At 40.8% G+C, this 72,089-nt stretch overlaps 1 protein-coding gene and 3 long non-coding RNA genes across 7 annotated transcripts; 3 read left to right on the forward strand and 1 right to left on the reverse strand.

The window, feature by feature from the left end:
- Positions 1 to 12,934: 12,934 nt before the first annotated feature.
- Positions 12,935 to 14,568, reverse strand: LOC108041491. Of its 3 annotated transcripts, none has more exons than XR_001769140.2 (3): positions 14,007 to 14,568; positions 13,768 to 13,955; positions 12,935 to 13,692 (listed from the first exon to the last, which is right to left on the reverse strand). It is a non-coding gene; the product is annotated as an uncharacterized LOC108041491 (long non-coding RNA). The 3 variants fall into 3 exon arrangements; XR_001769141.2 differs by having other exon boundaries at positions 12,935 to 13,710; positions 13,768 to 13,944; positions 14,007 to 14,566; XR_001769139.2 differs by having other exon boundaries at positions 13,768 to 13,944; positions 14,007 to 14,562.
- Positions 14,569 to 14,848: 280 nt separating this feature from the next.
- LOC108041489 lies at positions 14,849 to 16,095 on the forward strand. Its single transcript, XR_001769137.2, has 4 exons — positions 14,849 to 15,239; positions 15,297 to 15,520; positions 15,587 to 15,646; positions 15,703 to 16,095. It is a non-coding gene; the product is annotated as an uncharacterized LOC108041489 (long non-coding RNA).
- A 6,745-nt stretch (positions 16,096 to 22,840) lies between these two features.
- On the forward strand, positions 22,841 to 24,597 carry LOC108042114. Of its 2 annotated transcripts, XR_006417376.1 has the most exons (5): positions 22,841 to 23,242; positions 23,300 to 23,522; positions 23,586 to 23,647; positions 23,705 to 23,979; positions 24,575 to 24,597. It is a non-coding gene; the product is annotated as an uncharacterized LOC108042114 (long non-coding RNA). The 2 variants fall into 2 exon arrangements; XR_006417375.1 differs by lacking the exon at positions 24,575 to 24,597 and having other exon boundaries at positions 23,705 to 24,236.
- A 16,117-nt stretch (positions 24,598 to 40,714) lies between these two features.
- On the forward strand, positions 40,715 to 45,323 carry LOC123037093. The gene is made up of 2 exons (XM_044456576.1): positions 40,715 to 43,004; positions 43,070 to 45,323. Exons 1-2 carry the CDS (start codon positions 41,333 to 41,335, stop codon positions 43,135 to 43,137), a joined length of 1,740 nt encoding a protein of 579 aa, XP_044312511.1. The 5' UTR covers positions 40,715 to 41,332; the 3' UTR covers positions 43,138 to 45,323.
- The last annotated feature ends 26,766 nt before the right edge of the window (positions 45,324 to 72,089 follow it).

Genomic DNA, 72,089 nt, shown 5'->3' on the forward strand with positions numbered 1-72,089 from the left:
AGCGCAAAACAAAAACACGACCGTTCTCTGTGAAGACGCAAAAATTATGTGTAAACTGTGTTATGGAACTGCATTTCTGTTTCATGGGGACCCCCAATGTCCCTACAGTTCCCAACACTAAATCGATACAAATCGACGTCTCACACACTATGTTCAATAGGACCATTACTAACGACACAAAAGGTAAACAGAAACAAAAAAAAATGTAAGCATCGGACGAAATATAAAAGTGTGGCTTTAGATGGACTTGCCACCGCCCCAGTGGATTTCAGGGGGCACCACCCAGGTTCTAAAGCCGAAGCAACTGCAGGCCGGACTACAGCCGGTTCATCTCCCCACTGTTATTGCCTTAGGCCCACATCATCTTCATCTCAATTCTAAGTACATTTATTTATTAATATATATGTACATAAGATTCCAAAAAAAGTAAACATTAATCATAATCGCCCTAAAATGCAATCGTCGGTAGGGTATGCAGGCACCATCCGCTCGCAGAACAACAACCAAAGCTGATTTAGTTTGAAGTTTTCTGAACCACTTAAAAGCAGTCGGTGTTTTAAGTGACACCGACTGCGATATGCCCTGTTGGTATCTCAGTAGATTGATTTCTATTAATTGGAATACATACATATTTGAAAAACATTTTTCTGCTACCACTGATTTGAATTTGTAAACCAAAATAAAATATATGATGAAATATTAAAAAATATACTATAACATATAATATTCTTATTTTTATCTTTAACCCAATAGTGAATACGCCCACATGGTTAGGGTACCAAGTCTGAAAAGTATCAAAAGACAAAATATTCTTGTTGCATCGAAATGAAATGATCGCACTACCTTATGTTATTGTATCATGGATACATAAGGTAGTCTTGTCGGCTGTCTAAACGTTCGGGTTTTGATCAGTGCGTGTTCGTTTTTTAAAGGAAAAGGTTGTCTGCGGACGAATTTTTTACAGAATTAACCCTTGAGCAACATGACTTTTTGCAATGTGTGCCGCAAACACGTCGATGGCGTAAAATTTTTAAAGGCACCGAAATGTTTGGAAGAGCGGTGTGGGAGGAATTAAGAATCTTAACAAAAGACTTAGCATTCAAAGACAAAAACAACGCCTAATTTCAAATTCCAAATTATTAAAAATTAAATTATAAAAAAAAATTAAACTCCTTTTATTATGAAAGGCAAAAAAAAAACCCCTGAAACATCTAAGGGTTAATCCACACATTCTATTGTCGCTCTGCTCGCACTTTCTAAACAGTTCCCAATTTCACTCGCACTCATTGTTATAATAGTAGATGTACCAGATTTTGTCGACGAGACTACCTTATGTTATTGTATCATGGACGAGACTACCTTATGTTATTGTATCATGTGAGCGAGCATCAAAATGAGAATAAAAATGAGAGCGCAAAAAACCCGAAGGCACACGAAGTGTCCGGGGCCTGCCGCTAAGAGCCGTGGGGCTTCCCGTAAAAATATTTTTGTGTCCATTTTAGTTGTATGAAATGACCAGTCTATATGTTGTATGGTTAGTGAATATACGTTGCTAAAGTCTCTAGCTCATATAAATGATATTTTGATTCTAAAGCCGATGTATACTTGCTGATATATTCGATCACCGTACATTTGCCGTCAATCCTGTGAAGGAGCATTGCACCGCGTTCTTCAAGCCGTATGGCATAGCAAGGAATTCGTATTGGCCTTTTGGAGTCACGAAAGCTGTTTTCACGATGGAATCAGTGTGAATAGATATCTGATAAAATCCGCTGGCCATGTCTCAGCTGCTAAAGTATTTACTACCACATAATCTATCTATCTGTTCTGATATTAATGGCATATTAATGGTGTCTGATAAGTATCCATCTTATCAGACACCATATTCTAATTTAACTCGCGAAAATCAATGCATAGTCTATCACTGCCATCTTGCTTTTTAACTAAAAGCATAGGACTAGACGGACGGATGACATTGCTTTCAATAATTTGTTGAATTTTGTCTCTATTAGTTTTTCCTCTACACTTAATCTATACGGACGTCTTTGTACAGTCTTATCAAAGACCAATATAATCTCTAAGATGCGTAACGCCATACGATTTTTTTGCACACAATTTTTTGTACTGGCTTTTCGCTCACTTGCCCAAAAGCCAGCGAGAGAGCGCTCTAGAAATTTGTGCGATTGAACAGGATGAATATTTTTATATTTAAATATAATATATATATATTTAAATATAAATATATGGATTTAAAAATATGTGGTGTTTTTACATTATACGTATTATAATAACATTATATAAAATTATTATCATTGTTCGGAGCAGCCCGCCTAAACTAGTCTAATGTATCTGCCTTATCTCGCTAAGCTGTCGCGCTACGTATTCAGCGACTACATTGTAAAACCCAAATTAAAATATGAAGCCAGGCTTTCGGCTGCAGCAGTGCAGATTCGACTGGCAGAATAAACACGACACGTACATAAACTTATAATATTGAAAGCGTTATTATTACATAACCTAAGGGTGGCATTTTTGTTGTCTTCCCCCAAACATTTTGGTGACCCCGACGTGATCGCTGTTTTATTTGCCGTCTGCAACTCGGTTTTATTATTGTTTTATATCGTTTAAACAATATATTTTTGGTTTCGCTGTCGTTTGCGGGCATTCGGTCACAAACACACGGACTTACATACAAGTGCACACAGCTGGCCGTTTAAGTTTTACATTTCGCGCTGTGAAAAGCCGGCAGGCTGTTGATCTTTTTGTACATTTCGCGCTGTGAAAAAATCAAAGCAGTGTTGTGCTGTAAATTATAAACAAAAGGAGAATAACATTTAACTATTCTAAAAGTGCATAGTGCAGTGCATACATATACATAATTTCAAGTCCGCTGTTATAAGGCGGAACAACAACAACAAAGTTCCGTTGCGTTTTCGACGACGCTTGGTGTCGCGCATTTTTCGCGGCAAAGGTTAAAAGGTTATTCACCCCTCTTAACCGGTTCGGACATTTTTCTTTTATTTTTTTTGTGTGCGACTAAAAAATGGCTGCTCCAGAAAATGAAATAGAATTTTTTCGCGCCAAAGTGCAATCAATTCTGCGGCAAACAAACGCGATGAAATTATATTTAACAACTGAGTCTATAGATCAGTTGGATGAAGCTGATCTTCTCGCGCGATTGGACTGGGTCAATTCCTTAAATTCGTCGTTTGACTCCGCACAGACATCGCTGGAACGCCTGGATTTAAAGGAGACTTCGAGTGATAGGCGATGGGAATTTTCGGAGGTTTTTATGGATGTGAAGGCGAAGCTCAATAGAGGCTTAGCGGCCCAGCGCAAATTGCAATTGTTGGGTAGCACAGCTGCCAACTCCACATCTATAGACATCAACCAACATTCTGATCTTTCTTTTCGGACACGGAAGCCTCGATTACCGAACCTGGAGATTGCTCGATTTCATGGATCTTATGCTGAGTGGCCGGACTTTCTCGCAACGTTCACCGCGGTCATTGGAAATGATGACGAGCTAAGCGACATTGAAAAGCTGCAATATTTACGGTCTAGTCTAGGCGGCGTGGCTCTGGAGACCATAAGCTCGCTCGAACCTTCAAATGACAATTATAAAAAGGCTTTGAATCTGCTCATAAATCGATTTGATAATAAAGTTTTACATTTTCAGGCACACGTTCAAGCAATATTTGGTTTAAAAGGTGTCGAGAAGGGATCTGCCAAGGGTGTTCGTGAGCTCAGCGATTCTATGAACGCACATCTTCGGGCAATCCAAACGCTGGCCACTACTCAGCAAATTTTGGATGGATTACTGATTCATATCGTCGTTCACAAGCTGGATCAACGGACTCGGGAAAAATGGGAAGAGGATTTGCCAATCGCTGAGTTATCTTCATGGACTGCTATGGAGTCGTTTTTGGAGAGGAGATGCAGGATGATGGAAAATTTGGATCAAGCTTTGGTAACGCAAACACCAGGCCATCAGGTGGGAAAAAATGTGCATAAATATAACCCAAGTGCACAATCATCCAATATGCCTATTTTGCGATGCGAGAGATCATTATTTGCCAAAGTGCTCTAGATTTTTAAATTTGAGCCCTCATCTTCGATTTAGAGAAGCCAAGAAAATGCACCTTTGTCTAAACTGTTTGCGCAAGGGGCATAGTTTGCAGCAATGCAAATCAACTCATTGCAGATATTGTCGCATGAAGCACCACTCACTATTGCATATGACTCCTGACTCATCCGCACCACCTCCATCATCAGACCCACTCTCGAGCTCTCAGCCATCACCATCTACTTCATCAGCACTGGTGTCATGCTCACAACTTGATCGTCAGGTATCGCACCCTCCACCAAATGCTTCAAATACTGTGCCAATAAATTACGCCTACTGCTATTGTCTATGTAAAAAATAGGGTTGGTTCATTTATGCCCTGTCGAGCAATCTTAGATTCCGCTTCTCAATTGAACTTTATAACTACGCGCCTAGCTAGCCAGTTAAATTTGAAATATAGGCATTCGCATATACTAATTTCTGGGATCGGTGAGTACTCTATGAACTCTGATAAATCAGTGGATATTTTTGCGCAATCACGGGATGCAGGCTATCGTGCGTCATTCACAGCTGTTGTGACTCACAGTATCACTGATTATCAGCCGAATTTCAACATAAATACATCAGGATGGAGGATTCCACAAAACATTTCGCTCGCTGACCCTTATTTCAGCCAATCACAACGAATCGACTTGTTAATTGGCGCTGGTCTGTTTTTCGAAATAATTGCTATGGGGCAAATACATTTGGATAGCATGTTGCCAACACTCCAAAACACCAAACTTGGTTGGATCGTTTCTGGTGGGATGTCGACTACTCCAAATCATAAGTCTGTCTTAGCCGCCATTGTCAAGGATACTACGGATCATTCTGAGGATGACGCACTTGCTGCCATAGTAAAGCGATTTTGGGAAATTGAGGATTGTAATCCATCAAAGCCAGCACTGTTGCCTGAGGACTTGCAATGCGAACAACTGTTCAAGGAAAACTGCACTAGACTTGGGAATGGTCAATACTCTGTTCGACTCTTATCCACTTCGGGATTCGAAAGTTTAGGTGATTGCTATTGCCTAGCTCGTCGTCGTTTTAGGAGTTTGGAAGCTAAGCTAGATAGAAACCCTGTTCTCAAAGCTCAGTATTCGGCCTTTCTGCAGGAATACATCAACTTAGACCACATGTCTCTCGCACCAAAGGATCCAACAGTACCACAATTCTTCTTGCCCCACCATTGTGTGCATAAGCAGGAAAGTACGAGCACAAAGCTTCGGGTCGTCTTTGATGGGTCTGCTAGAACTACTTCTGGCAGCTCTCTGAACGACTTGCTTCTTGCAGGGCCAACAATTCAGCAAAAAATCTTTAACATTCTACTTCGCTTCCGATTTTTTAAAGTTGCCCTCTGTGGAGACATCTGCAAGATGTACCGCTGCGTGCGTGTGTCCCACCCGGATGACTTTTTGCAGTGTATTGTTTGGCGAGAGAAGTCCACGGATGAGTTGAGTGTTTACAAATTGAACACGGTGACTTATGGTACCAAGCCAGCTGCCTTTCTGGCTATAAGAGCCATGCATCAGCTCTCTTATGATGAGGAGGATTCGTTTCCAATTGGAGCAAAAATTGTTCGTAGGGACTTCTACGTGGATGATTTAATCTCTGGTGGCGAGTCAATTGAAGAGGTTAGGGAAATTCGTCGTCAGGTGAAGGATCTATTGTCGCGAGGCCATTTTCCAATCCGGAAATGGTGTTCTAATGATGGACGCGCCCTCGAAGGAGAGTCTGACTGCGATAAGGAGAAGCTAATTCAATTTCACGACGCATCAACTGTTACCAAGGCGCTGGGATTAGCCTGGGATCCTTCTTCTGACCAACTTCTGTTCAACTTTTCTCAATTATCTGTAAATCATCGAGTCACCAAGCGTATTGCACTTTCAACAATAGCCAAATTCTATGATCCGCTCGGTTTAATAACACCGATTGTCACAAAGGCCAAGATCTTTTTGCAATCCCTATGGAATGCTAACGTGGATTGGGATGACACATTACCAGAGCCTATTCTTTCGTCGTGGGGGGAGTTGACCTCTCAGTTATCGATCGTCCAAAACTTGAAATTTTCACGATTCGTAATGCAACCTCAGTCTTCCATCCAGTTGCATGGATTCTGCGATGCTAGCATAGCGGCTTATGGAGCGTGTTTATACTTGCGGTCGGAGGCCAATGGAGAAGCAAAGGTCCACTTGCTCTGCGCCAAGTCGAGAGTGTCCCCTTTAAAGGCCTTGACAATTCCAAGATTGGAGTTGTCGGCAGCGCTTTTATTGGCGGAGCTTATCGTAAGCGTCAAGGAAACCATCGATTTCGAATGCGACTTTTATTGCTGGTCCGACTCGTCTATCGTACTGGCGTGGATTCGGCAGCCTCCGAGGGATTTCAACGTATTTGTATCCAACAGAATCGCGAAAATTCAGGAGATGACAAAAGGCATGACTTGGCACCATGTTCCAACAAGCTTAAATCCGGCGGATGTCGTATCGCGAGGCTGTACCCCGAGAGAATTGCTGGAGCACTCCCTGTGGGCTAACGGGCCTCCATTCCTGCTGCAAAGCTCGTCAAAATGGCCCTCTCTTCCAAATGCAGTTAAGGATCTTCCAGAACGTCGTTCCGCAGCGCTAGTTGGAACTGTTTGCACTAACATTTCGATCAACTGCAAATTCCTTAACCCTTTTCATAAGTTGCAGCGTGTATTTGCGTACATTTATCGGTTCATTTCGAATTGCAGAGCAAAATCTTCACCTTCAAGGAACCGTATTCCCGTTGAGGAGCTCAATTCGGGGACCGTACTTCTTCTGAGGAGCATCCAACAGGTTCACTTAGCCAAGGAGTATGGATGTCTTAGCCAGGGCAGGCCGTGTCCACAGAAGAGCAAGCTGATTTCGCTGAGACCAATAATCGGCCCCGATGGATTACTTCGCGTTGGTGGAAGACTTCAGAATGCAAGTCTGGACTACGATACTCAGCATCCGATATTGCATCCAAGGAGTCGTTCCAGGCGAGGACGGTGTCGTCAGAGTAGCTATGGTCCGTACAGCTACGGGTCTAGTCAAGAGAGCCGTCGCCAAGTTAGCCGTTCTGCCCATCGATTCCCATTTAGTTGGAGCCCTACTTCCTCCAACGGGGGGAGTATGTTCGGAGCAGCCCGCCTAAACTAGTCTAGTGCGCATAGGTGTATGGCTGAACCTGTAGCGCTCTTGCGCTCTCCTCTTTATATCTGCCTTATCTCGCTAAGCTGTCGCGCTACGTATTCAGCGACTACATTGTAAAACCCAAATTAAAATATGAAGCCAGGCTTTCGGCTGCAGCAGTGCAGATTCGACTGGCAGAATAAACACGACACGTACATAAACTTATAATATTGAAAGCGTTATTATTACATAACCTAAGGGTGGCATTTTTGTTGTCTTCCCCCAAACAATCATAATATAATATAAATTAAATTTATGTAAGTATTTGTATATTAACTATTTTAGATTTTTAGAAAAAAGAGAAACCCAAAGTCGTTCTGCATATTAAATTAAATGTTTCGTTTTATATATTTAAATTAATTATAAAAACATACCTTTTAACACAAAACATATAAAACTGCTTGACTAAATAAGAATAGATTTAAATGCAGGTTGATAATATTAGATATGATGTTATTCGTATTTACTTTAAATATTTTAAGTAATTAGATCAAATTTTAATATATTTTAAAAAAAATAATTTAATATTTCCATTTTAAAGTTAATAAAAAACATCCATGAATAAAAAACAAGAGAGAACGCTATAGTCGGGTGCCCCGACTATCAGATACCCGTTACTCAGGTAAAGGGAGTGCGAGGGAGATGGAGATAGAAACTTTGATCACGCATAACTTTTTAACGAATGGTCCGATTTGAAAAATTTCTTCTACATTTCGATAGGTATTGATAAACACAATAAAACTGCATTTTTACTTTTCCGAAATATTTAAATTTTTAAAATCGTGTATAAGCGATTGTGGGCGTCAGAGGGGGCGTGGCACCATTTTGAAACAAACTTGCGCTGCGTAGGAACTCCTAGAATCTGCATGCAAAATGCCAATCTTCTAGCTTTTATAGTTTCCGAGATCTCAGCGTTCATACGGACGGACAGACGGACAGACGGACATGGCTATATCGACTCGGCTAGTGACCCTGATCAAGAATATATATACTTTATAGGGTCGGAAACGCTTCCTTCTACCTGTTACATACTTTTGCACGAATACAATATACCCTTTTACTCTACGAGTAACGGGTATAATAAAGCGAAATATATTTAATTAAATATCCTTTAAATATATTCAATATAAATATAGTTCGCTTTGTTTATGTTTAACAATCATAGTATATTCAAATCTATTAAACTTTATTAAAATATTTTTAAATTTAATAAAGCAGTTTTATATGTTTTAATTTAAATATGAAAAACGAAACTATGAATTAAATATGCAGATATTCATTTTTAAGGTATATACAAAAATTTTACATCAAGCTTCATTGCCATATGCATAAATGCAATTTAAGTTGAACAGGAATCATAGAACTTCTTTTGACACACAATTAGTTTCTTAGTCCAGAAATGATGCTTATCGAAGTTTCATTATTCACTACATTGACAATTTGATTCATATTCATATTGTGAATTCATGTGTGGTTTTGATTAAAATTTAATAGAATATTTAATTAAGGTTTAGGATAATTGTTTACAGTTTCTTCAAATACAGTGTCTAGAGGTTTTACTAAGTTTTATTTAATCGCGAACGTCGTTGCTCTCGTCTTGATGCGTCGTCTTCGGCTTCCTTCATAAAACTCTGCACTCGTCTTTCAGTTGCTTCATCTCGTCGCCTCGTCCTTTTGCTCTCGTCGTCGTCTTTGTCTCGTCGTTTTCGTGATCCCTTTTTGCTGCTAAACTTGTCGTTACCTTTTCGTTACTTTTAAAATAAAAATGTTCGTTAAATTTCAAATAGGAAGTGTACATCAGACACACAATTCCCACATTCGGCCATCCTGCGTAAGTATTCGACTCGAATGCTTAGTTATCAGAGTCGTCGGATATGTTTGATATGTTGTTGTTGGTTGGCCAAGGCTTCATATACTCGGCACAACTTGAAGATTTACAGGACCGTAGGAGTTTCCCAGTTTCTGAACGCCGTATGAGTTGTTGGATCTAACCTTCGTTACCTGGTAGGGACCTACAAATTTTGGTTTTAGTTTAAGGCCCGCACCGAATTGCGTTCGTTTAATGGCAACTAAGTCGCCCTGCTTGTACTCGTTTGCTTTTTTGCGTCGTAAGTTGTACAATTTTTTGTTTTCGTTTTGGAGCTTTAAAATTTGTAGCTTCGATTTTTCTCGGAGATCGTCGAGGCCATCCTTGAAAGCGTCCATTGTTTCCTTTTTGAGTAAATCCTGTAGCTGGTGATCTTCCGTGGTGCGCATTTTTACTTAAATCATAAGTTCGAATGGTGTGGAATCGATACTTCTAGTGTACGTTGAATTTATGGCCTGCTGCACTCTGTTGACATGTTGGTACCATTTTGTAGGGTTGTCCACGCTGAGCTTAGAAAGAACTGAGATGATGATAGCGTTCAATCTTTCAACTTGACCATTGTGGTAGTTTTTATAGGCGTTATATTTTCCTCTTCGCAGTATTTTAGGAACTCCTGAGACGTAAAGGCTGCACCTCTATCAGAAATAATAAGAGAGGGGTTGCCAAAAGCTGTGATTTGCTGTCGAAGTTTAACAATGACGTCATTTGTTGAAGTTGACTTGGTTGGATATAGCCAACAGAATTTTGTGAATGAGTCAATAACGGCAAAAATATGTTTACAGTCCTTACTTGTGGAATCAAGGGGTCCAAGAAAGTCTACAGCGGAGCTTTATCTTTGCTTAACGGGTGTAGAAATCCTTCTTGTTTTCCTCGTTTGCGTTTTGTGAGAATGCAAGGAATACAACAGTTTATGTACTTTTCAATTGTGGACTCGATGTTTTGGATAAAATAGTCTTTGGAAATGAGATCTTTCGTTTTCTTCATTGCAAAATGACCTCTGTCATAAGCACGGCTTATTATTTGACGCTGCATGTCCTTTGGGACGACGATCAATTCGATGTCATTGACGAGCTTGTAGATAATTCCCGACCTGATAAAGTAGATATCGTGCGATATTGCACCGTTGTCCAGAATTTCTTTTACGGCTTTTAGATGTTCGTCTTGGCCTTGTGCTGTTTTAATGGCAAAAGTTATGTTGTCTTCCGTTATGGTCATAACTGGATGGCGACTTAGCGCATCCACATGCCTCATTTGCACACCTGGACGATGGAAAACTGTGCAGTTGTACTCTGCAAGTGCCATTACCCAACGACTGATCCTTTTATTCAAGTCTTTCTTTAGCATCGTTTTGTTAAATGCGTCGCAGTCTGTGAAAATTTTAAAGAATCTGCCCTAAAGATAGACTCGAAACTTGGAGACAGCTTCCACAACAGCAAGGACTTCCAGTTCATAGCTCGGATACTCTCTTTGAGCCGGTGTCGTCTTCCTGTTCATATAGTAAACGGGGTGCAGATGACCATCTTCCGGAGATTTCTGCATGAGAACTGCCCCAAATCCATCCTGAGAACCGTCAGTATGAACTTCTGTTTCGTAATCCTGGAGATATAGATACTTAGAACAGGACTTTCCGTCAATATTCTCTTCAAAGTATCAATCGCGACCTGCTCGTGCATTCCTATTTCGATTTTGGTGTCCTGCTTTGTCATGTCCGTGAGTGGTTTCGCAATTCTGGCATAATTGGGTATGAACTTTCGAAAGTACCCAGGCAGACCTAAGAAGCTTTGAAGTTGCTTAAGCGTTTGAGGAAACTTCACAACTGCATCTATTTTTTCAGTGCTCGGGTATAATTTACGAAATATGATGCGCGTTTGAGGAAAAGCACATTTTTTCATATTCAACTCTAGGCCATACTCTTCACATGTTTTGATGACTTCTTTAAGGTTCGACAATGCTTCTCGTTCGTCGCTCGAAGGGATGATTATATCGTCGATATAGGGCAACGCGATGCCTCTCTGAGTTAGGGGTCGAAAAATAGCATTGATATGACGCTGAAAAACTCCGGGCGAGTTCGACATTCCAAACGGGACCTTCCTAAACTGATATTGACCGCTCTGCGTCACAAAAGAGGTGTATTTGCGACTCGACTCAGCAACTGCCACGTGAAAAATCCATTTTTCAAGTCTATGGTGCTGAATATGTTAGCGTTCTGGAGTCGATCTAACTGTTCGTCTATGAGAGGTAATGGAAAGTGGTCCTTGATAATTACCTTATTTATGAGTCTGTAATCAACACAAAGTCGAGGAGAACCATCACTCTTTTGGACAAGAACAATTGCACTCGTAAACTCAGAATTAGATTCCTCGATAATCTCAGATTTTAGCCCCCGTCGATTCAGCAAATGGTAATCTTCGCGGTCGCGAAAAAATTGGGCTTTCATCAGCGAGAACGATCCGCATCTCTACGCCAGTGTTTTTTACTTTCTGTGGCTCGTAGTTTGATATTAGCTCGCGAACTTCTGTTTGCGCACTCGGACTAACCGCTTTGTTTATATTTAGTTCAGTTTCGGACACTACGTCAATTTTCATCAGGTTCATTTAAAAATCTTCAGTATTCGAATGCACTTTTCGAACGCTTAAACCATAGTTCTTCTCCGTTTATTAATTTTATATCGACACAGTTATTTGACACCACGTAAAAGTTTAGAAAATATTCATTTCCGTCGATTTCAATTGAACGCATGAAGTGACCGATAGGGCGAATTTTGCTGTTACTATTACCGAAACCGATTATAAAAATGGCACAGCTTTCGAGTTTTGGCTTGTTCATCTCGATATACAAGTCTTCGCGTATGATGTTAAACTTGCTGCCCGTATCGAATAGAGCTACACATTTTTGGGCATCAAATGCCACTTCTTTGCTAGTAATGTCGTTCTTGGGTTGGATACGGTTCATATTGGATTTATTTTCTTTTTTCACGCAGTTTTTCGAAATATGACCGAACTCGTTGCATTGGAAGCACTTAGGGCCTTTCTTTTTGTTGTTTCAATCGTTGGAAACGTGACCCTTTTCTCCACAATTGTATCAAACGCACTCTTTTTTGTAACTTTTTACTGTTTCAAAATTATGCCTAAATTGAGTCAGGACGTTGAGAATTCTATAATAACTCTTACCAAGAAAGGCTGTTCGTCCCGGTTAAAATCTAGTAAACTTGACAGCACCGAAATTGGTCTATAGATGATATTGCTGGCACCGGCCCAGTGAATCAATCCAACGTCACCACGTTAAGCAAACGGTAAAGCATGGTGGAAACAATATAATGGTTTGGAGCTGTTTTATCTTGTGGAACATTGGACCAATGCACAAAATAGAACAAAGAGCAATATCTAAATATATTGAAGAACCATCTTCCCAAGTTTATTGATCGCTGTGCTTACAACGAAGCTGAAATCGTGTTTCAGCAGGATGGAGACCCGAAGCACACTGCAAAAGTTGTCCAGAAATGGCTAGTGGACCAAAATTTTCAGTTGATGCAGTGGCCGGCTCAAAGCCCTGACCCATCAAAAGGGCCCCGGAGACATTTTTGGCGGAGAAGACAAACTTTTTTCTCGGAGACATCGGCCTTAACCTGACCGGCAACTCATTGAGGGGAATCATACGGACGAAGCTACATACAGTGTCTCACAGCTTATTTCAACCAGTGCTCAAGTAAAACTTTAAGTCGCTGTATTTGCCAAATTAAGAGAGATATTGGAACATTTTAAACGCAGATTTATAGCTCTGTATTTTAACTTTTATTTCATGAATTCTTACATTTTTAAATGTTTTTTTATATTTATTTTGATTTTAAGACTCAAATAACAGGTGAAATGAATGCCACAACTTATTTCAACCAGCCCTTAAAATTATATATTTTTTTAAGATTATGAACTAAAAATGATAAAATAATATTTTGTATGACTAGCCTCCTTGTAAACAATCATTTTAAGTCTTTTTGGGATTGAGTCGACCAATTTTTAAGTCACTTGGGGACTAATTTTGGCCAATTCTTCGAGTAATGCGTTTTTTAGGTCCGTCTTATTGAAAATTTGACGCTTTCGAATTTTTCTGTCCAATATAGCCAACCAATTATCAATAATATTATTATCTGGAGACCAGGCTGATGGTTACATGATATGCGGGCAATTTTAAATGAGCCATGTTGGCAGAGTTCGCGATGTGTGCTTGGGATAATTGTCCTGATAAAATCGGAATTTATCACGAATCCCCAGATTTTCTGCACTTTGCAGCAAAATGGACTTCAATATGTTTAAATTAAGAGTTTGGTTCATTGTTGTGTCCAGCAAATCCAAAATCCCCGCTCAAGCTGCCGACATACAGGCCCACTTGGCCTTAGATCCTTCGCCAGCGACCGTCACTGGGGACAAAAAGCTGTGCTGACAGCAACTCTTTGGCACCTGCAAAGCACAACAACCATCTTTGTACTTTCTCGCTCCTCGTCAAGTCCAGCAATTTGGTCGTGGGAATCCCTAGAAGTGAGGGAAACACTTAGGTCAATAGGCACTTACCTTCATATTTATATATATATATATATAATTACGCACGTCCTTTCTTATCCCTCGGAGCTCCCCAGTAGACCAAATCCAGCCTGCGCGAAGTATTGGTTCCGTGGCGACTGTAGCCAGTTTCCTGACCTTGATTGGTGCAACTGCTGTGACTCCTTAACTAATTTCCCACACGCTGGTGCGTTTAGGGTCACGAATGTGAAGAAGCATCATTACCTGCAATGCAACTACGTTGTAATTATTAAAGGCAAATGGAAATGATGGTGTAAGTTACTTACCTGTTGGGGGAGATGGACCGGTCGTAGACAGCCTGTTGGTGATTCCGGCCGTTAACGATGGGTGGTGCCTCCCTCGCGTCACTTGGGGCCTCACAGGAAGGGTGGGTGCGCTTTGGCATCCACATCTAATGCCACTTTTCCGTCATATTTGTCCCCGATTTGTTTATTTTTTGTTGTTAAGTTACTTCCTGTCCGTAGAGGAGGAAGATTTATTTGGCCTCCCCGTATATAACGGGTTAACGCCACAGCCTTTGTATGAAATTAGATTTCAAGAAAATAAATTATTCGTTGAGTAATAATCGTGCGAGCATTTCTAGTGATGATATTATGATGGCGATGAACGATGATTATGTTAACAATGGTTGTGTGTAATGGTTTATGCGATTAATTGTGTTGTTTATTATTATGAGGTGAGGTGTGAATGTGTTAGCGTGAAAATGTGAGCAGTGTGTTATTGTTGTGTTAAATTAAATGTTTATGTTAGCGGAATGTATGAATTGAGTTATCGATGTCCAGTTATCGATTGTTTCTTGTCTGAGCAGTCGATATATATCAGTGTATTTGAGCAATGTTGGGTAATTTTGTCTTATGCCCTCTTCCCATAGAGTCCATCCGTCTGAAACGGTTGGGATTTTTGACAAATGTGAAACTCCGATTCCCACAGAGCACATCCACCATCCACCATCCGATAACAGCTGATCTGAACAGCTGTGGCTCATCATTTTAGCCCGTTGCATTTTGCACAACATTTAAAATGAGCACAACAGCGTTATAAATGATACTTGGTAACATACTGCAAGTGATCTACGAGAACAACCAAATCGAACTAATACGTCTTGTTATGGAACTGCATTTTCTCCTGGGACGGCGCCGGCTAGCTCCCGAATCCCCAGGGCGGAGTATCCCCAATATCCCTACAGTATCCACAACATAAACATCGATATACGCGCGTCTCACTTCACAAAAACTATCGCTCATCACTAACAAACAAAACAAACCAAAATGTAAACAATGCAAACAATTAGGAGTGACGGGAAATATATGGTGTTTTGGTGGCTATTGGTGACCTAGCCAAGCACGCCCACCCAACCAAGGATGCCCCGGATGATTCTGAGGAGGCATCACCCATAATCAGCTGGTCGAAGTCACTCCTCGCGACTAGGACAGCTCCATCTCCCCCACAGCGACAACTCACTCGCACATTTCAGTCTTCATATACATTTAATATCCACAGTAAGTACTAAAGTTAACATAACTTGCTCTCCTAGTAATTAATTCATCTTTCCTTAGCCTTTACGACCAAACTTGGCCACCGTCTACAAATTTACGCGGTCAAAGCGGAAGATTACCTTCCTTTGGCAAAGGCTACAGGCGCCGCGGAAATAATGTTCCACCAGGCATGTATTGGTGGAACTCGCAGTGGAACGAGGCGCAAAAAAAGGGCACACACTAGGTATGTGTCGGGTCACCTAATCCTGAGGAGCTCCTAGGGAAAAGAAGGGACAGGCCAAACGGTAAGTATTACGCGCTGTAATCTATCCCGCCGAAAACTAACAATCGCGACCCTTTTTTTTTTACAGGCAACAGGAGGACAACTAAGGTTTTCGGGTCTAAGTCCGGATAAATTTACAGGTCAACAGGTAAGTACATATAAATTTAGTAAGGTGCACATTTAATTCAACGTTAATAATTTCAGCCACTTCTGGGCTAGGCGCCGGGCTAAATATGCCCCGACTGCAGCGTACTCTGCCGGAGGCCAGCACCAATAAGGGCCTGGAACACCCGGAGGAACGGTGGTTAAGGAAGGGATAGATGGCGGTGCCTTTCAACGCCGCGCGAAATGGCCAGCCAGTTACTCCAAGGCGACTTAACAGCCAGGAACGGACTCACCGGCGTATTTTAGACAGCGTTGGCGGCGTCCGAGGATGGCGAGTTATTGTGGTCCAAAATGTATCGCTTGGTTGAAAGAAGGTGCGTAGAGGTATGGATGCCAATATCCAGATTAGGTGTCCCGCTTTTATTTGAATTTATGCCTCCAATTTAAATAGTCCAATTCAATTATTCCAATTGGAATTTCCGGATTTAATTTCCTCCAATTTAAATTTTTAGATCTAATTAGTCCAATTAAGTCTTCCAATTTAATCTTCCAATTTAAATATCCCGGGGCCCTTTGTATTGGGACCCCGGTTGCCCTACGAATAATTATTTATAAATAAAATAAACTATTAAACCTAACACAAATTTTTCTAACACTCACTTTTTTTCTATATTTCGGCACAAACACTACTTCGACATTTTTATGTTCTGTCTCCTGGGACAATATGGCTGCGACTATATAAAAATTTGCCTATCATGCCTATATCTCGCCATATTCCCCTCGCCTCTCTCGAAATTGGGTCATTGGACATATCAAGGCCATCCTAGCCATACCCAGAGCGAACCGGGCTAGTTTAAATAGCTAGATAGCCAAGACATCAGCAGAAGGGGGCGCCACTCCAGTAGGAGTTGCCACCCTCCCACTTTATCGATAGCCCTACCAAAAACGAATACCTCCTTCTTAATTCTTCCAGCCGATTCCAACTTGAAATGCAACACCACCCAAGGATTTAGAGAGACGCCTCCGAACCATGGCCACTCGACGAAATCATTGGGAGCATTGGAGATCGGTGTCTGGCGAAATCCGAATGCAGTTCCAAACGGTGCCCTACGCGGGGCCCACGCATGCCGGTAAGTACTGCCTTTGTTTTTTGTGTTGTGCTCCTTTAATTTATGCTGCCTCATTTCAGGTTATACCCGGATGTCCTTGGCGTGATACACCCCTATCCGACGTCCTTGAAGATCCTCCAGCTCGTAAGCATTGTTGCCGACTGCTTTCACCACCCGAGCTTTGAGGAACTTCCGAGCAAACTTCGCGTTAAAGGCACTTTTGAAGTCGCTGAGGACGAAGTTACGGCGATACACTTCCTGGCCTGGCTTCGCAAGGAACGTCCGAGCTCTCTGGTCGTACTGCTGGCGACTTCGCTCGTACGACTTTTCGAGATTCGTCTGCACCTTGGCCTGGATCACTTTGAGCTTGTCGACTGTTCCCATCCCAGCAATCTCATGGTCGCACAGGGATTTCAACTTTCTCGCCAACTTGTAGCTGGCCCCGTTCAAGAACATGTGATGACCGAAAACCGTAAAGAAGGGCGTTTCGCCAGTTGCTGCGTGTATCGCGTTGCGAAGAGCCACCTCGATCTCCGGGAGAAATGCGTCCCATTCCCGATGGTCTTCCTCCAAATAACTCCGGATTGCCGCCAGCACGCTTCGATTAACTCGTTCTGCGGCGTTGCTTTGCGGAGAGTAGACTGGAGTCTTGATGTGGGAAATGCCGAAACTCTCCATTGCCTCCACGAAGATCTTTGACGTAAACTGTCGACCGTTGTCTGAGTGAATGATTTCCGGGACCCCGAACTTGTAGAATACCTCGTGGATGAGGAAATCTACCACGCTGGCGGCCGAGGCTTCCTTCATGGCTTTCAGAAACGTATACTTCGAAAAATGGTCGACGACAATGAAGATCCATGCGTGGCCCTTCTTCGATCTCGGATATTTTCCAAGAAAATCGATGTACAGTTTCTGAAATGGCTGCTCAGTCTGGACTCTTTCCCCAATACCAACTTGCATCCGGAAATTCGGCGCCTTGGACTCCTTACAGACCTCACATCTGCGTACGAAAGCTCGGACCTGCAGCACCATACCTGGCCAGTAGAACTGTCGCCGTAGGATTTCCAGAGTCTTTCCCATTCCGCCATGAGCTGCTGTTGGGTCCGTATGCGCACGCTCGATTAGGCTGTGGGTCAGACTCTGTGGGATCCACAGTTTCCATTCGGAACCTTCCATCTCCTCGTCCAGATTTACCGAAGAGACTCTCTTGAAGATGAGACCATCCACGATCTTCAGGTCCGGTAAGTTATCCAAGTTATTTTCCACCTCCTTCACTAACTCGAGATAATCTTCTCCAGCGAACTCGGTGGTTTCGAACCCCAACAAATCCGTCGGATTAACTACGAGCTCCTCCACACACCGTGAAAGGGTGTCTGCCACGACGTTCTCACTTCCTTTTCGGTGCTCGATGTTGAAGTGGAACCCTTGAAGCTGCAGCGACCACCTCGCCAACCGTCCCGACAAATCCTTCATGGACATGAGCCACTTCAAGCTGGCATGATCCGTGATGCAGGTGAATGGCATCCCTTCGACATATGGCCGGAACTTCCGGATGGCCATGAGCGCCGCGAGACACTCTTTCTCGGTCACGGTGTAATTTACCTGATGTTTATTCATCTTGGCCGAGAAAAAGGCAATTGGCTGCTCTTGTCCGTCGTCGTCTCGCTGGAAAAGCACCGCCCCGACTCCGACGTGTGACGCATCGCACTGGATAAAAAACCGTCTCTTGAAGTCTGCATGCACCAGGACTGGTGCAGTCGTTAAAGCCATCTTCAATGACTCTACGGCTAGCTGGGCCTCTGGACTCAAGGAAAACTTAGAATTTCCAGTTTTCTTCAGCGATTCAGTGAGTGGGGCGGCCAACGTCGCAAAGTTCTTTATGAACCGGCGGTACCATCCAGCAGTCCCAAGGAACGCTCTCACCTCCTTCATCGTCCTAGGCTCTGGCATCCTCCTGATCGCTGCTACTCGTCCCGGATCCATTCGTAGATTTGAAGCAAAACTTTGATTTACTCATACCAATCGTTAACCCCGCTGCTTTCAGGCATTCTGCGACTCTCCGAAGGTATCTGAAATGGGTCTGGATATCTGGAGCCAGGATCAACAGATCATCTAGGTAGACAAAAACGTTGGAACGGATCTCAGCTGGGATCACTCGGTCCATAAGTCTCACCAACCGCTGCGCCGCGTTGCAAAGTCCGAAGGGCATCACCCGGAACTGGTAGAGAGGCCGACCAGGAACCGTAAATGCCGTCAGTTCCTTGCTCTTCGGGTCCAACTCGATCTGCCAGAATGCGAACTTCAAATCCACGCTGGAAATGTAGAACGTTTGGTCGATTCTGGACAGGATTCCGTCGATACTCGGCAGCGGGTAAGCGTCTTTAATGGTCAAATCGTTCAATTTGCGCGCGTCTAAGCAGAACCGATCTTTCCCAGGCCTCGACACTACCGTCGTCCGGTTGCTCCACGGGCTCATGCTCTCCTCGATGACTCCGAGCGCTAGCATCTTGTCCACCTCATCCTCGACAACCTTCTGCTTCGCTGGAGACATGGGATATGGCCGATCCTTGAAGACCTTGGCTCCCTCGATCAGCTCGATCGTGTGCTTCTCCAAATTCGTCGTACCCAGACCATCCTTCTCAAATGTGAGAAACACCTCCTGGATCTCCGCGAGCTGTCGTGCGTCGGCCTCAGATAACGTCCAGGATTCGGGATCCGGTTTCTCCTCGTCGTCATCTTCCTGTTCGGCGTAGTGCTCCATATCCCTAGCGTGGATTTCGTCTGCCTTGACGCTTTCCGGGTCGCTGGGGCCTATCACCGCTGGAGCCAAGTCAAACGCCTGCCAGAAGTCCACTCCGAAATAGGCTTCCTGCTCCAGGTATGGACATACATAGAACAGGATCCGCTTTATCTGTCCTCGGTACTCCACAGGTAGCTCGACGCGTCCTATAATCGTGCGATCCTCTCCAGACGCCGTTCGGACCACAGACAGGTACTTCTGGATTGGTACATCCAACGCCTCGACGAGCTCTCTTCCACCTTTGCCCAGCAGGCTGACACTAGCTCCCGTGTCCAATAAGCCAGTCAGCTGTTGGGTCAGGATCCGGACTTCAGCGAATGGTCGAGGGTCTCCCGTTCCACTGCGCTTCACAGCGGCAACCACTTCTCGCCTCCTCGCTCGTCTCTTACGGAATCGATCCCTGGCCTTCTGGACTTTCCTAGACACCGTTCGCATGCCGGCTAACTGGTGCTCGGAGAAAATTCGGTTCCTGGTCTCCAGGTACCGACGCATCCTTTCCTCATAAGGTAAGTATTTTAAACTGTGCTTATTCCTACTCGTACATACTAAACCTTTTTTACATTCTAGAACATTTACTGCATCGCGGGACTCTTGTCTGGACGCATCCTTCCCGCTCTCAGATCGCCCAGCCGACCGTTTTCCGCGCAATCCGGACATCTCGGAGACACAGTGTCTGGCCTTCCGCATCGGTAGCAGAACAGGCGCCGTTCTGTTGCCGCGCAGTCACGGAACCCGTGGTCTACGGCTCCGCAATTCCAGCAGCCCGCTCGGAACGGATTTCGGGTCTTCGCTTGCAACGCCTCCACCTGCCACTGGGAATCCTCTGCAGTGTCGGGACCAGCTGCCTCGCTAACCCTGGCCTTCTCCGCCGGAGGATAACGCATCGGGTGCGCATAGGCCGCGCGTCCTCGTCGTCCAAAATTGCGCTCCACCTCGCAGCACTCTTCCCTCAACTCGTCCACAGTCATCACATCCATTGCGTAAACAAATCTTGCAATACCCTCTCTCAAGCCCTTTTTAATTATTTTAACCATCTGTCGCTCTGACAGTGGTTTTTTTAGGCGAGAGGCTAGCTGCTGCATCGCATGGACATAGTCCTCAACGGCTTCTCCCGGCTGCTGTTCCCTCTGCAGAAGCTGATGCATCCGGTCGTGCTCCGTCTGGTGGCCTCGGAACCTGTCCATCAGCGCAGCACGCAGCTGTGGCCATCTTTCCACCCTGCAGTGACGCACGTGGACCCAATACCACTCGCGTGCCCGTCCGGTTAGCAGCACATGGAAATGGCGGAGCACTTCCTGCCAAGGGCACTGGTACTGCCGCTGCAGGAACTCGAGCCGGAACAGGAAATCTTCCACCGAGTTTCGCTCGTCCTCGCCATCAAATGAAACGCCCCACCGCTCGATGCGAACCTGTTGGCTGCCGCCACCTGGCCCTGTATTGGCGTAAAAGCGCGGCTCCTCGCGGAAATCGGAAGCCCTGCGGTCCTCGTAGTACCAATTTCGAGGCTCGTTGCGTCGCCCTCGTTCGCCATCCAGAGGATATCCTGGACTGCTGCTCTCCACCGGAAACGACTCCAAGGGCCTTCTAGGCGGCTTTGGTGGAACCCTTGGTGGCGGTGGACGGGAGCCAATCGAACTTGCTGATGGTGCAGTCTTTGGAATCGCCCCTTTCTGGACCAGACTTGGAGCCAGTGGTGCCGCCGTGTCCGTCCAACCCGGAGGTTGCTGCTGATCGCTATGGTTCCCCTGTGGAAGCTGCGGCCGCTGAGCAGCAGGCCTTAACACCTCGTTCATCAGCTTCATCATTTCCAGGAACCCACCTCGGATTTCATCCCTTAAGGACTGGCTGACGCCGGACTCCTGAGCCTTCCGATGGGTCTCTGCCGCCTGGGCCAATGCCACATTTACTGCCGATTTCGCCGCGTTGTCCAGAAACGCCTCCGAGCTCACTTGCTCCGGAACTTGATGTTGCGTGGGATCTGTTCCCATCTGAAGTTCCCTGCGCAGCTCCGGATGAAGACGACCCAACGGAGTCCTTGGCAGTCCCATCGATATCCGTGGCTGTTCGGCCCCGGCAACCTCATCTAAATCGGTGGACCACAATTTCTCCTCTTCCTCGGCTGGAAGAACCTTCGATCGGAGATCGTAATTGGAAGGCATCGTACAGCACAACAAAAAAAACATAAATATACCTATCTCCCTCAGAATTCCTATATCCTACCCTAAACAAATCACCACAAGAAATAAATACTTAAGAAGAATAATAAATATTAAAATAAGGACTAGCAAACAATAAATAAACAGATAAATATACAAACATGTAATAACAGATAATAATTATAGAAACAAAATTTTAAATAAATAAATAAAAATAAATAAACGTTAGAAATAAATAAATGTATAATTTTAGGAAATCAATAGATAATTTTTTTTCAGGTAAATAAATAAATATTTGGAAAAATAAATAAATAATGTACGAAAATAAATAGAATAATTAAATAGGGTAAATAAATAAATAAATAATATATCTATGATTCTTCCCTTCCTGATTTACTTCTTTTGAGATTTTTTTTTTGACATGGGGAGATGGAACTGACCCTCGCCGGTGGACTTCCGACCTAACTCGTCCTGTGCTTTCTCCCAAAACCCAATTTTTCCCGTCACATCCTAGCCATTCGTCAACTGAACTGGCTATCACGCTTGGTGATAGCCGCCAGTTAAGGACTTCGGCTGCTCGTTGAATCCTGTTGGCTTTGTTTTCCCGTTTGTGGTTTGATCCTTAAATCGAGGTGTTCGTGCAGCGCGTGTACATAAGTCACGGGTCACGAACACACATTTAAGCATCCAACCGACAGAAGGTATCAAACACATCCGAGAACCCAAAAGCCTCCGGATCAACAAAAAAAAACACAACAAATGGAATTACTACAACTGACTTTACCCCACAAACACAAAATATAAATAAATAAATAAATAAAAATCTACGCCCTAACATATTTTATCACAGTTTATTATCACAGTTTTTATCACAAGTTTAGCTATCCGCGGATGCAAATCTTTCCCCTTCTGGGCCAAGATGCCACCCGCAGATCACCTCGTCTGTGCTGTGACCAGGAGCCATTGTCTCCATTCGGAGTCAAGCCTCCTGCCTGCTCAAAAAATAAATCCCCCTCTAAACCTTTCTATCTCTGCCTCGCAGCCCACCACTCTCGGTGCAGTTGCATACAACCTGCTGTTGCGCTGCAAGTCACCGGAGCGGAGGCTATGCGAGGCAAATCCCTATATGCGAGACGTCGTCGTCTCGACGATTTATTTTTTTTACTTTGGGCGCCACTATGTTATGGAACTGCATTTTCTCCTGGGACGGCGCCGGCTAGCTCCCGAATCCCCAGGGCGGAGTATCCCCAATATCCCTACAGTATCCACAACATAAACATCGATATACGCGCGTCTCACTTCACAAAAACTATCGCTCATCACTAACAAACAAAACAAACAAAATGTAAACAATGCAAATAATTAGGAGTGACGGGAAATATATGGTGTTTTGGTGGCTATTGGTGACCTAGCCAAGCACGCCCACCCAACCAAGGATGCCCCGGATGATTCTGAGGAGGCATCACCCATAATCAGCTGGTCCAAGTCACTCCTCGCGACTAGGACAGCTCCATCTCCCCCACAACGACAACTCACTCGCACATTTCAGTCTTCATGTACATTTAATATCCACAGTAAGTACTAAAGTTAACATAACTTGCTCTCCTAGTAATTAATTCATCTTTTCTTAGCCTTTACGACCAAACTTGGCCACCGTCTACAAATTTACGCGGTCAAAGCGGAAGATTACCTTCCTTTGGCAAAGGCTACAGGCGCCGCGGAAATAATGTTCCACCAGACACGTATTGGTGGAACTCACAGTGGAACGAGGCGCAAAAAAGGGCACACACTAGGTATGTGTCGGGTCACCTAATCCTGAGGAGCTCCTAGGGAAAAGAAGGGACAGGCCAAACGGTAAGTATTACGCGCTGTAAACAATCCCGCCGAAAACTAATAATCGCGACCCTTTTTTTACAGGCAACAACGAGGACAAATTGAGGTTTTCGGGTCTAAGTCCGGATAAATTTACAGGTCAACAGGTAAGCTATACATAAATTTAGTAATGTGCACATTTAATTTAACGTTAATAATTTCAGCCACTTCTGGGCTAGGCGCCGGGCTAAATATGCCCCGACTGCAGCGTACTCTGCCGGAGGCCAGCAGCAATAAGGGCCTGGAACACCCGGAGGAACGGTGGTTAAGGAAGGGATAGATGGCGGTGCCTTTCAACGCCGCGCGAAATGGCCAGCCAGTTACTCCAAGGCGACTTAACAGCCAGGAACGGACTCACCGGCGTATTTTAGACAGCGTTGGCGGCGTCCGAGGATGGCGAGTTATTGTGGTCCAAAATGTATCGCTTGGTTGAAAGAAGGTGCGTAGAGGTATGGATGCCAATATCCAGATTATGTGTCCCGCTTTTATTTGAATTTATGCCTCCAATTTAAATAGTCCAATTCAATTATTCCAATTGGAATTTCCGGATTTAATTTCCTCCAATTTAAATTTTCAGATCTAATTAGTCCAATTAAGTCTTCCAATTTAATCTTCCAATTTAAATATCCCGGGGCCCTTTGTATTGGGACCCCGGTTGCCCTACGAATAATTATTTATAAATAAAATAAACTATTAAACCTAACACAAATTTTTCTAACACTCACTTTTTTTATTTCGGCACAAACACTACTTCGACATTTTTATGTTCTGTCTCCTGGGACAATATGGCTGCGACTATATAAAAATTTGCCTATCATGCCTATATCTCGCCATATTCCCTTCGCCTCTCTCGAAATTGGGTCATTGGACATATCAAGGCCATCCTAGCCATACCCAGAGCGAACCGGGCTAGTTTAAATAGCTAGATAGCCAAGACATCAGCAGAAGGGGGCGCCACTCCAGTAGGAGTTGCCACCCTCCCACTTTATCGATAGCCCTACCAAAAACGAATACCTCCTTCTTAATTCTTCCAGCCGATTCCAACTCGAAATGCAACAGTCTGCAGATTTTTGCCAGCCTGCAGGAAAAATATTAACAGCTATTGCCCAATATTGTCTAAATGGTAACAAATCAAGTTGATTATATATAAATGTTTGTTTTTTGTTTTATTATAATTTACCATTTTAAATGTTCTGCTCCATGTTGTGAGTACGGTATGCGCCTAGGAGAGAGTGGATCAAAACCTAATGCTGCCATACAGATGGAGCAGTAATTAATTAATTATTACAAGTACAAGCAGCATTTTTTGAATTGGCGCCTTCCTGTTCAAAAGTTACCCGCCATAATTTTTTTAAATTTTCGTAATTAATGTTCCATTTTCCACTGTCAAGAAGAAGAACTCAGAGTTGCACCAAAAAAAACATCGCCTAACTATCGCATAAAAAAGTCCGTCAAATTTGGATGAGGAACTAACTGGGAATTTTCGGAACGGCTAAACCATATGGACCATCCGTTCAACGGATGGTGGATGGTGCTCTGTGGGAAGAGGGCATTATTTGTGAAAATTTTGTGCAATTGAGCAAAACATGTGAGATGTCTTCAGTTTCGTTGCAGGAGTCGCAGGTGGCCGTATTGTATATTTTCAATTTGTATAATGTGTACGTGCCGAACGTGTGCCCACTTAAAATTCGATTTAATTGTTTTGTTTCTAGTCGGTTGAAAAAGTTTTCTTTGTTGTGGAACGAAGGATTGGACGTTACGTGAGGCTGGAGAAGAGAGTATCCCCTGTTGCGCTCGTAAGAGAACAAGCTGTATGCTCTCTCCCAATCCAGTTTAATTTGTGAATATATGTAATTGATGGCATCGTTGAGCGTTTATCTTATAGATATAAACAATCCGGTGCTTCTCGCATTCTGTCGGTCATAATTGCTATCTTAAGATAGTTTTGCATGATAGCAAACTAGTCAGCGATGATAGTTTTTTGTTTGTGAAGAAACTTTTTGTTGTGTTCGAGTTTATGTGGACAAAGGCACTACCTGCGAAATTGTCCGACACTGAGCCATCTGTGTATATTATTTCCATATTTTTAGATATAATAAGATTAATTTTTTCTTTTAATAAACAGTTTATTTGAGATTTGTTGGTCATTTTTTTGTTTGCACTGGTGCCTTTAAAAAATTTGGTATCAAAAACAATCTTACGTGTACAAGGAGATAAGGGACTTACAAGTGCTATGCTATCAAATATGTTTTTAAATTCTGAATATACTCTGCCGTAGCTAGTGTTTTTGGCTAAAAGAATTGGACATTTGCTGTTGCAAATATGATTCTGTACTCTGGGGGGAGCTCAGCTGCTAGGCTGTAAATTATATTAGTTGGTGTAGATCTGATAAGCCCTAGAGCTTTTCTAAGATGAAAGATGGCGTATTAATACAGTTTTGTACCGTTTTAGATATATTCGCAAATTATGAGCTGGCGTATTCGTATCTGGACCTGATAAACGCTTTGTAAAAGAGTAGGGATTTTCTTGAATGTACCCCAAAGCGGCACTTAACATTTGAAGGAACATGTTGGTCTGATTAGATTTTGAAATCGTTTTTTTAATGTGTTGGACGGAGGAGTTATTGGCACTAATTATCCTACCTAGGTAATTAACGCTATCTACATTTTTTAATATACTATTATTGCACGAGACCCTTAATGGCCTTCTTCTAAGATTGAAGTGAATTGTCGATGATTTGTCCGCATTGAACGTTAAGTTAATTTTATTGCACATTACCCTAAAACTATTTACTTTACTTTGTAGTACCTGTTGAGCCGAAGAAAAGTCTTTGTCATAACAAACTAGGAAGAAATCATCGGCGTATTGGAATAGGATACTGTCAAGATTATTATTTGAACTATGTAGTTCAGCTGTGTAAATATTAAACAGAATTGGGCTTAGACAGCTTCCCAGACTGACCCCTTTGCTCACTGTGACTTCTGCTTGTCCCATAGTTAGAATACTTTTATTAAGGAATTTTACAAGGAATTTAATGTGAGAGTGGTTAAAACCCAACTCTATTAATTTCTGGCCCAGAATGGGAATATTTATTGCGTCAAAAGCTTTACTTAAATCTAAAACTGCGGCCGTTACATGGAAACCACGAGCTTTTAGATTGGCTATATTATTTATTACGTCGTTTATGCAATGGGTTGTAGAATGGTTTTTCCTAAATGCATAAGATCTGGGTGGGATAATGTCGTTTTTATTAATGTGGACTTCCATACTCAGTTTTATCAAGCCTTCTAAGCACTTGAAAACAACACTTAGTAGGCAGATAGGTCTGTTATTTGTTATGATGGAAGAGTCAAGATTTTTTTTTGGAACGGGAATAACTTTAATTTTCCGCCAGCTATCTGGAATATCACCATTGTCTAGTTTTTCATTAAGCAGGGATACCAGCGTTGCTATTTGTTCCAGTGGTAGTGCTAGAAGCATTCTGTAAGATATGTTGTCTAGTCCTTTAGCTGAGTCACGATTACGTGTGTTTAGGAAGTCAAGAAGTTCATGTGTCGTGAAGTTGGAGTCATTATATGTATAGAGAAGATCAAATCGGAAGCGGCTCGCTGAGAATTCCGCAGTGTTAGGGGCTGTGGCTATTTGGTTCAAAAATTCATTGTGTTCAGAGTCAGATATTCACTTTTGGAGGGTTTTATTTGTTTGTAAAGCTTAAGTGATTTAATTTTATTCCACATATTCTTTGGTGAGGAGGGGTTTGAAATTTCGTCTGCCAAATTATTTAAATTTACTTTTCTCATCTTATAAAAATAGTTATTTAGTTTTTTATTGCTATTAATATAATCAATAGCATCTGCATGTAGCTTGGTTCTATAATATTTTTGCCTACTCGCGTTTCTTAATCTAAAGAGTTTGTCACAGTTCTCGTCCCAGTATTTTTTAGGTAAGTATTTATTGTTTGCATCTATGTCAATTAAATTGTTGGATTAGATTGTTTTAAAAGTAATTATTAAGTTTTCTATAGTTGAAATTAGTATTTTTGAAAAGTCTTTAATAATTTTTTGGTGGTCAGGTTTTTTGGATTTTATAGAAGAGGAAAGTTGATAATAATAGAATTATGGGGAAATGATTGCTATTTTAAATTTTCGAGTTAAATGACGTCCATTTCAAGTTTAAATTGTTGTTATTTGAAAGTGTTAAATCTATTGCAGAGCTATATGTAGGGTTGTGTGAATATGTTGGAGAGCCATTATTAAGACAATAGAAACATGAGTTAAGCAGAGCATTTTCCAAAATGCCACCTCTTGCATCATGCACCCTATTCCCCCATATGCTAGATTTTGCATTAAAATCACCTCCTATAATAGCTAATCACTTTGATTGAGCTGCAATGCTAAAAATATCATTACAGCCTTGCTCAAAGGAACTATAGTCCGAACTTGGTGCTGCATAAATGCTGAAAATGCTGACATTGTGCTTCAAATTAGTCGTGCAAATGCCTATTGCTTCTGGGTTTGTATTGCAATTAATTTGTTTGAATCGGATATGTTTTTTCAAATAAATTCCTACACCACCATATCCATCAGGACGTGGTTTACTAACAAAGTTGTAATTTGCTAAGCTGCACATGGAATTGTCATTTATCCAGATTTCGGATAGCATTGCTATGTCTATGTCATTATTCACTAAAAAAAGTTCTAACAGTTGTTTGTTGTTATTAGCCGTTGGGCTCTGAATATTGTATTGTAGTATTTTTAAAGACATGTTAAGTTTATTAAATAATAACAAAATAAAATAGACATAAAACAAAATTAAAAATTAACATTAAATAAATAAATAAAAACAAATAATGTAAATTGACAAATTATAAGAACAAAAAAAAAAAAAAAATAAAAATATCAAAAATTATTTAAATAGCTTGATTTATTTTAAACAAATCTATTTTTGAGTTGGTCATTGCAATTATTTTTCTTAAGTTTCTAAAAAGTTTTTTGATTCAGGTACTAGGTTTGTAGATCCATTAACTAAAAATGATGAAATATCGGAAGATAATTGATTTAAACTAAACTCTGCAGCTTCAAGAGCTGCGTTGTCGGCATTTGCATGACTAGCAGAAGCGTGTGGAGATGTAAAACTAGTGCCAGCGTGAGTGTGCACAAACTTTTCACATGGAGTGTAGGTATGTTCCTTAAGAGCAGCTTTCCAGCTGTTCATAGTGTCGCAGGCATTTTTCTCTTCGTTCGTTCTGTTAAGAGAACTCTTAACTTTTTTGATAAAGGGGTTTTACGCGTAAATATGTTGTGCTACAATTTTTTTGTTATTTTGCAGGGTGGGAATTGCAGATTTTTTCTGCCATTTTGGTTGTGGGAATTGAGTTACATCATTCGTGTCAACTTCGTCAAGAATTTGGAATAGGGAGGGGTATCTAATCTTAGTTTTATTACGGGAGAGGTTTTCTAATGTCATGCACTTTTGGATAGCATACGCTCTCTTTCGTGCTGGGCATTCGAGGGAGGTCGCTATATGTTACTGCTTGCAGTTGGCACAGACCACTTGTGAGCATTGTTGCTTCTTGCTATGAGCGAGCGATCATTTGCTGCATTTTTGTTCTTGCTGTTTGCAATGCTCAGCAAAGTGTCCAAATCTAAAGCACCTAAAACATTTACTGAACGGCACGTACGGACTAACGTTAACTTTTGTGTACAAAAACGCAATTTCATTTGGGATTTGCGCTCCCTTAAATAAAATTTTCACTCTTGAAGTGTTAATAAAGTTCTCTTTATTTTCCCTATCTCTCGTCTTTACACGAATGACGTCGTGAGTCGGCACCGGTGAGGAAATATACTCTTTAAGCTCAGCGTCAGAGAATTGCGCTGGAATATTAAAAATAATGCCCATTTTAAAAATAAATTGTTTAAAAATCTTAGGTTCGCAGCCATTATTTTTTAGGTCGAAGGATAATATGTTATTTGCTGCCATCGCTGATCTACACTCAGCTTTGCAGCGTCCATAGCCAATTTTGCTAACCGAGATAATATCATTAATTTTTAGTTTGACCAGAACTGCATTTAACTCAAGCGGATTTATTGGGGCTCTTGCATATTTGTTGTCTGCGTTAGTTGTACCAATTTTGTCGATGTAAACCACAAACGGTCCTTTGTGGTAGTTGTTGTAAAGAAAAGCGTTATTTTCTGATTTGTCCTTTATGTCTTTAGCCTGCTCCCTGTTGCTTTCGTTTCCAGTCTCTCCGTTGCTTGGGTTTTGCCTACCAGTATTTTCACTTACTTGCTTGTGTTCTTGCTTTGTCGCGGATCTTTCACCTCTTTCATCTCTATTTCGATGCTCTCTTCCTGCATTAAGTTAAGATCAACTAGTTTTTTTTTTGATATGGGGGAGTATTTGGGTTTTTGAACCCGGCTTGCTCCGAGGATGGCCCTGAACCCTTGGCCTCGGAGTCCATTTTTTTATGGGTAATTTTACCCGTTTTATTTGTGAGTAACCACTAGATATATAATTTAATTGTTTTTAAATAAATTAAATAATAAATTTTTATAAATTAAATAAAATACGTTATTTTATTAAAAGTAAAATTTTTTATTATTTTGTTTTAAAAAAAACAGATTTTTATTGAGTTTTATACACACTGCTCTTTCACCACGAACTTTCCCCTTCGGAAATGCAAGAAATGGCAATGTTGTTTATATTTGGTTTTGTTTACGTTTTCGTTATTAGAGATGTTATTATATATAGAGTGAGACGTAGATAGTTATCGATGGCTAATGTTGGGGAACTGTAGGGACATTGAGGGTACTCCGCCCTGAGGATTCCGGAGCTAGCCGGCGCCGTCCCGGGAAGATGTACGATAGTTCTTATGGCAGCTATATGATATAGTCGTCCCATCTAGATCGATGCGACTTAAAAACTATCTGCAATAGAAATATGAGTTTTTGGAAATTTTCATTCAGATATTAAACTTTACGCTTGGATACACCAAAATGCCACTAATGTCCTCTTCCCACAGAGATCCATCCACCATCCGTTGAACGGATGGTCCATAAGGTTTTGCCGTTCCGAAAATTCCCAGTTAGTTCCCCATCCAAATTTGACGGACTTTTTTATGCAATAGTTAGGCGAGGTTTTTTCGGTGCAACTCTGAGTTATTCTTCTAGGCGGTGAAAATTGAAACATTCCCTACGAAAATTTAAATAAATAATGGCAGGTAACATTTGAAAAGGGTAGGCGCCAATTCAAAAAATGCCGTTTATACTTGTAATAATTAATTAATTACTGCTCCATCCGTATGGCAGCATTAGGTGTTGCTTCATTCTTTCCTAGGCGCATACCGTACTCACAACATGGAGCAGAACATTTAAAATGAAATAGAATATGAAATTATAATAAAACAAAAAACAAACATTTATATATAATGAACTTGATTTGTTACCAGTTAGACAATATTGGGCAAAAGCGGTTCATATTTTTTCTGCAGGCTGGCAAAAATCTGCAGACATATTTGTTCGATTTGGTTGTTCCCGTAGATCACAAAGTATCATTTATAGCGCTGTTGTGCTCATTTTTAATGTTGTGCAAAATGCAACGGGCTAAAATGATGAGCCACAGCTGTTCAGATCAGCTGTTGTCGGATGGTGGATGTTCACATTTGTCAGAAATGAGATGTAACGAACTGATTTTTATGGTCTGCTCGCTACGAGTATCGTGCGGCCAGCTCAGAAGATGTGTGTTGTTCGTCCCACCAAATTTATATAAACGTGACCGCACGATTGTCTAGTAAGAACGCACAGAATGTTAGGATGTTTGTATTAGGATCTTTATTCGCCGACTTGTCCCTCGGCTTGGGACTAATGGTGACAGATGGGTATCTCAATGCCTTCCTTGAAGAATTGTGGTCGCTCCACCGTCGCTCTCCGCTGCCACGCTATTCGCTGCTCGGTGCTCCGTAACGCCTCCGCTGTCTTTGGCCTCGGGGTTTTTGAGGGTCTAGGGATGCGTCACCGTTCCCAGACTAGGGTGAACAGGCACTGGGCTCTCAAAGCGTACGCCTTTCGCAGCCACAGCCTCCTGTCCCTGGATCTGTCCCGGCCGGTCACACCAGACGCCTACACAGTTTTTACCTGACGGTTCAAGCATACGCCGGAAGGCCGCCAATGCAATCCCTGTGGCAGGACGCTAGGTTCAAGACGAACGCTTCCGCCCTCGCCTCTTAGCCGTGGACTGGATACGTCGGAGTGTAGCTTGGTTGTTGCTGGGCCTGCGATGACTGCTCGTAGTTTCTCGTGTCCTCGATGTCCTCGCTCTGCTCACTGCGCGAATCCTGTCTCCGTTGTCCGCGTGCTCTTGTGAGACTAGGTGCAGCGGGTCTGTGGCTCTCGGGATTCGGTCAGCTGCCTGTCTAGGACTCTGGCGGTGAACTACTGTGCTCTCGACGCATACGCCTCTCGAGACACCCGTGGTTCGGACGCGCGTCCTTCTTGGCTAGTCGCACCAGGACCTGCACAATTCTCGCCTGCCGGTTCAGGCGTACGCCGGAATTCGACAAGGCAATTGTTTTCGCACGGCAGCTGGTTCTGGACAACTTCCCTTCCGAGCTAACGGTTCTTTGTCGAATTACTCTTTTTATTCACTTCTGTCGGATTCGCCGAGCAATACGCCAAGCTCAAATCGCGACCAGAATTAGAACGAAGCGCCTGGACTTAGCCGCGTGATGCCTCAAGAACCTCAGCTACCTGTTTCTCAGCTCGGAGACTTCAACTCTGAGTCCCGAACGTGTTGATGTAGCGATCTTGCTCCTGTTGACTCGGCGCGGGTCTGCTTCCTCCTGATGTTGACTTGACTTGTTTTATTCCTTGGTTTTTTTGCTTGTCTATTGATCTTGCTGGATTGACTCCTTCTGATCGACTGATCCCGCTTCCTGCGCTCGGCCCGCTTATATAGGCCGGTGTATCCCGTTAATTCTCGGCTTCTCCTTTTTCGGTTTTGCGCACGGCACCATACTCGGTCCAAAGTCCGCCGCCTTCTACCGTTACACGTTCTCTCCAAACTCTCTCCAGCCTTAATTTCTATACTCTCTTCTTGTTTCTCTCCAAACTCTCTCCAGCTGTGTTCTCCAAACTCTCACCAGCTGTATTCCTCCAAACTCTCATTCATTTGTGAGGAGTTATTTAACTCCTCACATTCTCCCCTTTCTTCGGGAACGAAATGAGACTTGCACCTCTTCTCCGGCTGTTATCTTGGAGTTCTCTCTAGATCCACTGTTCCGGATCGCTGATATGGGTCCTCCTTCCCTCGACGTCGCTCCTTCTCGCACTATGTATTTCCCGCCCCAAGATGTTTCCCCCATAGACTTGATTTTCTTCTCCGGTTGTCTTCCTTGTAAATCCTTGTAGCCTTCGAGTCCTATTGCTCCTTCAAATGGTTCCCTCGACGCTCACAGCTCGTACCTGAGTTCCACAGCGCCGATGTTCCATTCCTCTTCCCGCCCGAGATGTTTCCCCCATAGACTTGACTTCCTTCTCTCCGGCTGTCTTCCTTGTAAATCCTTGTAGCTTTCGAGTCTTTTTGCTCCTCCAAATGGTTCCCTCGACGCTCATAGCTCGTACTTGAGCTCCATTCCTTTTCCCGCCCAAGATGTTTCCCCATGGACGTCTCGTGTTCTCCTTCGTATCTCCTTTGAATGTCCCGCCCAAGATGTTTCCCACATATGCTTCGCGTTCTAAGCATCTCCTTTCCTTCGTTGTCTGGTCACACTAACGCTTTCCCGATCTGTTTTCCAGCCGATATCGATGATTCGAATTAGTGCAGCATTGCCATCCGGTGGTGGCGATATTTTTTAGTGTGACCCTTCCTGTGCCGTCATCTCCAGTGTTCTGTGCCCATCGATCGACACTATCGTCGAGTGCCAATCGACCGCTTATAAGTCGAAGCGCCCCCATCCCTTTATATGAGCGACATGACAAGAAAGTTTGAATGGTAAGTTTTTTTTTCTTTCTTTCTTTCACCCTTCTCACTTTATACTCTCTCTTTTAGCCTTTCGCCCTCCAGTCGCCCTTGGCCGAAGGGCCTCGATGTTGTATACGGGAGGACCGATGCCACTTGTGTTATTTTGTGTCATTTATTTGTTTGTATTGTGCGCGTTTGTTATGTTTGATGTGCCCGTGTTTTCTGTGTTCCCTGTGCCAGGGTTCCTTTTTTTTTGTTAATATATTTTATGTTTTTGTTCTCTTATGTACTATTATTATTATTATTATTATTTATTTTTTTTTTAATTACTCGCATCGCATCTGGACCTACGGTGCAGCTCTGCTGTGCCGTCTCTCCCCTTTCTTCGGCAGCTCTGCGCTAATCCGTATAGAGTCTAACGACGCTACGGATTTGCAGTTGCTGCTCATATTGTAATCCTATTCCATGCGGCGTATAGGCGGATGACTCGGGCGTATGCCCGACGCTGAATCCGTCTGCCTTTTTGGGGTTTTTATGCGATCTTTCCTTTTCTTATGTACCCTATTTACGCGGCGTATAGGCGGATGACTCGGGCGTATGCCTGGCGCTGAATCCGTTTGCCTCGTAGTCGGGGTCCCTAGCTCGTTTTCCATTTATATTCTGTGTCTTATCCTTGTGATTATCCTTTCTGCATGGCGTATGGATGATTCTTGCTTCGGCCTGACGCCTAATCCTGTTGCCTCGCAGTCTGTATCAATGTGAAATCCTTGCCCTAGTCCTCCGATGTGTCCGCCGTCTGCTCTTGTGCCGTTTCTGTTTGTTGCTGCTTGAGCTTGCCAATGTGAATCGTCCGCTCTTTCTTCGAATGTGTGTGGTGTATTTTGCAGATTACCGGCGAGACGAAATCTACAACCTGGTAAGGACCATCGTACTTTGGGGCTGGTTTCGCAGCAAACCCTTCGGCTGCTTTGGATAGGTGGTGTTCTGTGGCCCACACTATGCTGCCCACCTCTGGTGTCCACTGCCTCCTCTTTAGATTGTAATGTCTGGCTTGGTCCTGGGATGCTTTTTCCATATTTCGCCGTACGATTTCGAAGATTTGTTTTAACTTAGCGGCCTTCTCGTCTGGAATCTCTGTGTTTCTCCCCGAGCCTAACGTTTCTCTGTCATATAATGCGTTAGGCAAACGGGGTTCCCGGCCTTGTGTGAGAAACGCTGGGGAGTATCCAGTTGACTCAGATATGCTTGAGTTCACTGCTAGCATAATTTCTGGCCAGTTCTCGTCCCAAGTTCTGTGATCCTTTCCTGCGAGTTGAGCTATCATCGTTTTTACCATACGTTTAGCCCGTTCTGTTGGGTTTTCCTGCGGTGTGTAGGGCGCCGTAAATTGCTGCTTTATTCCCATTTCGCTAAGAAATCTTTTAAATTATCGACTGGTGAACTGTACTCCGTTGTCGGTTATCACTATCTTTGGAGCTCCGAACCTTGATATTGCGCGTTCCCTGAACGCCCTCTGTAGGGTCTCCGCTGTCGCTGTTCGTAGCGGCACAATTTCAGTCCATTTGAAAAACCGATCGATTTACACCAGTATCATCTGGTTTCCGTGCTTTGATCTTGGCAATGGCCCGACGAAATCCGCACATACTGTTGCCCATGGTTCCTCTGGTACCTGAGTGAGCATTTTTCCTGCAGCCTGCAACTGATTGGGCTTGTATTTCAGGCAAACTTCACACTTGCGTACGTGGGTTCTGGCGTCTCTGTGCATTCCTGGCCAGTAGTACCGGGCTGCCAGGCTTGCTATAGTTCTTCTACTCCCAACATGACCAGCAGATGGGGAGTCATGGTTTTATTCCGCACAGTTTCCAAGCCACTACATCTTCATTTCCCGCTCTGTGTGGAATGTGCCTATAGAGAGACTCGTCTTCTATTACATAATCTGGATACTTTTGAGGTTGGGCTTTTATTTTCTCGCACATACTCCTGATCCAGCTGCAGCTATTGATCGGTTTTTTCGCTGCGTCTTTTATGGCCATGAGTGTCTCCGGCAACGGTTGTTGGGATAGGGCGTCTGCCACTACGTTCAGCTGTCCTTTCCTGTACGCTATCTCGAAGTCGTACTGCTGTAACTCCAGAGCCCATCTTGCTATCCTTCCAGACGGGCTTGCTATGCTGTTTACCCACTTTAAAGCCATGTGGTCTGTAACCACTTTAAAATGGTAGCCCTCCAAGTACGGCTTCAGCTTCCTGATTGCCCACACGATTGCCAAGCACTCTTTCTCTGTTGTGGAGTAATTTTTCTCCGCGCCGTTTAGAGTCCGGCTTGAGTATGAAATGACCCTTTTGCCGTCCTCTGTCTCTTGCGTCAGGATTGCACCTAATCCATAGTCCCTGGCGTCCGTCTGAAGGATGAACTTTTTCTCGAAATCTGGGCACGCCAGCACTGGATCGGCTACTAGTCGTGCCTTTACCTTTTCGAAGGCCTGTTGGTGTTCCGGCGTCCATATCCACTTTGTGCCTTTGCGTAGAAGATCATTCAGTGGCTTTACTATCCGCGCAAAATCTGGCACAAATCGCCGATACCATGAAGCTATGCCGTAGTTCGCGTACTGTCGACGGTGTCTCTAGTTCGGCTATGGCTGCTACCTTCTCGGGATCTGTGCCTATCCCTTCGTTAGTAACGCGGTGTCCTAGGTAAAGCAACTCTTGCTTGAAGAATTTGCATTTATCGGCGTTTATTCTTAGGTTTGCTTCCTTGAGGCGCCTAAACACTTCCTTTAGATTCTCCACGTGATCTTTCAGCGTGCGTCCGATCACAATGATGTCATCTTGGTATGCAAACGCGTATGGTGACATCTCCGGGCCGATTACCTTATCCAGAGCCCTTTGGAACGTGGCCGAAGCTGAATGTAGACCGAAAGGCATTACTTTCCATTGGAACAAGCCTTTGTCGGGAACTGTAAACGCCGTATATTGCCGACTATTTACCTCCAAAGGGACTTGCCAATATCCGTCTTTCAAGTCTAGACTGCTTATGTATTTCGCCTCTCTGAGTTGGTCCAGGATATAATCGGGTAGGCATCTTTTATGGATTTCGCGTTTATTTGTCTGAAATCAACGCATAGCCTCCACTTGCCCGTCTTCTTTTTCACCATTACGATGGGCGAGCTGTATGGACTTCTTGAATGTTCTATGAAGCCCATTTGTAACAACTCGTCCACCTTTGCGTTGATCTCTCCTTGGACTCTTGGGTTCTTAGGATAATACCTCTGTTTGATTGGCTTGTCGTCTTTCATGGTGATTTGGTGCTCGGCCACTGTAGATGTTCCTGACATGGTGCTGAATTCTGCTAACTGTTCGTCGAGGAATTTTTCAATGTCCTCTTCAGCACTTACGTGTGAATCTACCGCCACCGACAGCCTTTCTTCCAGACATCCATTATGCCGTTTTCTTGCCGGTATTCGTAATTCATGCCCGGCACATTTTATTTCCGCCCCGACTCCCGTGAGGAAATTCCACCCCAGCACGAGTTCATCCACTACTCCTGGAAATATTAGCAGATTCATCTCCAATTGTTTGTTTCCAAATTCCACCGTGATCTCGAGCTGTGAGCTTATTCTGCTGCACCTGCCGTCTGCCAACCTAACTTGCCGTCTTGTCCTTGTGATCCTTCCTTTGTCAGCCAGTCTATCCGCTAGCTCCTCGTTGATGACACTTGACGTAGCTCCCGTGTCAATTGTGGCCTTGTATGCGACGCCTTCAATTTCAACGTACGCGGATAACCGCTGCTCTTCTTCGATCAAATTGCCAGTTAGTTTGGAGAGGAGGCACTTTGCGATCCCTGTGCGCCTCTCTGCGACTGGGATCGCTGCCCTCCTTTGGCGAGTACCCGAGTGGCCTCATCAAAGTCTGCATGTCCACCATGTAGTCTTTGAACGGTTCCCTGAAACCTTGTTTCCGCTGTTTCACCTTGTCTGCCAACTTCGAGAAAAACCCTCTCGACAGAAAGTACGTCTGGAAACTTTCGCTGAAATCTCCCCATGTTCTCCAATGTTTATTGTTTGAAATAAACCATTTCAGAGCTTTGCCTTGCAATAGTTCTGGCATTGGGATCATGTTCAGGTTCAGACCGTACGTGTTCGCGGACCACTCCACCTGTTCTAGGAATTCCAGTGGCTTCTCTGTGCCATCGAATTTGAATGACCACTCTCTCACTTGCTTTGCGACTTTGGCGTAATCTGGTGTGCTAGGTCTTTGCTGCCCTGCTTTTCTTTCCTGGCTTGCGTTTCGACTCCAGCCAGCTTCCTTCATGCTGTCCACTCCAAGGCTAGCTATGAGTTCCTCGGCGTCAGGGTTCAGCAATTTGATTGTTGGGCCTGGCTTATTGTCGTATTTCTCTTCCAGATCTCTGCTACTCCTGGGTCATCCTATTTTCTCGTTAGGTACTCTGAGAAGGCTTTCCTCATGTCATCCGTTCTTCCCTCCAAAGTGATGCCTAACTTGGCTCCTATTTTGGCGAGATCCTCTTTCTTGAGGAGATATATCCATCCTTTCCCCATTTTCTGTTTATTTGCTGATTCTCTCAAAGCGTACGCCTTTCGCAGCCACAGCCTCCTGTCCCTGGATCTGTCCCGGCCGGTCACACCAGACGCCTACACAGTTTTTACCTGACGGTTCAAGCATACGCCGGAAGGCCGCCAATGCAATCCCTGTGGCAGGACGCTAGGTTCAAGACGAACGCTTCCGCCCTCGCCTCTTAGCCGTGGACTGGATACGTCGGAGTGTAGCTTGGTTGTTGCTGGGCCTGCGATGACTGCTCGTCGTTTCTCGTGTCCTCGATGTCCTCGCTCTGCTCACTGCGCGAATCCTGTTTCCGTTGTCCGCGTGCTTTTGTGAGACTAGGTGCAACGGGTCTGTGGCTCTCGGGATTCGGTCAGCTGCCTGTCTAGGACTCTGGCGGTGAACTACTGTGCTCTCGACGCATACGCCTCTCGAGACACCCGTGGTTCGGACGCGCGTCCTTTTTGGCTAGTCGCACCAGGACCTGCACAATTCTCGCCTGCCGGTTCAGGCGTACGCCGGAATTCGACAAGGCAATTGTTTTCGCACGGCAGCTGGTTCTGGACAACTTCCCTTCCGAGCTAACGGTTCTTTGTCGAATTACTCTTTTTATTCACTTCTGTCGGATTCGCCGAGCAATACGCCAAGCTCAAATCGCGACCAGAATTAGAACAAAGCGCCTGGACTTAGCCGCGTGATGCCTCAAGAACCTCAGCTACCTGTTTCTCAGCTCGGAGACTTCAACTCTGAGTCCCGAACGTGTTGATGTAGCGATCTTGCTCCTGTTGACTCGGCGCGGGTCTGCTTCCTCCTGATGTTGACTTGACTTGTTTTATTCCTTGGTTTTCTGCTTGTCTATTGATCTTGCTGGATTGACTCCTTCTGATTGACTGATCCCCCTTCCTGCGCTCGGCCCGCTTATATAGGCCGGTGTATCCCGTTAATTCTCGGCTTCTCCTTTTTCGGTTTTGCGCACGGCACCATACTCGGTCCAAAGTCCGCCGCCTTCTACCGTTAGACGTTCTCTCCAAACTCTCTCCAGCCGTATTCTCCAAACTCTCTCCAGCTGTATTCTCCAAACTCTCACCAGCTGTATTCTCCAAACTCTCAATTGCTGTATTCTCCAAACTCTCACCAGCTGTATTCCTCCAAACTCTCATTCATTTGTGAGGATGACAGTTTCGAACGGATGGACTCTATGAAAAGAGGGCATTACATGTCATTTACTAACTCTTTTATATAAAACTAGCTGACCCGGCGATCTTTGTTCCGTCTTATCTTAATGTCAATAAATAAGCAGTTTTTTTTATTGGAAAAAATACAACAAAAATTAAATACGTATATTAATCATTTACGTATTATTGACCATGGGAAAAACATGAATGTTTTAGATTTAAACCGCAAACTTTTAAGGATTGGCCTTGTGATTTGTTGATGGATGTGATTGTCATGGCAAATGCAACCCGTATCGGAAATTGAAGTCTTTTAAATTCAAACGGCATATCGGTTGAGATCACTGGTATCCTCGGAATGAGAACTTCCTTACCTTTGAATTTTCCTATCATTATCGTAGCGTAAATTACATTGTTCATCAATTTTCTAACCACCAAACGCGTACCGTTGCACAGTTTTGGTTGGTTTATGTTTCGAAGCATGATTACTACGGAGCCAACCTTTAGGCGTAAATTGTGCGGTGGTAAGCCAGGCACGTCCAAAGAGTTTAAAAATTCAATTGGATAGTTGGTGGCTAGTAGCTACAACTAATGCATTCGACCTATTTTTATGGTTTTTAAAAAGGGATTTGCGCAAGCAATGGGTTTCGCCAGGGTGTACAGTTTATTTGTTGTGTATCCCAAATTTTTTCCAACAAAAAATACCTGTCCTGTCCTTTTTTATATACCTAAAAACAGGACCTGTATACGCACAGATAGGGTAACGGAATTTCGTTAGCCTCTGTGATTTAAAAATAGAAACTGTCTTGATGGGAGAGAGGGAGAGAGAGGAAGAGAAAGTCTCTCTTAGAAATATTTGAGCATTTAAACTAGATCTGAAATTTTGTTGATTTGACCAAAGTAATTTTAGAATATAAGGCTATATATTATTAATGTCTGGCTTGAACACTTTAAATTGGTCGAAAATAAAATTATATTTTTGAAGAGATTAACTTAATAAAAATTATTTCATTTATGATAAATAATTTTAGTAGTAAAAAAAATATATGTTAATAATTTGCGGCCTTTACACTTTAACTAAAAGATTATAAAATAATATATTATTTAAAAGCAGTATACAAATTATTTATATACCACTTTTAATTTCCAAAGTAAAATTATCCACATAGGCATGCATAGAACATTAAAAATTTTTTAAAATGTCAATCGGCCACAAAATTTTCTGTAAATGTTATACAAAAATTCTCTGCTGTTATTCCAATGTGTTTAAACCTGTTCGCGCGCACTTGCGGTTCAAAACGGCTATTTTACCGCACCCGATTCCTACATTATTTTACGTTTTTTTCCGCAAGAAAAATATATAGCCTTATATTCTTAAATTACTTTGGTCAAATCAACAAAATTTCAGATCTAGTTTAAATGCTCAAATTTTTCTAAGAGAGACTTTCTCTTCCTCTCTCTCCCTCTCTCCCATCAAGACAGTTTCTATTTTTAAATCACAGAGGCTAACGAAATTCCGTTACCCTATCTGTGCGTATACAGGTCCGGTTTTTAGGTATATAAAAAAGGACAGGACAGGTATTTTTTGTTGGACAAAATTTGGGATACACAACAAATAAACTGTACACCCAGGCGAAACCCATTGCTTGCGCAAATCCCTTTTTAAAAAGCTGCAGTCGTATTCATCCCCTTGACTTCAGGTTGTAAAGTCATTCAATTAATGGTATGAAATCTCTACAAGATACCCCTCCATCCATCTGATCTCTAGGAAATTGGGTTTGATCCCACCCAAGTAAACATATACATACGCACAACTGTTCAGTCGCCATCACAATTGTTTAACGACCTTGCCTTTCAAGATATTTTCCACCCTCAAAGACATACACAAACACAATATTCTATGTATATTGTACGCCTGCAATGTCCCCCCCATCCCCTTCCTATACTAAGTTTAAAAAGTTTCATTCGAATGTATGAATAAGGTGTAAAGTTAGTTATTCTGTACTAAGGAAGGAATAGACATCGTCGGTTTTTCTACGATTAATTTTTGAGAACTTTATTTTTGTTTATATTTGTTGCTAACAAAAAAAAAAAAAAACTATAACTATGGCTTTAATTCAGTGCGATGTGTGCAACAAAGATTTTAATCTTTCGGTGTTCGAAACGCATTACGAGGAGTGCTCAAAGCCTCGTAACACAAGTGCATCTAACAACAAAATTATTTGTGATTTGTGTTATATGTCCGTAGATAGCGGAACATTTAGTGAGCATTACAATAGGTGTCTCGGACCTAAAAATGCTTTTAAAGTGCTGATGGGCGCTCAGATTAAAAATAAGCATTTACAGCCTATTTCTGAGCGCCAAAATTATGATGACCAACCCTCCACTTCAGGAGCTGCAATTAAACGGATTAGGACCGAAGGTAATTCCACCCAAAATACCAATAGAAATAAGATTAAGACTTCGGTTGATACTAATTGTGAATTGTGTGGAGGAACTTACCCACAATCAGGAAAAATAAAGCATATTAGGTCAGAAAAGCACAAGAATGCAATTGCGGGAACGAACAAAAATGTTGACGTTATTCACCTGGCGTCGGAAACAGAATTCCCAATTAGGTCATATCGGATTCAATCCTCCGGTACAAAAGATATTATTGACCTTAAAGAATTTTATAAACAATGTCAAGCCAACATGGTACAAATTCTTACTCATGGAATGGATGAATTTAAGTCTATAAAATTCAGTATCCAAATTTATGGATTATATGTCAAATACACCGATGATGGAGATTGTGTTGAAACATATAAGCATTTTGGTACTGCATATCTTTCGGTTTATGATGTTGATTACTTACTTCCTCGAATTGAGGAAGGTATCGATTATTACTCAGGATGGGCTATAAAAGCATTTAAATATTTCGATATTACAGTAATTAAACTGGAACACATTCCCGTTAGAGGATATATTCCTGCTCCTTCAACCATTAAAGCTAAAAATGCTTTAATTAATGTTAAAAACAATGATGAATATTGTTTTAAGTGGAGTTTACTGGCCTTTATTGCTTTTAAAAGCCATGCATTGGATCAATTTCCAACTCCCAGACAAAGAAGGGCTGCTAGAGAACAACTACAATTCCCTGCCTTCTATAGAAATTTTAATATTTCACAGGAAATTATTCAATACAAAGAAGCAACGTTAATTTTTACTGGAATAGAGTTTCCTATTACAAAAAAAGGGATAAAGATATTCGAAAAATTAAATCCCAATTTCAGCGTAAATGTATATGAAATTGACGCAACAGGAAAACAAATTGTAGGGCCCGTTGTAAGGACTGATTTTAAGTCTAGGCCCTCACATATAAATTTGTTACTAATTGAAAAGGAAAATTCTTTACATTACGCATACATTACCTGTATGAGAACACTTTGCTATTCGCAATGTTCCAAATCTAGAACTCCTGCGAATTTTTGTGAGAATTGCTTGCAGTTCATAACAACAACAAATTCGACACACGATACAAAGGAGTGTGGTAAAGTTGCCGCAACATATCCAACTCCGAATTCGGTTACGAAGTTTAAAAACTTTTATAAAAAACTATCTCCGCCAATAGTTATATATGCGGACATCGAAGCGGTATTAAAAAATATTCATACCGCAATAAATACGCCGACTAATTCATCAACAACCAAAGCCCAGAAGCATATTGCTTGCGTGGTTTCATTTTGTGTGGTGCACAAATACGATTCAACTTTAAATAAACAATGGACATATGAAGGTAATTATCAATATTATATTCTAATAGTAAATTGATCCTAATAATAATATTTTCATTTATTTAAGGTCCTGATTGTATCAAACAATTTTGTAAGGCCCTCAAGGATACCACTTTGGCTCTTTACAATAAATAATGGGCTCATCATGAAGATCCAACCAGACCATTGGATCCATGCGAGGAGTACCAGAACGAAAATGAAGATTGCTGCGCCTGTGAGCTACGAATTCGGGGGACCGCCGACCCGTACTTCAATCAATTTACTGGTAGCTATATAGGTCCTATTCATAAGAACTGTAAAGTAGAGTATGAGCTTAAAGAGGCGTTTTTCCCAGTAATTTTTCATAACCTTTCAAGGTACGATATCCATTTATTTATTAAGGAATTAGGTGATAATTTAAAGCCATTACCTTGCAATAAGGAATTATATATTGCCCTCACCCAAACCATTAGAATAAATGCTAGTTGACGATATAAAATTCAATTTATAGATTCAAATAGGTTTTTAAATTCAAGTTTAGAAAAACTAGCTAGTTATTTGGACGATGCAAATTTCAGTCTATTGAAAACTAAATTTCAGGATGAGAAATTCACCCAAATGAGGCGAAAGGGAGTATTCCCTTATGACTTTTTAGATAGCTTTAAAAAATTTAATGAGCCAGAACTCCAATTGAATATTTTTTTAATTCCCTCACAGACCAAGCCTGTTCTGCCGAAGAATATGAATTCGCTCAAAAGGTTTGGTAAACATTTAATTGTAAAACTCTAAGGGACTATTTAAAATTATATTTAGAAAGCGATGTAATGATTTTAGCTGACGTATTCGAAAATTTTAGAAAGATTTGTCTACACATCTATAAACTTGATCCCGTCAATTATGTAACGGCTCCCTCAATTTCCTGGGATGCAATGTTAAAATTCACGCGAACAGAATTAACTCTAATAAGTGATCCTGATATGTACAATTTTCTTAAGAGATCTATACGAGGAGGATTGACTCAATGCACTCAACGAATTTCAAGTGCTAATAATAAATACATGGAAGACTTCGATAATAGCAAACCCACTAATTTCTTAGCATACATTGATGCTAATAATTTATATGGTTGGGCCATGAGTCAACCCCTTCCCTTATCAGAATTTAAATTTTTAGATTATCAGGAAATTATGCAGTTAGATATAAAAAATATGCCAGCAAACGGGGCTTATGGGTACATGCTCGAAGTAGACCTCAAATATCCTATTGAACTTCATAACGCGCATAATTCATTGCCCTTCTGTCCTGAAAGTAAATTGCCTCCAGGCTCAAAAATTCCCAAGCTAATAGCTGATTTAAATGATAAAGAAAATTATATTATACATTTAAAATACCTACAATTATGCATTCAACACGGGATTATAGTAAAGAAAATTCATAGAGTACTAACTTTTAAACAATCTTGTTGGCTAAAACCCTACATAGATTTAAACACAAAACATAGAAAATTAGCTAAAAATGAATAAAAAAAATTTTTTTAATTAATTAATAACGCTGTGTACGGGAAAACAATGGAAAATGTCCAGAAAAGTAGAGTCGTGGCACTGGTGTCTCATTACCAATCAAAACAAAACTCACCTGGTTTTAGACAACGAATCGCCAGTCACAATTTTCATAGTGTAGAACTTTTTGGCCCTAATTTAGCTGCAATCGAGTCCACACAAACATGTATATTTTATGATAAGCCCATATATATTGGATCCAGTGTTTTAGAACTGTCCAAATGGTTAATGTATGATTACTTCTATAATTTTCTTTCTATAAAGTGTCCTTCGTCAAGTATTATTTATATGGATACCGATTCCTTTATTATATCATCCAAAGAAGACTTTTATAAATTAATAAAAGAAAATCCTAGTCGGTTTGATACATCAAACTACAAAGAAAATAATAAATATAATATAGCTCAGGCCAATAATAAAGAACTAGGCTTAATGAAAGACGAAAATGCAGGAAAAATAATGAAGTCCTTCGCGGGTCTAAAGGCCAAGGCCTACTCAATCTTAGTTGTGAAGGACAGTAATCAAAATTCAGACCAAAGTCCTTACGAATGTATAAAAAAGGTTAAGGGAGTTCAAAGATCGGTTGTAAATAAGCTATCGCATAATGATTATATAGAATGTATTAAACAAAAGAAAACTTATTATGGGGAACAGCGAACAATTAGAAGTAGAGCTCATAATCTTTATACTGAAATAGTTAATAAAATAAGTCTCAATTATAAGGATGATAAAAGGTTTATATTACCTGATAAAATACATACACTAGCTCACGGACATTTTGAAATAAGAAATATTTCATGTGATAGTTAAAATTAAAAAAAAAAAAAATGTATAATTAATCAAAAATGTATTTAATATATTTAAAATGTACAATTTGTAAATTTGTGTAAATATATAATAAAAAAATAAAATAAAAATGAATTATAAATTTTTAAATAAAATCTGGGTGTGTATGGCTATTATTCCAAATTACTATTTCAGCAAACTTTGTTTATCTATCCACGAAGAGTGACTTTCATCAAAACCAAGCCACTTAACCTTGAGTCGATTCTTTCGCTTTTCTAATATTTTCTCTACCAAGAACACATTAGGATCTTTAACTCGTTGAAGTTCTTGTTCATAAAATGATCCCTCAATAGGTTCACTCTTATAATCCTCCAACTCATACGTTGCAGGGTAAGTAGACTTAATCTTTATTACTTTAAAAACTTCTGTTGTCCAATTGGGTTCATATCCCTTCATAAACACGCCCTTATATTTACTTATTCGAACGTAATCCCCCACATAAAATTTGTGTTGTGGATATATTTTTGGAATATTGTAAACTGATTTCAATATAAACTCCTCATTTTGAGTGCATACATCAACTGGACTCATTTTAATAGTTCTGTGATACGAATTATTATATTCATGGACAAGTTCATTGATTTTATGTATCCATCTATATTTTCCCTGCATACTGAACATTTTCCACATGTTACTTTTTAATGTTCTATTAATCTATAATTAAAAAATTCTTTCCTTGATCTGACTGAGGTTAGTTAGTTAGTTAGGGTTAGTTTTTGCTGTTTTAAATACTGTGTTCATTGCTTCTACTACCTCCTGTGCAGACTTGGTTTTAACAGGTACGGCGTACGCGTATTTAGAGAATGTGTCAATAACTGTCAGTAAATATCTATATCCGCTATTTTCTTTCCAAAAAGGAATCATTTCAACTAAATCAATTTGCCAGGTATCATTTATTCCTTTTTGAACAAATTTGCGTCGAATAAAATTTTTTCGAACCTGTTTATGAATTTCATTAACCACTTGCTGTTTGCTCATGATGTTATTTTTTATTAGGTGTTGAAGAGGGTTTATATATTAGTGATTGCTTATATACAAGTACATCGCTTTTTATTTCCTTACGCATCTTTTTTGAAATTTCAAAACACAGTCTAGTTAAATCTATTTGAACATTTTTATCGTAAGAGCCTTCTAAATCAGATAGTTGAACATCATATTTTTGTAATGAAACGCACTTAGGAATAATGTGATTATAGTAAAGGTATATAACTTGTTGACTTAATATTGAGTTCCAACATAAAAATGTAGTAAAAAATATACCTAATCTTAGTAAGGATCTCCAGGACTCACTATCAAATTCAATTTTGTTACCATACTGGTTTATTACCATTACATACTGCTTATCGGATTTTCGAAACCTAAAATTACATTTTATAGTAGACATAGTTGGATGATCAATAATTGAATCAGGCAACAAAAAATCGTATTGATCAAGTTTTAGTTGAATATATTCCTTGTATGTGAGGAGCTGCATCCATTGATCTATTTCAAATCCCACGAAATTATTTTTACTTTGCTGCATCCAGACCATTTGTGAAAATTTTCGTGATGTTGACAATCCACATTTTATTTTTAAATTATGTACTACATAATATTCGAATCCGAATATAACTTCATGATCCTGATTTTTTGTATCTTGGTACGTGTCCATTATGGTTTAGACGTCTTTCTAAACTACTCATTTGTACCGATCAGACCGCTATATAAAGGGGAAACTTCATGTAGTCATAGCCTCAGTTGATAAAAAAATCTCAAGCAATCATGAACACTGTAGATCGAAAATCTAGCGTTATAGTAGATTTTCAATATTTACTTGGAAACAATAAACAAGTTTTTGTTAAGGAGTTAGCATTCATGCAGACCGGAACAGTCGTCCCCAATTTCTTTCATTTCAAACCACCATTCAACATAAAGGAATTGGAGAATGAAACAATTAAACAGCAACACTTAAATCGACAGAATATTAATGGATTGGATTGGTCAGCTGGAGATATACCATATACATGTCTAGAAGAAATACTTTCACCACTTAATAAGTATAGTGCAATTATCGTACGTGGTGAAATTAAAAAACATTTTTTAAGTAAATATTTATCAACAACCATTATCGATATTGACATTGGAAGAAGTTTAGCACAGCTTCCAAATTTTTTCACCAATTGTAAAATCCACACGAAAAAAGTTCCTCTTAGATGTTCATTAAATAATTTGTTTAAACTATTTGTAATCTTAGAAAACTCAAATTATGAAGTATATTGTAATCCTAACACATATATTTGATTATCAGTAAAAAAATTATAGTCGAACTAAGAGGTTGTCTTATTCAAGGGTATCCCCTTCTGCGGGGGCCTTACCAAACAAATTCTTAAAGGTATCCATTGAATAAGACAACCTCTTAGTTCGACCATAATTTTTTTAAAAAAAAAAAAATGTGTAGGATTACAATTACACTCAACTAATTTATTGTAATTATTGCAGATCTGACCCTCATTTCGAAAAGAACTGCTCAAAAAAACGTGACCAGGAAAAATCTAAATAATAATAATAATGTAATTTAAGGATATATTAATATAATAAAATATATATAAAATAATAAAATGCTTACACAATTCATACAACCCTTCACAATGTTAATTTGCGGACCTTCAGGATCCGGAAAAACAACGTTTTTAGAAAATCTGATAAATAAAAAGAATGATTTGCTAAATGTTTCCATAGATCGGATTATTTGGTGTTATGGAGAGGATACTGCTAAACCTAATTTTAATAATGTTGAGTACTATAAAGGAGTCCCCGAAACAATTGAAAACGAAACTAATGAACCTATTCTTTTAATATTGGATGATTTGATGATGGGGGCATTTAATAAAAATGTGTGTGAACTCTTTACGTAAGGATCGCACCATAGAAATTTATCAGTTGTAGTTGTAACTCAAAATATATTTCATAAATCATCACATACCAGAGATATTTCACTAAATACAAAATATATTGTTGCTTTTAAAAACCCCCGTGATAAGCTTCAATTTCAATGTTTAGCAAGACAAATTTAACCTGAAAATCCCGCAGAACTATTTAGAATATATAAGGAAGTTACGGAGCAACCTCATGGATTTTTACTTATTGATCTCACCCAAGGAATCAACGATCTCTTAAGATTTAGAACTAACATTTTTAATTCTGAATATACAGTGTGTTATTCAGAGGAAAATGGTTTACAAAAAGAATCTAAGTCGTCTAAAAGCGAACAAACATATATTGTATGTGCTCAAAAAAGCTAACAACAAACTACGGAAGGCAATTATAAGTAATAGCGATAGTGAGTTAGTTAAAACATTAGTAGAGATCGTATTAAATACATTGCAAGGAAATCATAAGGTTACAAAAACACATTTAACAGCGCTCAAAAAGTATAAAAAAGTATTACGTTACCTTTCCTGTCCAAAACGCACATTAAATTCCAAGTGAAAAGTTCTAGTTCAAAAAGGAGGATTTTTACCAATTCTTATAAATTCATTGCTTTCTGGAATTTTCGGAAAAATATTAAACCATGCTTAAAAATAAACAGCATTTAAACAAAGTCATTTTGATGACCCCCAACGCCTATCAAAAATTAATAAGCGATGACAGGGGGAATGAATTAATAAGTTTAAAATTTTTACCAATTTTAAATGATAACAAAATAAGAGATTTCGACAAATGGATTAAAATTCGTCAAGAATTGTCTTACTACCAAAATAAAAAACGTAATAAATTATGGCATGTATCAAATGAACAAAAAGCACCCTCTATCTCAACTCAAACTAATGAATTTCAAACAACTGATTGGATTGATACAAACCCTAGTACTTCAGGATTAAAATTAAAAATTGACTCTTCACTACCAAAAAAGGTTGAGTTACCAGATTTACCATCTGAAAGTGATGAAGATTTAAACTCGGAAGCAAATGATCACAAACGAAAAATTCGGAATACTTCCTTTGGTGATACTAAAGAAGATATTAAGAAGATGGCAGTTACAAAAGTGAAGCTTAATGCAAAGCAACGCAAATTAAGAGTAAACCTAAAAAAATATAAAGAGGAACCATCTCCATTTCAAAATCTTACTTATGTAACAGGGCGTGAAAAGTTGAATCGATCGGTTAAAAATTCTGTACAAATAGGGAAAAACAAACTAAATTGGACGTCATACCAATAATTGTAAAGGTTGATTTTAGAAATGGGGTATTTATATGAGATGTTTATCACATTGCTCAGCAATGATTCACTAAATGTATTTCCTGATAATGTAAAATGTGCATTTACTAACATTGTAAATATTCCTGAAGATATGAACGATGCTTGGGAAGTCGGTATTACCGATATATATCTAAATAATTACATTAAAAATTTATCTGACAAAGAAATAAATATACCTACAAATACAGAAAATAGTACAACTGAATTTGTTAGTTTAGTAAATGCTGAAACATTTAGATATACAAATGTAACCATGGAGTCAAAAACACATGAAAATGGATTAATTTTTATTTATACTGATATAATCAAACCGAGGATTGTTGGTAGTAAGAGACCCCGATGCCTTCGAGTACTGCATTACAATGGTAAAGAAAAAAATATTCAATTTAAAAATATTGAATATTATCCTTTAGACATATGGTCTCCAAACGAGATATCAATATTAATAACCGATTCAAAAGGTTATAAGATTCCGTTTGAATCGTCTGCTGTGCCTATTTTTGTTACTCTTCACTTTAGAAGACGGAGATGATCAATGATATAAATAATACTCCCCCAATTGAAATTAATTCAGAATAAAAATAGCAATCATGGTGAAATCTTATCATCAATATTATTTAAATCAGTCTGGTGGAGGATTAAGCAACATAGGAGGAAGCCTCATATAGTTCAACAAGGACGAGGAATTGGAAACTTTTTAGTGGGCTTTTTAACTATATTAAACCACTTTTTCTTTCTGGAATAACCGCTATTAAAGATCAGGCTTCTGAATCTGGAAAGGCAGTGCTCAATGAGATCGGTAGAAAACCTTTGAGAAATATCATTCAAGAACAGAGTAAAATTGCGTTACAAAATCTTTCAAATAAAGCTATTGATAAAATGACTCGATTTCAAAATGGAAGCGGGAAAAGAAATAAAAAGCGCAGTACAAGAAAAAAACGACTTCATTTACCATCCAAAACACATCGTAAACGTACCCAGACGCAGCATAAAAGAAAAAAGTCATCAAGAAAGATAAATATTAGTGATATTTTCTCTAAGTCAAAATGAGTAACCATATTGAATGCATGAAAAGTGAATTGAATTTGTTTGCCCCCCATCCAACGCAAAGCTCTATTTTAAGAACTGAAGAAGTATCATATAATCCAATTGCATCCTTAGACAGCGCTTCTTCAATCGAATTTGTTTGCTTGGGTAATGGTGAGACATATAGAGACTTATCAAGTGTTTATTTACGTCTTGTAGTACAATTAAAAAAAAATGACAACACCGTCATTGAAGGAAACGCCGTTGGTGTAGTAAACAATATTTTACATTCGATATTTCGCAGTTCTTCAGTTTATTTAAATAACATTTTGGTATCGCAGAGTGATAATAACTATCATTATAGTGCGTATTTGCAGACAGTTTTAAACTATGGGAGTGATGCGCCAGAAAGCCATTTGGCCGCTCAAGGATATTATCCTAATTTTGGAAGAATAACAGCTGGTCAATATGTTTACCCATCAACAAATGAAACTCTGAAAAATATATTTAAAAATAGTAATAAGGTTGAACTGTTTGGTAAGATTCATGGAGATATATTTAATCAACCGAAACTGCTTGTAAACAACGTTGATTTAAGGATTAATTTTAACATTGAGAAAACTTCATTTTATTTAATGGAAAACGAAACGGAATCAAATCTGAAGATATTGGAAGCGCAACTTTTCATGAATCATATAACTATCAACCCCAGCATTTTATTGGCCCATCATCATGTATTACAAACAAAAAATGCCATATATCCATTCAACAAAGTAGAAGTAAAGTCATTCACTATATACCCAGGAAACAATACATTATCGATTGATAACGCTGTTATTGGGCAATTACCAAATTTTTTAGCGTTTTGTATGGTAAAAAATCGTGCATACTCAGGAAATCGTGGATTGGACCCATTCGATTTTGAACATTTTAAAGTTCAACGATTTAACCTTTTGGTTTATGGAGTTCAAGTTCCTTCTCAGGCCCTTGAGTTTGATTACTCGAGCCCCGAAAATGCCCAAAGCGCGCGAGGATATAATATGCTATTTAGAGGAAGTGGAATAAAACATTACGATCGGGGTCTGCAAATTACAAAGGAAATGTTTGATGAAAACAGTTTTATATAAGCCTTTGACCTAACTGCTGATCATTCAAATTCAACTGTGTGCTCGAATTTAATTTCTCAAGGTACCATCCGGATTGAAGGTAGATTTTCGGCACCACTTACTGAAGCAGTAACTTGTTTAGTTTATTGCGAATACGACTCAATGATTGATATTGATAAGAATCGAAATATCAGAGTTCTCCTTTAAACATGAATACATTACAAATTATTGATTTACTATGTAAGAATACATATACAAAAGCTATTTTTAAAGGAGTTTTTCCATCAGATCAGCTACCCAAAACGATTTCTAAGTTTCCAGCTCTAATTATTGCCAACACTGATACTTCAGATCAACCTGGTACACATTGGATTGCATTCCATTTTAATAGTAATAGGTCAGCTGAGTTTTTTGACTCCTATGGGCAATACCCTCAATAAAAAGAGTACATAACCTTTTTAAAAAAAATTCTGTTAAATATTTGTATAACAAACAGCAACTACAAGGATATTTCTCAAATACTTGTGGACATTATTGTATACTGTATGGCCTTTTTAAAAGTAAAAAAAAATCTTTAAACTGTTTCTTAAAAAATTTTAAGAGAAATAATTTTTTTTATAATGATAAGCTTATTCTGAAAATGTTTAAGAAATATTTTAAAAATAAAAAAACAATTTAATTTAAATAAAATCAATTAATATTGTTTATTGTAGGGGTTCTATATAATCTCTGGTTCAACTTATAATATCTTAACATAATATTAACGGCTTCGTCTTTTAATAGAGGCAGTCTATGACACTGGCAGGTATCCGGTCCGACCGTGGCGTCTTCATCGCTCCAGGGACAAAGCTTGTAGTGAAAACCATACTTTGAGTGAATAAGTTCCTTGCCTTCCAAATCCTCCAGTGTAAGGCGTAAATATTCCAGTCTGGTTACGTGCTCCTCGAAGATCATGTCTTCGAACTGCATTAAGAACAACTCAATTTGTTTCGAGTGCATTTTAATAGTTGCTTATTTGGAATGGTTTTTACTCTTTAAGACTGCGCGAACGACTGATGCAGAAGAAAGAATCTTGTGGTCTTATATGGGGTGAGTTGTCCTTATTTTTCTTTATTTATTTGTAGATATAAATTCGATTAGAGCAGGACTATATCTATTCATATCTTTTCCTTTGTATACAATGTGAGAAATACCATTCTTATTTAACTTCCTAAAGGGTGTCTTAGTGGAAAACTTGTTTACATAACTTTTAGGTAAAAATATCCAAATGTTTTCGTTGTCCTTGTCTGTTAAATAAAGAGCTATTTTATTTCCATAAGGTGTTTTTTTCAGTTTGCATCCAATAATCTTATACTCAAAACCAATACATAGATTTTTATACCCGTTACTCGTAGAGTAAAAGGGTATATTGTATTCGTGCAAAAGTATGTAACAGCTAGAAGGAAGCGTTTCCGACCCTATAAAGTATATATATTCTTGTTCAGGATCACTAGCCGAGTCGATCTAGCCATGTCCGTCTGTCCGTCTCTCCGTCTGTCCGTCTGTCTGTCCGTCTGTCTGTCTGTCTGTCTGTCCGTATGAACGCTGAGATCTCGGAAACTATAAAAGCTAGAAGATTGGCATTTTGCATGTAGATTTTATGAGTTCCTACGCAGCGCAAGTTTGTTTCAAAAAGGTGCAACGCCCCCTTTAACGCCCACAATCGCTTATATACGATTTTAAAAATTTAAATATTTCGGAAAAGTAAAAATGCAGTTTTATTGTGTTTATCAATACCTATCGAAATGTAGAAGAACTTTTTCAAATCGGACCATTCGTTAAAAAGTTATGCGTGATCAAAGTTTCTATCTCCATCTCCCTCGCACTCCCTTTACCTGAGTAACGGGTATCTGATAGTCGGGGCACCCGACTATAGCGTTCTCTCTTGTTTTTTGTATAACCAATCAGAGGCTTCAATTCATTAAGGGTTGTTATAAAATCCTGAAGAAATAAAGTAAATTCTAACACGATGTTAAATAAACATTTTGAGTCGAACAAACCATTTTAGAGCTTCGTTAATCCGGATTGGTTATTATCAGGTAATTTTCAGTTGTGTACTAATTTATTTAAAAGGAATACATAGCCTTTTATACTCTTGAAGTACTTATGTATATGTATATGTATATATATAATATATAATATATACACACACACACACACACACATTTCACTTCTTATATAAGAACATATATTTTCTAGATCCTTCAGTTTGTTATAGAACCGAGATGGATACGTTTAATTGCGAGTTGTGCACTAATTCTACATCATTTACTACCCTCAATTGTTTGAAAATTCACACCTTAAAAGTACACAACTTTAGTTATCAAAAATCTAGATCGTACTATTACCAATGTTTCTTTTGTCCTGAAATAAAAAGATTCTGGCTGCGAGACAATTTGTATATGCATATCCTACTGAAACATAACTTCACTCTGAGCCAAAAAGCAATGTAGGATCTCAGGTGGAAAAAAACAAATTAAAAACAAATAAAAAAAACAGTACAAATATTATTTAAAATTTGTTTTATTTAATTCGTCTTAATATTAAATGAACATTTTTATTTTTTGTTTGATAATTTGCATAATTCCTTATTCCAACTATCATCAAGCAACCCAATGTACGGATTTGCTTGGTCCTCTTTAATTTCGTCAAATAGACTATCATCAGCTGGAAAATTGAATGAGAAGTCCGGTTGAGGCTCCTCGTCCATCTCGAACGGTTGAGCAAATACAGCATCAATCCAGCTTACGGAGCAAACACTATTTTCGTGTGCTTGCTGTGAAGCTAGATACTCCTGAGTCGTCATGCCCATTGGTTCATCGGCTAAATCTGCACATGTCAAGTCGTCCGGAATCGTCTGTGTCGAGGAAATGTGGGGTGCGAATATGTCCCGAAGAAAGTCTTCAACCTCGTTAGCGACCTCAACGTCCTGTACATTTTCATCGTCCGTATCGACGAAAATGACTGAATCGTTAGAGATTGACATATTGGGTTAAAAAATAATACTGAATATACACTTCTTGCGTGACCCACTTTTTATACCCAGAAAAGAAAAAGGACACTAGGAAATCAAATACATGCAACCAATACATTCGATTGGTTGACTGCTGTAAGGAAAATCTGTGAGGCAATCCCCTTTTTTAAATGTATTTTGTGTCCAATCCTAGTCAAGACGCCACCCAAAAATAATGACCCTTAGATGACGCTTTACGAGCTAAGCCGCGCATACTTAGATATAGATGTCGCTTTGGCCATTTGGCGGGTCGCATATGTCCTACCTCTCATTCTCGCCCTCTTGCGGAAAAAAACGTAAAATAATGTAGGAATCGGGTGCGGTAAAATAGCCTTTTTGAACCGCAAGTGCGCGCGAACAGGTTTAAACACATTGGAATAACAGCAGAGAATTTTTGTATAACATTTACAGAAAATTTTGTGGCCGATTGACATTTTAAAAATTTTTTAATGTTCTATACATGCCTATGTGGATAATTTTACTTTGGAAATTAAAAGTGGTATATAAATAATTTGTATACTGCTTTTAAATAATATATTATTTTATAATCTTTTAGTTAAAGTGTAAAGGCCGCAAATTATTAACATATATTTTTTTTACTACAAAAATTATTTATCATAAATGAAATAATTTTTATTAAGTTAATCTCTTCAAAAATATAATTTTATTTTCGACCAATTTAAAGTGTTCAAGCCAGACATTAATAATATTTAGCCTTATATTCTAAAATTACTTTGGTCAAATCAACAAAATTTCAGATCTAGTTTAAATGCTCAAATATTTCTAAGAGAGACTTTCTCTTCCTCTCTCTCCCTCTCTCCCATCAAGACAGTTTCTATTTTTAAATCACAGAGGCTAACGAAATTCCGTTACCCTATCTGTGCGTATACAGGTCCGGTTTTTAGGTATATAAAAAAGGACAGGACAGGTATTTTTTGTTGGACAAAATTTGGGATACACAACAAATAAACTGTACACCCAGGCGAAACCCATTGCTTGCGCAAATCCCTTTTTAAAAACCATAAAAATAGGTCGAATGCATTAGTTGTAGCTACTGTGGCTTCATCTTCATTTGTGACGCAGTTAATAGATTTGAATGAATGCATTGTTCCAATGATCTTATTTTGAATTATGTAGTTTAGGTCATCTACATCTCTATTCTTAGCCGCTAAAATTGCTCTCTCACTCAACCATTCATTATTTTTGTAGTTAAAAATAATTTCTGGAAATACATTGTTGATAAGTTCGTCTTTTGATGAGACAAAACTACAGAAATTATTTTGAAATGATATTAATCCGCTCGATTCATCGACAGGTACTTGACCATTACCGATAGTCAGCAATTGCTCCGAGAAATCTTCTGCAGAAGTATCATTAAGCAATGTAACTCTTATGTTTGTTGTCAGTTGCAGTTTCTTCACATGGCGCCATAGATTTGACGATTTGAGGCAAGCGTTTATTTCGTCGGCAGCCGTAGATCTTGGAATTACTGGCAGTATTTGGCGGAAATCGGTTAAGTGCTTCTAAATAAAGTATAAAAAGTATCCTATGTCCTTCTCCTGGTTTTAAACTACCTCCCTGCCACTTTTCAGCTAAATCGGCTTAGCCGTTCTTGAGTTATAAGTGAAGTAACTAACACGACTCTCTTTTATATATATAGATGTTGCAATAAAAGTACTGACGTTCCAATAATGAGGAAAACTAAATAGCGTTAGTATAGTCATTTGCAAGTCCCGCAAAGTCTAACGAGGACTGAAAACAAAAAAAAACTGAGTGTGGTTATGTGTAATATAGGGAATATCTCGAATTAAGAATATATATTCTTGATCAGGTTCGCGTCCTGAGTTGATATAAGCATGTCCGTCTGTCTGTCGTCTGTCTGTTTCAACGCGAACTAGTCTCTCAGTTTTAAAGATATCGAATTGAAACTTTGCACACACTCTTCTCACTCTTTTGCACGCAGTATATAAGTCGGAACGGCCCGGATCTGCCGACTATATCCTATAGTCGCCATATAACTGAACGATCAGAAATGCCATAACTTTGGTGTTTTTAAAGTTAGGAAGTTGGGATTTTTTATGGGTTTTATTTTTGGACGGATCGGTTGGCCGGACTTACCAAATTTTATAAGGATCAGCTAACTTTATCCTACAGCTGGCGTATTGATTGATCACCATTAATAAATCAATAAAATTCAACCCCCTCGAACTTTTCCTTAATGGTAATGCCAACTTTTGAGAAATTGATTTATTAAATATTATTTTCCATTTTGAATCTGTCGTCGATATATTTTTATACCCTTGTAGAGGGTATTATAATTTCAGTCAAAAGTTTGCAACGCAGTGAAGGAAATATTTTCGACCCTATAAAGTATATATATTCTTGATCAGCATCACCAGGAGAGTCGATCTAGCCCTGTCTGTCTGTCAGTCAGTCTGTCCGTCCGTCTGTTTTACGCAAACTAGTCTCTTAGTTTTAAAGCTATCTGCTTGAAACTTTCCCAAAAGTTATCTTTCTACTGCTGGTTTAATTATTTGGGATTTGGTAATATTTAAATACTATAGAATTACGGTCTTAATTAAATTAAATCGGACAACAACAGCGCAAAATCGACATAGCTTCATTGTTTTTAGTAATATATGCAAAGAAATCGAAATGTAGTCGATTTGTACAGGGTGGCCCTAGATGGGCGTTTGCTTTTTGAACTATCGATAATTTTGACTTTGATATTTCGAATGTCATTGTTAATGTGTCAGTTATTTAGTAGAAGGTTTTGTGGTTTACGAAATGGTTAAGTTTACGCTCGAAGAAAATTGGGAAATATTGAAAACTTTCTTCCACAGTGGAGAGTCTTTAACCGAAACTGCAAGAAAATTGCGGTCAAAATTCGGAAAAATTCAGCGAAACAAAAGGGATCCACACGCCCCAAAATTCAGCAATTAAAAAAAGAATCTTCAACTATTTCTTGGAGAAGCCAATGCATCCACAAGCAGTGATTGTTTGGTGCGGTATGTGGTCGGGTGGCATCATTGGGCCGTTTTTCTTTGAAAACGAGAAAGGAGCCGCCGTAACCGTTAATGGTGTCCGCTATCGCGGCATGTTGGAAGACCTGTTCTTTCCCCGAATGGAAGAGGAAGACATAGACGACATATGGTTCCTGCAGGACGGCGCTACGTGCCACGCAGCCAACGTGACAATCGATCTTATGCGCGGTACGTTCGAAAATCGCATAATCAGCCGTTGGACTATTTTTTGTGGGGTGCCGTCACGGATAAGTGTTACGCCAACCACCCAGTGACGTTTGACGACCTACAGCACGAGATTGAAGTCGCCATCAGGCCAATGAGGGCCATCGAAAATGTGTTTAAAAATTGGGTCGACCGAATGGGCTACCGTGAAGCCAGCCGAGTCAGTCATATGAACGAAGTGGTGTTTCATACATAAACCGCAATGTTGAGGCTATCCAATAAAAAAAAAATTTTGAAAAATATATACTCGTTGCTTTTTTATAGCGATTTTAAAACGCAAATCTTTCGTGGGCCACCCTTAATAACTGCAAGGGTATATAAACTTCGGCCTGCCGAAGTTTGCTTACATCATGGTCAATTCCCATTGTTTGCGAACTTGCCGCTTTTATTAAAAATTTATAGTTGTAAGGCGAGAGCGGGAGCCAATAAAGCAGCCTGGAGAACCCTTATCGGCATAGTCACAACCCTTTATGACTCCTTGCTGTCTTTTGGGGTTGATAGACGAATTACTAATGATATTTAAATACATTTGGTACACCAAGGTCGATTCAGGAGCTAAAAGAAAATGGGAAGAACAGTTAGATAATACTTAGCTTCTACTTTGTAGTGAATGTGAGGCGACCCTGAACAGGCTACCAACACATGGTAACGGAAGCGGCTTCCTAGCCCAAAATTGTTCATCAGGCCCATTCTAATCCTAAGAAGAAGAGAAATATGAGTTGTCCGTTTGTCGCTGCCAGGAACGACCCTGTACAACGCGTGTATTGCAACTCAGCTGAACATCAAAATGGAAACTGCGCTTCCTTCGCAGTTCTAACAGTTCAGCAAAGATTCGATTTCGCTAAAAGAGTACCCTTGTGCATTACCTGCCTTCGACTGTCAAATAAAAAATATTTCTAATTATCATCCGGATCAAGTGGTGAACGCCAGCGGGTGGAGAGTGAATGTATCGCCAAGTAATGGTGTACGAATCTGACCGAAACTTTCAACTCATAGTACGGAGACGAGATCCTTCTGAGTCTCTGAAAATCTTTAAGTTAAAACCGTAACACATGAAACTTTGCCAGCACCCTTTTGGCACTAGGATTGGGGTTCCGTTCTTTGCTACCCTGTAATGCTTGCTAATTAAAGCCGGCGTCGGAAGGCCGTGTTCTGAAACCCCGTAATGGTTCCTAGTTCAAGTCTGTATCAGGAGGCCGCACTTTGACACCCTTTGAATGTCGTAATAAAAGTCGCATTCGCAGTACCTTGTTTTTCTACCCTGTTTCGCTTGGTAGTCAATGCCGGCTTCGGTAGGCCGTACTCCTATGTCCTGTAAATTTCGTGGTCAAAGTCGGTTTGATATCCTGCCCTCTAAAACCCTTAGTGCTAGCCAATTAAAGACGGCGCTGAAAGTTGATGTCAGGAGGCCGACGAAGCATCCGTGCATGGACAATGGTACAATATCTAAAAGTAGTCTCGTCGGCAAAAATCGGGTACCTCGACCATCATAACAATGAGTGCAAGTTAAATGGACAACAAAGTGTGTTGATCAACCCTTAGATGGTGTGTAAGGACTTTTTCATAGGCTGGGATAGACTTCAGTCCGGCCAGAGTCCTCTACAGTTAAATTTGTAAAAACACAGGACTGGGAGTTGCCGCCGGGATATTGTTTTCGAGATCACGTGGCCTGGGTCTCCGCCTCTACGTAGGGTAGATCGCTTGGAGGCGTAACGTAAACTGGGCCGACACAAATTAGCAAGCGGGGTTTCTGCTGGGAGCGAATGCGCGGGTGCACGTGAGGTATTGGCGATACTTTACGCGTTTTCCAGTTAAGCGAGCGTTCGTATTGCGTAGAGTAAGCCTCGGAAACGCAATACGGGAACTTGTCTGACGCGAATGAGCACGTGGACAGCCTCGTCGTCCGTGTTGCGTAGAGAAAACAAACCTCGGAAACGCAACTCAGAAGCCTCACTGACCCGAAAAGCACTTCCGCGAAATCTCACTAAATTGTATTAGCAAGCCTTTTGGTTTTAAATTGTCTCTAAGTTTGATTTCCTTTATTATACCCGTTACTCGTAGAGTACAAGGGTATATTGTATTCGTGCAAAAGTATGTAACAGGTAGAAGGAAGCGTTTCCGACCCTATAAAGTATATATATTCTTGTTCAGGATCACTAGCCGAGTCGATCTAGCCATGTCCGTCTGTCCGTCTGTCTGTCCGTATGAACGCTGAGATCTCGGAAACTATAAAAGCTAGAGGATTGGCATTTTGCATGTAGATTTTGGGAGTTCCTACGCAGCGCAAGTTTGTTTCAAAATGGTGCCACGCCCCCTCTGACGCCCACAAGCCACAAGCTGTGGCCACAGTTTTGATGCAATTATGAAAATTTTAATTTATATGTATTTGTTTCGTCAATACCTATCGATTTGCTTAATAATAGTTTACACGCCCACTCTAACGCCCAAAAACCCATCTTTCCGCAGGACGCGATCCTGATTAAGAATATATATACTTTATAGTGTCTTCTTCACTGCGTTGAACACTTTTCCCCAAAATTATAATAACCTCTGCAAGGGTATAAGGCGAAATGGAAAATACCATTAAAAAACCATCCCCAGCGCCCTTACATCCTCTTCTGTCGCAAAAAACTAGCCTCCTCCTTTCTTCTTTCCGATCAGAATACAAGAGGTTTACTTAGAAACTGACTAAATTGTACTCGGATAGTTTTTCCTTCCTATATATGTACAGAAACCTGTGTACCTCAGAAGTTTTACCGGGTAAGTACACAATTTACAGGCTTGATCGTCAGTCCAGACGGGGAGGTGAAGATTGCTGTCGACTCAACCCTTTCGTCTGAATTACTAACTTTTAAAGAATTTGATGACATTGAATTCCTATGTATAAAATTATCGTGTTCCGGTAGCGGTATATAGATTACTTGTTCATATATCCAATTATCTTCTGAGTTCCGAATTTACGCGAATCACCTCACCGTTATCCAGTCCATTTCCAAATCAATCTAATCAAAACATAAGCAAACATTGTTGAAGTGGATTATGCAAAACTAAAATGAACAACTTCCCAAATTTTTTTTGCTGTTGTTTCAGCTACTATTGGCAGCCAATTCAGAGAAGTGGAATGACGACTGCTGGTAAGTGCTCTTAAATTCTACACTATTGAAGTATGCGTTTTATATTAAACAGAAGCGATATACCAGAAAACATCGACGAGTTCTTCAAAGAGAGCTTTCTTATGGAGAATATGTGAAAGGACACCAACTGGCGAAAAGTAATTACTCTTGAAAAGCGGAAGGCTTTTGGGAGTTGCTCCCAACACTGTGTGCAAAATTCTCATTCTTTTCTCCATCTTTTTTCATTTTGCGCGCCGAATTTTCATTTTCTTGTTGAAACCACCGGGGTTAACTTAAAATCTTTTTTAACATTTCTACACCTTTAAGTATCAACTTCGCGATAACCTCGTGTTTTGAAAATAAAATGTTTTGAACATTATTTCGGTGCTGGTTTGTTGTTATTGTTTTTAATTGCCTCAATTTTAAGTTTTTCTCTTCGTCGCACTCCAACGGTAATTTCTCTCTCTCTATCTCTCTGAATATATCATTGAGGAGTTGAACATTGTTGCGGAATTGTTGGAATGGCAAAACTTAACGCTGTTACGCTCCTGACCTATCACTTTCTCTATCTATCCCGTTCAGATGTGTCGGAGTTAATCGGTGTTACGCTCCTGCTCTCTCTCTTTTCGTTCTATCTCGTTTCGAGGTGGCTAACATCGAAGTTAATCGGTGTTTCGCTTCCGCTCTGACGCTCTCCTTTCTCTCTCATCAAACAGATTTTAAGCAGTTTGATTATTAGTTGCACAGTAATCCGAGTGATAATGGCTTTCTGTTCATTGAAAAATTGCAAGAAAGTTATCTCGGCTGAACAGCAGAGTATTCCCTGCTATCGATGAGTGCATCGTATATAAGAACTAGGCAATATCTTTTAGGCGGCTCACAATAAGCAGTGTTACAGAATTAATACTGCTTGTGGCGCTTGAATCGCAGCTCACTAGTCGCATGCTAGCTGAGCCAAAGGGAAAAAAAGACGCGGTCGGAGATTATTCTATGGCAGAGGCCGTGCGATTTGATTCCAGCTCAGCTGCCAATCTTAGGCGCCCCTCAAATGGTACTAAGACCGGGGGCAAAAAGTAATTCGGTACCAGATGTGGCGCCGCCTTCCGCTCTGTCCGATCAGAATAAAATAGTGCCCCAACACCTTATGTTTACTTAACCGCCAGTTTCTGGCGGTACACATAACAAAAAATAACATAACATAAACAAGAAAGAAAAGCTAACTTCGGGCGGAGGCGAAGTTGATATACCCTTGCAGAATATTCTGTAAATTATATTCTCCAAAATTATTCATATGATGCACTCTTAATACTCATAAAAATCCCAACTTCCTAACTGGCATTTCCAATCTTCAATTCGATATCTTTGAAACTGGGAGACTAGTTCCCGTAGAAACAGACAGACGGACAGACAGACGGACAGACAGGCGGAGAGACAGACGGACAGACAGACGGACAGGCAGACGGACAGACAGACGGACAGACAGACGGAGAGACAGACGGACAGACAGACGGACAGACAGACGGACAGACAGACGGACAGACAGACGGACAGACAGACGGACAGACAGACGGACGGACAGACGGACATGCTTATATCAACTCAGGACGCGATCCTGATCAAGAATATATATACTTTATAGTGTCTCCTTCACTGCGTTGAACACTTTTCCCCAAAATTATAATACCCTCTGCAAGGGTATAAGGCGAAATGGAAAATACCATTAAAAAACCATCCCCAGCGCCCTGCACATCCTCTTCTGTCGCAAAAAAACTAGCCTCCTCCTTTCTTCTTTCCGATCAGAATACAAGAGGTTTACTTAGAAACTGACTAAATTGTACTCGGATAGTTTTTCCTTCCTATATATGTACAGAAACCTGTGTACCTCAGAAGTTTTACCGGGTAAGTACACAATTTACAGGCTTGATCGTCAGTCCAGACGGGGAGGTGAAGATTGCTGTCGACTCAACCCTTTCGTCTGAATTACTAACTTTTAAAGAATTTGATGACATTGAATTCCTATGTATAAAATTATCGTGTTCCGGTAGCGGTATATAGATTACTTGTTTATATATCCAACCATCTTCTGAGTTCCGAATTTACGCGAATCACCTCACCGTTATCAAGTCCATTTCCAAAAAAATTTCAGATCGAGATAAGTTAGTAGTATTAGGTGATCTTTATGGTCCCCAGACGAAAACAATAATAATTTACTTCCTTTAGCGCAGCATGACTTTATTGACGGCATGCTTGGCATTGCGCTATCCCAAGAAAACCAGGTTGAAAACTCCTTAGGACGTTTACTGGACTTGTGCTTGTGTTTGGTTTGTTTCAAATCCATAACAACACCGCTTTCACAACCGGTACATCGCTATCACCCAACTCTAGAGCTGACTGTAGATGCCAGAACAGAGCTGAAAAAAATCCGAGGTCTGTTAAACGAATTCTGAGTTCCCAATTTACGCGAATCACCTTACCGTTATCCAGTCCATTTGCAAAAAAATTTTCAGATCGAGATCAGATCCCCAGACGGAAACTCTAATAATTAACTCATTTAGAGCAGCATGACTTTATTGACGGCATGCTTGACATTGCGCTATCCCAAGAAAACCATGTTGAAAACTCCTTAGGACGTTTACTGGACTTGTGTTTTGTTTCAAATCCATAACAACACCGCTTTCTGTAGCCACTGTAGATGCCAAAACAGAGCTGAAAAAAAATCCGAGGTCTGTTAAACGAATTCGCTGCTTTCGTAAAGCAAACTTTCATCGTTAAAATACTTTTATATCCGGGTACGACTGGTCCGAACTTTATTCATGCACTAACATGGCTGAGGCCGTTAATATCTTTTATTATACATTGAACTCCTTCTTTTATCTATGTGTTCCATTATACTATCTGTCAATTTCAAATAAACCTCCAAGGTTTAACAAGGAGTTGTCACACATTTAAAATCATTTCAAAATTCTACGGCAAATACTGATCAGGAATTGTACGTGCGTGGTTTATTTCTGCCTTAATCCTCTATGCCTAGCAACGTACAAGTTGCTCTACGGCTTCTAATGGGGGAATTTCGGGTGTGCTCCTCTAGCTATGCTCTAATTAGCTGACCGGATTGTCGGGGTTCTTCCTACTTTCTCTACCCATTAGCACACTAGCACAATAATTAAGGTGCACTTGTAAATAAAATAACCAAAAAGGGTCAAAGTGAAAATATCAAACTATACAACTAAAAAATTTATGGAATTTAAATTATACGTTAATTGACTAACTTCTTAATACAAAGATTGAAAGCAAAAAGTAATCAAAGCTAAAATTGTTTATATACGCTTACGAAAAGCAATGTGATTCGAACTGGTCTAATATCAAAGGAATCATTATCAAATATGCAGAGATATGTAGTGTAAAGCATAAAGACTTAATTACCTTAAGTTGACTTACCAAACATTGACGTCGTTGACAAGTGGTCCTTTAAACAATGAATAATAATTTTTTTTTTTATTGTGAAATAATAACGAAATGGTAACAAAGATAGGTGCACTGTTATCTAACTGGGCAACTTAAACAAATCAGAAATAAAATACAGAAAAATTAGTTATGTCAGTAGCACATAATAAATATAAATTATAGAAAGATTATATACATTGAGCCTAAGGATATGCGAGAAATTTAAGTTTAGCTTTGCTGGTAATCATTAGGTCAACCCCGAGCCAGCAAGTCTTGAGGATGATGACGTTTCAGTCTTCTCCTGACCATAGTGCGATGACTCGGCGTTAGTCGCCTAGCTAGGCTGTTAGGATGACCTCCAAGCCTCTCCGTGTATTTTTGAGCAATCGCCCGAATTTTATCCCCAATTTTCGGTACTTTGAAGTCGCGCTCGATGTCCGCCGTTCTCATGTACCAAGGAGCTCCTGAAATCCTCCTCAGCGTCTTGGCTTGAAGTACCCGTATTTTGTTGAGGTGCGTTTTAGCTGTGATACCGTAGACCTGTATTGCGTAGAAAAGGCTCGGAGCTAGAATGCACTTGAAAATTCGAACCTTGTTGTCCAGCGAAAGCTTGATTTTAGGTGGAGAGTAGCTAGGACATACGATTTAAGTTAGTTCTATAAGAATGCAGTAGCGACTTGACCTGGCTGTCGAATTTGAGCTTTCTGTCTAGAATGACTCCTAGATATTTGTGTGATGTTGAGTGAGTTAACACTCTACCATTAAGCGTCACACTCGGGCAGTTTAGCTCCCGATCTGCGAACGTCACGTTTGCGCATTTATCTGCATTGATGCACACGTTCCAAATCCTAGCCCATTCCTGAAATGCATCTAGATATTCTTGGAGACCTATTTTTGCCAGATCTATGGAGCTGTTTCTGGTGAGCACCGCGGTATCGTCAGCGTAGGTTGCAACCAGCGTATCCCTTCCTGCAAATGCTGTGATTGAAGAGTGGGTGGGCATGTCGGCAGAGAATATAATGTACACAATGTAGGGCCAAGCACACTACCTTGTGGAACACCCGCTTCTATAGGCTTGATCAACGACTTATATCCATCGGTCGCCACATGAAAAGAGCGTCCTTCCAGGAAGCTCCTTATAACAAGAAAAGCTGTGGTGTTAGCAATTTCTTGGCTTTGTAAAGAAGTCCGGGATGCCACACTCTGTCAAAAGCTTGCTGGATATCCAAGAAAGCAGCCACCGCGTACTCTTTCTCCTCCAAGGCTTCCAGCGCAAAGTTGACAACTCTATGTAGTTGCTCTGGGGTGCCATGCTGTCTGCGGAACCCAAACTGGAACTTGGGAATCGCACGGGTGACAGCCTCAACACTCAGCATTCTGATTAAAATCAGCCTCTCCATTATTTTTCCTAGAGAAGGAAGAAGACTGATAGGCCTGTACGAATCCACATTTGATGGAGTATCAAATTAAAGCTCGCCGACTTCCAAGCTCTCCGAAAGTATCCCAAACGCAGGATGCTGTTGAAAATGAGGACCAAAAATAGCAAAGCTATCTGGATGTAGTCTGATGGTCCTGTTGTCCAGCAAGTCCTCGCCAGGGGCTTTCTTCACTTTAAGTTTCAAAATTAGATGCTTAACTTCGTCCAGCGTGACAGGATCTGCTGGCAAAGCCATTTGAAAGGCGGTTTCTAGGGACTCCGCAATCATTGGGCGATGGCTCTCTGGCGCAAAGTCATGTGACCTAAAACGTTGCTCTAAATGGTTCGCAAACACTTCTGCTTTGTCACTATTAGTGCGGCACCAGCCTCCTGCAGGGTCCCTAAAAGCAGACTTTGTTGTGGGTAGCGCCTTGTACCTTTTAGTTATTTTCCACAGGGAGTAGTTAGTAGAAGCATCCGTCATTAAGCTATCGAGTAAGTTGTCAATTTGGATTTGTTTCCTGCGGGCCAGCACTTTGTGAAGACGATCGCGTAGTGGCTTCCTTAACGTAGTAGCGTACACTTCAGCCAGTGTAGGCGTGTGATCCGAAGAAAGTTCGTGGAGCGTTTGGACATGTATCCTATTGTTGCTGATGCCATTGGTAACAAAGAAATCAATTGCTGATGGAGTAATTTGTGGGTTGTAAGAATAGAAAGTGGGCTCTCCCGTTGCAACAATCTGGTATTGGCTATTAGCTACTATTAGCTACTTTGGCATTGTAGTCACCTGCAGCAATAAATTTGTTTCCAAACTCGGCGAACAGGGATTCTAATCCCACTCTGGTCCGTGGTTCATTGGTGTTAGATACACGGCCGAAATTTTAACTAGTCCCTCCGATGTTAGCAGATTTACCCTAGCTATTTGCCTGTCCACAGTTGAGATAGACGGCTGTGGAGTGTAGCTCAATGCGGAACGCACAATGACTGAGGCGCCTCCTTTGGCGTTCCCGCTGGTGTGAGAGGTGTGAATATCTAACTGGGCAACTTAAACAAATCAGAAATAAAATACAGAAAAATTAGTTATGTCAGTAGCACATAATAAATATAAATTATAGAAAGATTATATACATTGAGCCTAAGGATATGCGAGAAATTTAAGTTTAGCTTTGCTGGTAATCATTAGGTCAAGACCCGAGCCAGCAGGTCTTGAGGATGATGACGTTTCAGTCTTCTCCTAACCATAGTGCGATGACTCGGCGTTAGTCGCCTAGCTAGGCTGTTAGGATGACCTCCAAGCCTCTCCGTGTATTTTTGAGCAATCGCCCGAATTTTATCCCCAATTTTCGGTACTTTGAAGTCGCGCTCGATGTCCGCCGTTCTCATGTACCATGGAGCTCCTGAAATCCTCCTCAGCGTCTTGGCTTGAAGTACCCGTATTTTGTTGAGGTGCGTTTTAGCTGTGATACCGTAGACCTGTATTGCGTAGAAAAGGCTCGGAGCTAGAATGCACTTGAAAATTCGAACCTTGTTGTCCAGCGAAAGCTTGATTTTAGGCGGAGAGTAGCTAGGACATGCGATTTAAGTTAGTTCTATAAGAATGCAGCAGCGACTTGACCTGGCTGTCGAATTTGAGCTTTCTGTCTAGAATGACTCCTAGATATTTGTGTGATGTTGAGTGAGTTAACACTCTACCATTAAGCGTCACACTCGGGCAGTTTAGCTCCCGATCTGCGAACGTCACGTTTGCGCATTTATCTGCATTGATGCACACGTTCCAAATCCTAGCCCATTCCTGAAATGCATCTAGATATTCTTGGAGACCTATTTTTGCCAGATCTATGGAGCTGTTTCTGGTGAGCACCGCGGTATCGTCAGCGTAGGTTGCAACCAGCGTATCCCTTCCTGCAAATGCTGTGATTGAAGAGTGGGTGGGCATGTCGGCAGAGAATATAATGTACACAATGTAGGGCCAAGCACACTACCTTGTGGAACACCCGCTTCTATAGGCTTGATCAACGACTTATATCCATCGGTCGCCACATGAAAAGAGCGTCCTTCCAGGAAGCTCCTTATAACAAGAAAAGCTGTGGTGTTAGCAATTTCTTGGCTTTGTAAAGAAGTCCGGGATGCCACACTCTGTCAAAAGCTTGCTGGATATCCAAGAAAGCAGCCACCGCGTACTCTTTCTCCTCCAAGGCTTCCAGCGCAAAGTTGACAACTCTATGTAGTTGCTCTGGGGTGCCATGCTGTCTGCGGAACCCAAACTGGAACTTGGGAATCGCACGGGTGACAGCCTCAACACTCAGCATTCTGATTAAAATCAGCCTCTCCATTATTTTTCCTAAAGAAGGAAGAAGACTGATAGGCCTGTACGAATCCACATTTGATGGAGTATCAAATTAAAGCTCGCCGACTTCCAAGCTCTCCGAAAGTATCCCAAACGCAGGATGCTGTTGAAAATGAGGACCAAAAATAGCAAAGCTATCTGGATGTAGTCTGATGGTCCTGTTGTCCAGCAAGTCCTCGCCAGGGGCTTTCTTCACTTTAAGTTTCGAAATTTGATGCTTAACTTCGTCCAGCGTGACAGGATCTGCTGGCAAAGCCATTTGAAAGGCGGTTTCTAGGGACTCCGCAATCATTGGGCGATGGCTCTCTGGCGCAAAGTCATGTGACCTAAAACGTTGCTCTAAATGGTTCGCAAACACTTCTGCTTTGTCACTATTAGTGCGGCACCAGCCTCCTGCAGGGTCCCTAAAAGCAGACTTTGTTGTGGGTAGCGCCTTGTACCTTTTAGTTATTTTCCACAGGGAGTAGTTAGTAGAAGCATCCGTCATTAAGCTATCGAGTAAGTTGTCAATTTGGATTTGTTTCCTGCGGGCCAGCACTTTGTGAAGACGATCGCGTAGTGGCTTCCTTAACGTAGTAGCGTACACTTCAGCCAGTGTAGGCGTGTGATCCGAAGAAAGTTCGTGGAGCGTTTGGACATGTATCCTATTGTTGCTGATGCCATTGGTAACAAAGAAATCAATTGCTGATGGAGTAATTTGTGGGTTGTAAGAATAGAAAGTGGGCTCTCCCGTTGCAACAATCTGGTATTGGCTATTAGCTACTATTAGCTACTTTGGCATTGTAGTCACCTGCAGCAATAAATTTGTTTCCAAACTCGGCGAACAGGGATTCTAATCCCACTCTGGTCCGTGGTTCATTGGGTGTTAGATACACGGCCGAAATTTTAACTAGTCCCTCCGATGTTAGCAGATTTACCCTAGCTATTTGCCTGTCCACAGTTGAGATAGACGGCTGTGGAGTGTAGCTCAATGCGGAACGCACAATGACTGAGGCGCCTCCTTTGGCGTTCCCGCTGGTGTGAGAGGTGTGAATATCTAACTGGGCAACTTAAACAAATCAGAAATAAAATACAGAAAAATTAGTTATGTCAGTAGCACATAATAAATATAAATTATAGAAAGATTATATACATTGAGCCTAAGGATATGCGAGAAATTTAAGTTTAGCTTTGCTGGTAATCATTAGGTCAAGACCCGAGCCAGCAGGTCTTGAGGATGATGACGTTTCAGTCTTCTCCTGACCATAGTGCGATGACTCGGCGTTAGTCGCCTAGCTAGGCTGTTAGGATGACCTCCAAGCCTCTCCGTGTATTTTTGAGCAATCGCCCGAATTTTATCCCCAATTTTCGGTACTTTGAAGTCGCGCTCGATGTCCGCCGTTCTCATGTACCATGGAGCTCCTGAAATCCTCCTCAGCGTCTTGGCTTGAAGTACCCGTATTTTGTTGAGGTGCGTTTTAGCTGTGATACCGTAGACCTGTATTGCGTAGAAAAGGCTCGGAGCTAGAATGCACTTGAAAATTCGAACCTTGTTGTCCAGCGAAAGCTTGATTTTAGGCGGAGAGTAGCTAGGACATGCGATTTAAGTTAGTTCTATAAGAATGCAGTAGCGACTTGACCTGGCTGTCGAATTTGAGCTTTCTGTCTAGAATGACTCCTAGATATTTGTGTGATGTTGAGTGAGTTAACACTCTACCATTAAGCGTCACACTCGGGCAGTTTAGCTCCCGATCTGCGAACGTCACGTTTGCGCATTTATCTGCATTGATGCACACGTTCCAAATCCTAGCCCATTCCTGAAATGCATCTAGATATTCTTGGAGACCTATTTTTGCCAGATCTATGGAGCTGTTTCTGGTGAGCACCGCGGTATCGTCAGCGTAGGTTGCAACCAGCGAATCCCTTCCTGCAAATGCTGTGATTGAAGAGTGGGTGGGCATGTCGGCAGAGAATACAATGTACACAATGTAGGGCCAAGCACACTACCTTGTGGAACACCCGCTTCTATAGGCTTGATCAACGACTTATATCCATCGGTCGCCACATGAAAAGAGCGTCCTTCTAGGAAGCTCCTTATAACAAGAAAAGCTGTGGTGTTAGCAATTTCTTGGCTTTGTAAAGAAGTCCGGGATGCCACACTCTGTCAAAAGCTTGCTGGATATCCAAGAAAGCAGCCACCGCGTACTCTTTCTTCTCCAAGGCTTCCAGCGCAAAGTTGACAACTCTATGTAGTTGCTCTGGGGTGCCATGCTGTCTGCGGAACCCAAACTGGAACTTGGGAATCGCACGGGTGACAGCCTCAACACTCAGCATTCTGATTAAAATCAGCCTCTCCATTATTTTTCCTAAAGAAGGAAGAAGACTGATAGGCCTGTACGAATCCACATTTGATGGAGTATCAAATTAAAGCTCGCCGACTTCCAAGCTCTCCGAAAGTATCCCAAACGCAGGATGCTATTGAACATGAGGACCAACAAGAGAGAACGCTATGGTCGGGTGCCCCTACTATCAGATACCCGTTGCTCAGGTAAAGGGAGTGCGAGGGAGATGGAGATAGAAACTTTGATCACGCATAACTTTTTAACGAATGGTCCGATTTGAAAAATTTCTTCTACATTTCGATAGGTATTGATAAACACAATAAAACTGCAATTTTACTTTTCCGAAATATTTAAATTTTTAAAATCGTATATAAGCGATTGTGGGCGTTAAAGGGGGCGTGGCACCTTCTTGAAACAAACTTGCGCTGCGTAGGAACTCCTAAAATCTACATGCAAAATGCAAATCTTCTAGCTTTTATAGTTTCCGAGATCTCAGCGTTCATACGGACAGACAGACAGACGGACAGACGGACAGACGGACAGACGGACATGGCTATATCGACTCGGCTAGTGACCCTGATCAAGAATATATATACTTTATATGGTCGGAAACGCTTTCTTCTAGCTGTTACATACTTTTGCACGAATACAATATACCCTTTTACTCTACGAGTAACGGGTATAAAAATAGCAAAGCTATCTGGATGTAGTCTGATGGTCCTGTTGTCCAGCAAGTCCTCGCCAGGGGCTTTCTTCACTTTAAGTTTCGAATTAGATGCTTAACTTCGTCCAGCGTGACAGGCTCTGCTGGCAAAGCCATTTGAAAGGCGGTTTCTAGGGACTCCGCAATCATTGGGCGATGGCTCTCTGGCGCAAAGTCATGTGACCTAAAACGTTGCTCTAAATGGTTCGCAAACACTTCTGCTTTGTCACTATTAGTGCGGCACCAGCCTCCTGCAGGGTCCCTAAAAGCAGACTTTGTTGTGGGTAGCGCCTTGTACCTTTTAGTTATTTTCCACAGGGAGTAGTTAGTAGAAGCATCCGTCATTAAGCTATCGAGTAAGTTGTCAATTTGGATTTGTTTCCTGCGGGCCAGCACTTTGTGAAGACGATCGCGTAGTGGCTTCCTTAACGTAGTAGCGTACACTTCAGCCAGTGTAGGCGTGTGATCCGAAGAAAGTTCGTGGAGCGTTTGGACATGTATCCTATTGTTGCTGATGCCATTGGTAACAAAGAAATCAATTGCTGATGGAGTAATTTGTGGGTTGTAAGAATAGAAAGTGGGCTCTCCCGTTGCAACAATCTGGTATTGGCTATTAGCTACTATTAGCTACTTTGGCATTGTAGTCACCTGCAGCAATAAATTTGTTTCCAAACTCGGCGAACAGGG

The sequence above is a fragment of the Drosophila rhopaloa genome, unplaced genomic scaffold (assembly GCF_018152115.1).
Source record: "Drosophila rhopaloa isolate 14029-0021.01 unplaced genomic scaffold, ASM1815211v1 contig_133, whole genome shotgun sequence".
NCBI classification, from domain to species: Eukaryota; Metazoa; Arthropoda; class Insecta; order Diptera; family Drosophilidae; genus Drosophila; species Drosophila rhopaloa.

Coding starts and splice junctions, on each gene's coding strand:
- LOC123037093 (XM_044456576.1), top strand. CDS start 41,333: ATGGCTTTAATTCAGTGCGATGTGTGCAACAAAGATTTTAATCTTTCG. Junction 43,005..43,069: donor TAAACAATGGACATATGAAG/GTAATTATCAAT, acceptor CATTTATTTAAG/GTCCTGATTGTATCAAACAA.